At 43.1% G+C, this 71,718-nt stretch overlaps 1 protein-coding gene, 1 long non-coding RNA gene and 1 other non-coding gene across 4 annotated transcripts; 2 read left to right on the top strand and 1 right to left on the bottom strand.

The window, feature by feature from the left end:
* Positions 1-5,213: 5,213 nt before the first annotated feature.
* LOC103889106 (uncharacterized) lies at positions 5,214-9,042 on the bottom strand. The gene is made up of 3 exons (XR_653492.3): positions 8,936-9,042; positions 8,066-8,402; positions 5,214-5,732 (listed from the first exon to the last, which is right to left on the bottom strand). It is a non-coding gene; the product is annotated as an uncharacterized LOC103889106 (long non-coding RNA).
* Positions 9,043-40,241: 31,199 nt separating this feature from the next.
* Positions 40,242-40,345, top strand: LOC112131095 (U6 spliceosomal RNA). Its single transcript, XR_002913243.1, has one exon. It is a non-coding gene; the product is annotated as a U6 spliceosomal RNA (small nuclear RNA).
* A 2,979-nt stretch (positions 40,346-43,324) lies between these two features.
* Positions 43,325-71,272, top strand: MOSPD1 (motile sperm domain containing 1). 2 transcript variants are annotated; one of them, NM_001131839.1, is given in 6 exon segments: positions 43,415-43,473; positions 59,360-59,614; positions 59,730-59,805; positions 61,869-62,086; positions 67,248-67,409; positions 69,704-71,272. In NM_001131839.1, coding segments are annotated over 5 exon segments (642 nt in total). In that variant the 5' UTR covers positions 43,415-43,473; positions 59,360-59,460; the 3' UTR covers positions 69,736-71,272.
* The last annotated feature ends 446 nt before the right edge of the window (positions 71,273-71,718 follow it).

The raw sequence follows: 71,718 nt of genomic DNA, 5'->3' as shown, positions 1-71,718 counted from the left end.
CCTGGCCAACATGGTGAATCTCCGTCTCTACTAAAAATGCAAAATTAGCCGGACATGGTGGTGGGTGCCTGTAATCCCAGCTACTCGGGAGGCTGAGACAGAAGAATCACTTGAGCCCAGGAGACAGAGGTTGCAGCGAGCTGAAATCACACTACTGGACTCTAGCCTGGGTGACAGAGCAAGACTCTGTCTCAAAAAATAAATAATAAAATTAAATTAAAATAAAAAAAGAAATGTGCCTCCTAAAGAGTACTGAAGTCACCTCTCCTCTATGGAAACATGAGTACTGGAGTAAGAGTCTCTCTCACCTAAAGCAATGGACCCTCTTCAAAGAAAAACAACAAGTTTGAATAGAATTTTAGGATGTTAATGGACTCCCTAGGAGTTCATGGACTCAAGTATAAAGATCACTGATGTAGACAATAAGTCAACTTTTTTTAAGTAGGAAAATGAACTAGCAGATTTATTCATGGCAGTCCAAAATTGGAAGCAACCAAAATGTCTTTCACTTTTTAAATGGTGAAACAAACCATGGTACACACATACCATGGAATATTACTCAGCAATAAAAAAGGAAAGAACTTTTGGCATATAAAACAACCCAAATTACTCTCCAGGGAATTACGCTGAGTGAAAAAAAGGCAATCTCAAAAGGTTACATACTGTACAATTCCATTTATATAATAGTCCTGAAATGACAAATTATAGAGATGGAGAACAGGGTTGTGGTTGCCAGGGCTCAAGGATGTTGGAGAAGGGAGGGGGATGCCTGTTGCTTTAAAAGGTTAGCACAATCAGCCAGCACGTTGGCTCATGCTTGTAATGCCAGCCCTTTGGGAGGCTGAGGAGTTCGAGACCAGCCTGGGCAACATGGTGAAACTGCATCTCTACAAAAAATACAAAAATTACCTAAGCGTGGTGGTGTGCATCTGTAGTCCCAGCTACTTGGGAGGCTGATGCTGGAGAATCGCTTGAGCCCAGGAGGCAGAGGTTGCAGTAAACTGAGATCATGCCACTGCACTCCAGCCTGGACGACAGAGTGAGACCCTGTCTCAAAAAAAAAAAAAAAAAAGTTACCACAAGGGATCTTTGTGATGGAACTGTTCTGTCTCATGACTGCGGTGGTGGTCACGTGTATCTACATGTGATAAAACTGCATAGGACTAAATACACACGCACACACACACACATAAAACTGATGAAATCAAATAAGCTCAATGGATTGTACCAATGTCAATTTCCTGGTTGTGACAGTGTCCTGTAGTGACACAAGATGTGACCAGGGGGGTAATTTGGGTGAAGGATATATGGGATCTCTCTGTTTCATTTCTTACAACTGCATGTGAATCTACAATTAAATTAAAAAGGTGTTTGTTTTTGTTTTTGAGACATGGTCTCACTCTGTCACCCAGGCTGGAGTACAGTGGCGTGATAATCTTTATTTTTTTAACATTTTTTTTTAAAAGTTTTTTGGCACCAGGCACAGTGGCTTATGCCTGTAATCCCAGCACTTTGGGTGGCTGAGGCAGACAGATCACTTGAGGTTAGGAGTTCGAGGCCAGCCTGGCCAACATGGTGAAATCCCGTCTCTACTAAAAATACAAAAGTTAGCTGGGAGCAGTGGCGGGTGCTGGTAATCCCAGCTACTCAGGAGGCTGAGGCAGGAGTATCACTTGAACCCGGGAGGCAGAGGTCACAGTGAGCCGAGATTGTGCCATTATACTCCAGCCTGGGTGACAGAACTAGACTCTGTCTCAAAATAATAATAATAATAATAATAATAAACAAATAAGGTTTTTGGAGAGATGAGGTCTCGCCATGTTCCCCAGGCTCGTCTCAAACTTTTGGCCTCAAGCAATCCTCCTGCCTCTGCCTCCTGGAGTACTGGGATTACAGGTGTAAGCCACCGTGCCCAGCCTGCAACCCATTGTTTATTGACAGTTTTACCATAATCAATACCCTTTAGGGTTAAAAACAGTAATTCTCTTCTCATTTAATTAATAAAACTGTAGGTGGATCTATATGGAATTATATAGAAAATATATATCTATAAGAAGTGTTCTTTATTTCTCTTTGGTTTCTTAACACAAAAGACATGCATTCTCTAAATAAAAAGAAATAAGATTTTCTGGGAAACAGCAAATTGGGACCAGGCACGGTGGCTCATGCCTGTAATCCCAGCACTTTGGGAGGCCGAGGTGAGTAGATCACCTGAGATCAGGAGTTCAAGACCAGCCTGGCCAACATGGTGAAACCCTGTCTCTACTAAAAATACAAAAAAAAAAGAAAAAAAGAAAAGAAAAGAAAAATAGCTGGATGTGGTGGCAGGAGCCTGTAATCCCAGCTACTGGAGAGGCCGAGGCAGAAGAATCACTTGAAGCCGGGAGGCGAGGGTTGCAGTGAGCCAAGATCGTGCAATTGCTCTCCAGCCTGGGCGACAAGAGCAAAACTCCGTCTCAAAAAAAAAAGAGTGTGAGAATATTGGTGTTTGCTCACTTGTGCTCAAAGCCCATCTCAAAGCACTGGCTTCATCTCACTTGGAAACATTGACCTCAGAAGTTACACCGACATAGCAGTGTAACTTCTACACCAAGAGGTAAGAGTGGACTCAAGAAGGTCACTACAAGAGCAGCATACTGGTTGGGCAGGGTGGCTTATTCCTGTAATCCCAGCACTTTGGGAGGGTCACCTGAGGTCATGTTGGCCATTCTGGCCAACATGGCGAAACCCCATCTCTACTAAAAATACAAAAATTAGCCCGGCATGGTGGTAGTCGCCTGTAATCCCAGCTACGCTGGAGGCTGAGGCAGGGAGAATTGCTTGAACCTGGGAGGTGGAGGTTGCAGTGAGCTGAGATCATGCCATTGCTCTCCAGCCTGGGCAACAGAGTGAGACTCCATCTCCAAAAAAAAAAAAAAAAAAAAAGAAAAAAAAGCAGCATACTGTGGGAAACTGAAAACTGATCTTCCCCAATGGCAAAATCTAGGCTAGCCTCCTAAGGACCAAGCAAAGCCCACTTCACAATCCAGGCTTGTCAGTACTACTTTAAATTCGCAAAAGTAAGGGGCTTATGATAATAAGATGAGCACTGATACGGTCCTAACAGGAAACGCAGACCACAATCTCCTTCTGAGTCTACCTCTGTAGGCAAACCAGGAGGGAGGGAGAAATGCTGGAGCTCCACCATGAGCCATATTGAATATCAGATTGTTAAGTCTTTTAAAATGAAAACATCATTTCTAAGTGCCTGTAGCAGAGGCCCAGCTCCTGAGTTGCAGATGAGAAAAAAAAAAAAACACTTCCCTCTGAATACATGGCAATTGCCTGATGGTCTTGGGATCCCGGAGATGCCCTAAGCACCACATTGTGCTTTTCTTAGCAGGCTTCCAAGCCAGCGCAGGTAGATAGCAAAGAACAGGAAAACAACCAGGTGGAGATTGAGAACCCTAAGGAATTGTATCATCTTTTAGCCTCTACTGGAAGAATTTTAGACGACCAGATTTTGGCAGCAGCAGCTGAAAGCCCCACAGCCCAGAGCACTGGTAATAGAAAATGTGCACCTCTTTGGGTCTCACTGTGCTACATTAAGGTCCCATACAGGGAGAAAGAGAAAGTAGCATGGAATCTCTTCAAGAGGTCATTTGTCAAGATTAGAAGAAGAAACATAAAATTTGTTCTTTGCAGCAGCAAGAGATTGTTTCAACCTTCAGTTCTTCTTGTTATAAAGCCACCTTTGCTTGAATGTAAAGGTCCATCTTCTTGCTGGTCAGCCGGCCAAGGACTGAAAGCATGCTACACCACTGGAATTGGTGAATGGAAGCAGGAACAGTGAAATAGCAGGCAGACAAGGTCACCAGACAAAGCCAGCCCGTGGCTGGTTAGAAGAAGCAAGCCCTGGCTGGGCGCAGTGGCTCAAGCCTGTAATCCTAACACTTTGGGAGGCTGAGGCGGGCAGATCATGAGGTCAGGAGATCGAGAACACCCTTGGCCAACATGGTGAAACCCCATCTCTACTAAAAATACAAAAATTAGCTGGGCATGGTAGTGCATGCCTGTAATCCCAGCTACTAGGGAGGCTGAGGCAGGAGAATCACTTGAACCAGGGAGTTGGAGGTTACAGTGAGCTGAGATTGCCACTGCACTGCAGCCTGGGCAACAATGCGAGACTCCCTCTCAGGAAAAAAAAAAAAAGAAGAAGAAGAAGAAGAAGCAATCCCTTGCTTAGGTTCTAGAGGTACAGAAGGTCAATGTGCCACAGAAGCATCACAATTGAGAAGAATCATCCAAGAGCGATAGACAGGCAAGTGAGAATCTGGCCAGTCCTGCTGTTTCCTGCTAGTCAAAAAAGGAAGAAGTGTAACTGACCGTGAGGAATCTGAATGAGTATCACAGGAACATCTGGGGCCTTCAGCAACAGCTGAGAGTTCCCACCTAGAAGAGTGGCAGTAATTTGGCCGGTTTGCTAAGCCTGTGATTTAAAAAGTCCTCTAACAGTGAGTTTGAAGACAAACCCCATGAGCACCTTACTACAGGACCAGTTGAGAATGTATTGATTCCAGACATGTAAGGCCTCAGGACTCTGGGATCCGAATCTGCGAGTGGATACTGCTTTTCTCTTGGTTGATGGTTTTCCATTTAAACACACACACACACACACACACACATACATATTTTTTAAGTTCTGGGGTACATGTGCAGGGCATGCAGGTTTGTTACATAGGTAAACGTGTGTCTTGGTGGTTTGCTGCACCTATCAACCCATCACCTAGGTATTAAGTCCCACACGCATTAGCTATTTATCCTGATGCTCTCCCTCCCCCTGCCACCCCAGCAGGCCCCAGTGCGTGTTGTTCCCTTCCTTGTGTCCATGTGTTCTTACTGTTCAGCTTCCATTTATAAGTGAGAACATGCAGTGTTTGGTTTTCTGTTCCTGCATTAGTTTGCTGAGGATAATGGCTTTCAGCTCCATCCATGTCCCTGCAAAGGACATGATCTCATTCCTTTTTATGGCTGCATAGTGTTCCATGGTGTAAATGTGCCACATTTTCTTTATCCAGTCTATCATTGATGGGCATTTGGGTTGATTCCATGTCTTTGCTATTGTAAACACATAAATTTATTTGCCCCTAGTGTCCTTTATATTTTTTCTTCCTGCAAAATATGTTAATGTTAAAAAAGAAAAAAAATTCTTTTCAGTTTATTTCAAGTGTTTCTTTGTTTAAATGTCCTTCAGTTTATTTCAAGTATCTTTTTTTTTTCCAGTTTCTCCTGGACAAGATGAAAAAGACGTTACTAAAAACGCAAAATTAGGCATGAGAAAAACTTCTGTTCCCCCTCCTTACCCAGTGATAAGGGAATTCTTCATGCCCTATAATGGAAGAAGGAACAGGCTTGTGAACAGCCGGTACATTGCTGTAGCTGCATCATCACAGGCAGTAAGAACATTTGGAGTGTGTCCTTTCTCTCCCAGCTACACTGCACAGTTTCCAACAGTCTTGGCCACTGCAACCTCATCATGGCAAATTGGCCACAACATGGCTGGAGAACAAGCAGGCGAGAAGAAGTGTCAGATGGAAGGCCTTCTGCAAATGGGCAGCCTACAGAACTGTGATGGGTAGGAGCCAGGCTTGGATGGAGGCTGTGTCTGTGTGGACCAGCAAAGCAGTTCCATGTCACCAGGTGCAGGACTAGAGGGGCTTCTGTCCTGTTCTGTGCATCTTGATGACCTAGGCCTGAAGGTCACAAGGGCAGCACAGTGAGGACTTAAGCACCTGGAAAAATCAACATCCAGCGAGCTCACGTTTCACAACATCTTCTGGTCCACCAACTCTCCAAAGAGGAATTGTCCTTGGAAGAACGCACTTAACATTTGTTCAAAATTTTTTTTTGTCAGGGGAGGCAGACAGAGTCTCACTCTGTCACCCAGACTGGAGTGCAGTGGCACAATCTCGGCTCACTGCAACCTCCACGCCCCAGGCACAAGTGACCCTTCTACCTTAGCCTCCCGAGTAGCTGGGACTACAGGCATACAACATCGTGCCCGGCTAATTTTTGTATTTTTAGTGGAGACAGGGTTTTGCCATGTTGCCCAGGCTGGTCTCGAACTCGTGACCTCAAGTGATCCACCTGCCTCAGCCTCCCAAAGTACTGGGATTACAGGTGTGAGCCACCGAGCCTGGCCAAAAGAGATTTATTATTATTTTTTTCTCTGGGTGGTAGAAATGCCAGTGGTTTTATTTCCTTTTTACTGATACACATTTTCTGCAGTGGTACAGTATTAATTGTGTTAAAAAAAAAAAACATAAGAAATAATAAAAGGTGTTTTTCAAAGGACCCCAGTCCCATTTCCAAGGCCGATAATGGGACTGGGGTCCTTTGAAAAACACCATCAATCATTTCTTTTTTTTTTTCTTTCTTTCTTTTTTATTATACTTTAAGTTATGGGGTACGTGTGCAGAACGTGCAGTTTTGTTACATAGGTATACACGTGCCATGGTTGTTTGCTGCACCCATCAACCCGTCACCTACATTAGGTATTTCTCCTAATGTTATCCCTCCCCTAGCTCCTCACCCCCCGACAGGCCCCAGTGTGTGATATTCCCCTCCCTGTTTCCATGTGTTCTCATTGTTCAACTCCCACTTATAAGTGAGAACATGCAGTGTTTGGTTTTCTGTTCTTGTGATAGTTTGCTGAGAATGATAGTTGCCAGCTTCATCCATGTCCCTACAAAGAACATGAACTTATCCTTTTTTATGGTTGCATAGTATTCTATGGTGTATATGTGCCACATTTTCTTTATCCAGTCTATCATTGATGGGCATTTGGGTTGGTTCCATTTGGGACCCACTTGAGGAGGCAGTCTGACCCTTAGCAGAGCTCGAATGCTGTGCTGGGAGGTCTGCTGCTGTCTTTCAGAGCTGTCAGGCAGGGACCTTTAAGTCTGCTGAAGCTTCGCCCACAGCCACCCCTTTCCCTAGGTGCTCTGTCCCAGGGAGATGGGAGTTTTACCTGTAAGTCCCTGACTGGGGCTACTGCCTTTTTTTTCAGAGATGCCCCGCCCAGAGAAGAGAAATCTGGCAGTCTGACCACAGCAGCCTTGCTAAGCTGCAGTGGGCTCCACCCAGTTCGAACTTCCCAGTGGCTTTGTTTACACTGTGAGTGTAAAACCGGTCTACTCAAGCCTCAGCAATGGTGGACGCCCTTCCCCCCACCAAACTCCAGCATCCCAGGTCGATCTCAGACTGCTGCTGTACTGGCAGCGAGAATTTCAAGCCGGTGGATCTTAGTTTGCTGGGCTCCATGGGGTGGGACCCGCTCAGCCAGACCACTTGGCTCCCTGGCTTCTGCACCCCTTTTCCAGGGGAGTGAATGGTTCTGTCTCACTGGTGCTCCAGATGCCGCTGGGGTATGGAAAAAAAAGAACTCCTGCAGGCCAGGCGTGGTGGCTCACCCCTGTAATTCCAGCACTTTGGGAGGCCGAGGCGGGCAGATCACAAGGTCAGGAGATCGAGACCATCCTGGCTAACACGGTGAAACCCCATCTCTACTAAAAATACAAAAAATTAGCTGGGCGTGGTGGTGGGCACCTGTAGTCCCAGCTACTTGGGAGGCTGAGGCAGGAGAATGGCGTGAACCCAGGAGGCGGAGCTTGCAGTGAGCCAAGATTGCACCACTGCAATCCAGCCTGGGCGACAGAGCGAGACTCCGTCTCAAGAAAAAAAAAAAAAAAAAAAACTCCTGCAGCTAGTTGGGTGTCTGCCCAAATGGCCGCCCAGTTTTGTGCTTGAAACCCAGGGCCCTGGTGGGGTAGGCACCGGAGGAATTCTCCTGGTATGTGGGTTGTGAAGACTATGGGACAAGCGCAGTATCTGTGCTGGAGTTCCTCAGGCTCAGTCTCTCATGGCTTCCCTTGGGTAGGGTGAAAATTCCCCCACCCCTTACACTTCCCGGGTGAGGCAACGCCCCACCCTGCTTCGGCTCGCTCTCCATGGGCTCTACCCACTGTCCAACCAGTCCCAATGAGATGAACCAGGTACCTCAGTTGGAAATGCAGAAATCACCCACCTTCTATGACGATCTAGCTGGGAGCTACAGGCCGGAATTTTTCCTGTTCGGCCATCTTGCCAGCAATCGAGATTTATTTTTATAATGAATTGGTTCACACAATTATGGGGTCTGACAAGTTGAAAGATCTGCAGGGTGAGTAGACAACCTGGAGGCCCAGGAGAGCTGATAATTTAGTTCCAGTCCAAGGGCCCACAGGCTGGAGACCCAGGGAGAGCCAATGTTTCAGGCCAAAGGCAGAAAAAAAGTCAATGTCCCAGATTGAAGATCATCACGCAGGAAGAATTCTCTCTTACTCAGGGAAGGGTCAGCTTTTTTGTTCTATTCAGGCTTTCAACTGTTGGATGAGGCCCACTCACATTAGAAAGGGCAATCTGCTTTACTCAGCCTACTGATTTAGATATTATTCTCATGCAGGGACACCCTACAGGCTGGGTGCAGTAGCTCACACCTGTAATCCCAGGGCTATGTGAGGCTGAGGCAGGAGGATCACTTGAGCCCAGGAATTCGAGACCAGCCTGAGCAACAGAGCAAGACCCTGTCTCTACAAAAAAAAAAATTAAAATAAATTAGCCAGAGGGGTTGGCATGCACCTGTAGTTCTAGATACTTGGGAGGCTGAAATGGGAGGATTGTTTGCACCTGGGAGGCTGAGGCTGCAGTAAGCTATAGTCATGCTACAGCACTCCAGTCTAGGCAACAGAGCAAGAGCAAGACCCTATCTCTATATTAAAACACACACACACACACACACACACACCTACCTTTACAGACACACCTAGAATAATGCTTGACCAAATCCTCTTGACTCTATGGCCCAGTCAATTGACACATAAAGCTATCACCTAAAAATGATTTGAACATCACTGACCTAGTGATGAGAAATGTGAAGCCAGAGAGAGGAAGGTCTTTGATCTTCAAATCTTCCTTATTGAATTTATTTTGCTGGTTGAGTTTAGATGCCAGCCTTCATTCCCTTGTGGAGGCTGCACAAGAGAATCAGTTTCCTGGCTTTGTCTAGCTTCTAGAGGTCACCACATGACTAATGACTGACCCACTTTCTCTATCTTCAAAGGCATAGGTTGAGCGTTTCTCATATCAAATCACTCTGACACAAATTTCCCTGCCTCCCTTGTTTATTTATAAGGATCCTTATGATTATATTGGGCCCACCTGGATAATCCAGGCTAATTGCTCCATCTCAAAGTCAGCTGATTAGCAACCTTAATTCCACCTACAAACAATTCTTCAGTTAACAAAAAAAACAAACTCTAAAATATTTTAAAGAGACTTATTCTAAGCCAACATGAGTGATTGGGGCCCAGGAAGAAACACAAATCCAAGAAGCCTTGAGTAAGTGGTCGTGAGGCAGTTAGGTCACAACTCTGCTTCTTATATTTCAGGGAAGTAGAAGTTACAGGCAAAGTCGTAAATCAATACATAGAGTTTATACATTGGTTTGGCCAAAAAAAGCTGGATATTTTGAAGTGGGGGTTTACAGGTCATAGGTGGCCTCCGAGATTCTTTAACTTGCAGTTGGTTAAAGGAGTAAAGCTCTGTCTAAAACTTGGGAGTCAACAGAAAGGAATGTTTTAAGATAAGGATGCTATGTCACAAGATCAATGACCGGCAACTGCAATTTAACCTTTGACTTGCATAGCCTTAGGTCTTGTTTATAATTGGGTATCTTAGTCATAAAGAGTCTGTTTTGTCAGTGTTATGATCTCTATTTTAACCTTAATGCTGGTCAGTTGTTGTGCCTAAGCTCCAAAGGGGTGGGGGTATAACGAGGCATGTTCAGTCTCACTTCTTGTCATGGCCAGGAATTCAGTCTTTAAGGTTTTTGTGAGAGGTCCCCTTGGCCAAGAGGGAGTCCCTTCAGTCGGCGGAGGGACTTTGGATTCTTTTAGCTTACACCTCCTTGCCATGTAATATATTCACAGATGCTGGGAGTTACAAAATGGGTATCTTTGGGGCTCCATTATTCTGCTTGCCACAATATTCATGCCAGGGACATCTGAAAGAGCCTCTCCCTTCACACTACTGACCTGTTTCCAGAGTGACATTGGCTCCCTGGCTCAGGGCCATTTTCTGGCATCTGGGCCCTTCTACAATAGAGCCTTCTGGTAACAGAGCCTTCCCTACTTAGCCAGTGTTATCTTCTCAGAATTTCTTCTTTTATTGGTTTTCTTGCCTAGAAAGTGGTCCTTGCAGCCAGGTGTGGTGGCTCACGCCTATAATCCCAGCACTTTGGGAGGCTGAGTCGGGTCGATCACGTAAGGTGAGGAGTTCGAGACCAGCCTGGCCAACATGGCAAAACCCCGTCTTTACTAAAAATACAAAAACTTAGCCGGGCATGGTGGCAGACACCTGTGATCCCAGCTACTTGGGAGGCTGAGGCAGGAGAATTGTTTGAACCCAAGAGGCAGAGGTTGCAGTGAGCTGAGATAGTGCCATTGCGCTCCAGCCTGGGCAACAGAGTAAGACTCTGTCAAAAAAAAAAAAAAAAGAAAGGAAGGAAGAAAGGAAGAAAGCAAGTAAGAAAGAGAAAGTGGTCCTTGCTTTTTGGGCTCAGATTATAGAACCAACCAACCCACCTGAGGTCAGCTTCTCATTATTGAATGGCACATTGAACTTCTAAATAGCTTTTATACACTTCAGGGCCTTTGCAATTACTATTCCCTCTGCTTGGAATGCTCTTCCCCCAGACTTTCTTTTTTTTCTTTTTTCTTTTTTTTTTTTTTTTTTTGAGACAGAGTCTCGCTTTGTAACCCAGGCTGGAGTGCAGTGGCATGATGGCTCACTGCAAGCTCCGCCTCCCAGGTTCACGCCATTCTGCTGCCTCAGCCTCCCGAGTAGCTGGGACTACAGGTGCCCGCCATGATGCCCAGCTAATTTTTTGTATTTTTAGTAGAGATGGGGTTTCACCGTGTTAGCCAGGATGATCTCGATCTCCTGATCTCGTGATCCGTCCGCCTCGGCCTTCCAAAGTGCTGGGACTACAGGCGTGAGCCACCGCGCCCGGCCTCTTTTCTTTTTTTTTAATTTTCATTTTTTAGAGACAGGGTCTGATATGGTTAGGTTTTGTGTCTCCACCCAAATCTCATCTTGAATTGTAATCCTCATAATCCCCACATGCCAAAGGAGAGACCAAGTGGAGGTAATTGGATCATGGGAGTGGTTTCCCCCATGCTGTTCTCGTGATAGTGAGTGAGTCTCTCGAGATCTGATGGTTTTATAAGGGGCTCTTCCCCCTTCACTCAGCACTTCTCCTTCCTGCTGCCTTGTGAAGAAGGTGCCTTGCTTCCCCTCTGCCTTCCACCATGATTTTAAGTTTCCTGAGACCTCCCCAGCCATGCTGAACTGTGAGTCAAACCTCTTTTCTTTATAAATTATCTAGTCTTGGGCATAGCAGTGTGAAAACTGACTAATACAGGGTCTCACTCTGACCCCAGGCTGGAACGCGGTGGCCAGATCATGGCCCAATGCAGCCACAACCTTCTAGGCTCAAGCGATCCTCCTGCCTCAGCCTCCCGAATAGCTGGGATTACAGGCATGTGCCACCACACCCGGCTAATTTTTTATTTTTTGTAGAGACAGGGTCTCACTATGTTGCCCAGGCTGGTCTCAAACTCCAGAGCTCAAGTAATCCTCCCACCTCAGCCTCTTGAGAAGCTAGGATTACAGGCGTGAACCACCACAGGCCCCCCAGGTTTTCTTGCTGCTTCCTCACTTCCTTCAGTCTTTCCTCCACTGCTTCACAGAACACCATATCATAAATGGCATGTCTCTACTTTCACTCGCATCCATGTGAAGAGACCACCAAACAGGCTTTGTGTGAGCAACAAGGCTGTTTATTTCACCTGGGTGCAGAAGGGCTGAGTCCGAAAAGAGAGTCAGCGAAGGAAGATGGGGTGGGACTGTTTTATAGGATTTGGGTAGGTAAAGGAAAATTACAGTCAAAGGGGATTGTTCTCTGGAGGGCAGGGGCGGGGGACACAAGGTGCTCAGTGGGGGAGCTTTTGAGCCAGGATGAGCCAGGAGAAGGAATTTCACAGGGTAATGTCATCAGTTAAGGCAGGAACAGGCCATTTTCACTTCTTTTGTGATTCTTCAGTTACTTCAGGCCATCTGGATGTATACGTGCAGGTCACAGGGGATATGATGGCTTAGCTTGGGCTCAGAGGCCTGACATCTACCCTACTTGATCTCTGCCTCCTTATTCTGCTTTATCTTTCTTAGTATCTAGTATGACCTCACAAAGGTAATATATGAAATTGCTGTTTATTTTTCTTCCTTCCGCCCCTAGAATGTGAGCTCCATAAGGGTAAAACTTTGTGTTACTCACTGCTGCATCCCCAGCATCTAGGACTAAGCCTGCCACCTGCTAGGTGCACAATAAATATTTGTTTGTGTCGACAAAAAGAGTCAAACTCTAAAATATTTGAAGAGATTTATTCTGAGCCAAATATGAGTGACCATGGCCTGTGACACAGCCCACAGGAGATCCTGAGAACATGTGCCCAAGGTGGTCAGGGAGCAGCTTGGTTGTATACATTTTAGGGAGGCCCGAGACTTCAATCAAATACATTTAAGATGTACATTGGTTTGGTCCAGAAAGGTGGGACAACTCAAAGCAGGGAGGGGGGCTTTCAGGTTATAGGTAGATTTAAAACTTTCTGGTTGACAATTGGTTGAGTTTATCTAAAGACCTGGGATCAACAGAAAGGAAATGTCTGAGATGTGATAAGAGGTTGTGGAGACCAAAGTTTTATCATGCAGATGAAGCCTCCAGGTAGCAGGCTTCAGAGAGAATTGATTTTAAATGCTTCTTTTTTTTTTTTTCAATTGAGACAGAGTCTCACTCTGTCACCCAGGCTGGAGTGCAGTGACAGATCTCCACTCACTGCAACCTCTGCCTCCCAGGCTCAGACGATTCTCCTGCCTCAGTCTCCCGAGCAGCTGGGACTACAGGCGTGCGCCACCACGCCCAGCTAACTTTTTGTGTTTTTAGTAGAGACGGGGTTTCACCATGTTGGCCAGGCTGGTCTCGAACTCCTGAGTGTCTCACGCATCCGTGTGAAGAGACCACCAAACAGACTTTGTTTGAGCAACATGGCTGTTTATTTCACCTGGGTGCAGGCGGGCTGAGTCCGAAAAGAGAGTCAGCAAAGGGTGGTGGGATTATCATTAGTTCTTATAGGTTTTGGGATAGGCAGTGGAGTTAAGAGCAATGTTTTTGGGGGCAGGGGGCGGATCTCACAAAGTACATTCTCAAGGGTGGGGAGAATTACAAAGAACCTTCTTAAGGGTGGGAGACATTATAAAGAACCTTCCTAAGGGTGGGGGAGATTACAAAGTACTTTGATCAGTTAGGTTGGGGCAGAAATAAATCACAATGGTGGAATGTCATCAGTTAAGGCTGTTTTCACTTTTTTTGTGGATCTTCAGTTGATTCAGGCCATCTGGATGTATACGTGCAGGTCATTGGGGATATGATGGCTTAGCTTGGGCTCAGAGGCCTAACACTGACATCAGGTGATCCACCCACCTCAGCCTCCCAAAGTGCTGGGATTACAGGCATGAGCCACCGCGCCTGGTGGTAAATGCTTCTTATCAGACTGCATTGATGTTAATACCAGAGAAGTATAAGAAGGCATGTCTGGCCCCTACTTCCCGTCAAGGCCTGAACCAGTCTCTCAGGTTATATTTTGAGAGTGCCCTGGCCGAGGAATAAGTCCATTCAGATGATTGGGGGCGGGGGGGTTAGAATTTTATTTTTGGTTTACATTTGAATCAATTCCCATCTCTTTATCCCCATTGCCACAAATTTAGTTTAAGCACTGATCATCATCTCTCATTTGGATAATTGAAACAATCTTCTAACAGGTCTCTAGACTTCCTCTAACTGCCCATTCTGCAGTCAAAATGATCTTTCAAAACTACAGATCCAATCATGCTTCCCCTTGCTCAAAAAATCTTCAGTGACTCCTCATTTTCTTCAGGATAAAATAACTTGGCACCAAGGCCTTCCGTAATTTGGTCCCCTTCATTGGATCATGAAAACTTCACGAGCACCTACTCTGTGGCAGACACTATTCTAGATTCTGGAGATACGACAGTGAATGAGACATGTCCCCCACCCTCAAAAAGTTCATAGGACTAACTCATAGGTCTTGAAGTTCACAGGTACAGAAAGCAAAGTAGATTGAGGGACAGAAATCAAGGTGGAACATCTAGGACTGAAGGTTCCTCCCTGTTTCCAAGGTATATGAAGCAGCATTTGTAACCAGCACCCACTCAATAACTGCTTCTTTATTGGAGTAGGTAGTTTATCTTGCCAGCCCTAGAAATGGGACAAAGGAGAGAGGCAGACAGAGCCTGTGGTTACTTCCAGCCTCCACGGCAGACCCAGAGGGAAGAAAGGAAATGAAGCAGCACCCAGGGGTAAAGTACACAAAGAATAAAGTCCTCCTTGCTTTAGCAATGAAGATGTTGGGAGGATGACCTGAGCTGGCTTCACTGCCCAGTACCCAAAGGCAAGCCTGCTCATTAAGGGACCCATCTGCTCTTACAGAGGCTGCAGGCAGATAGTCCTTACAGGAATGATGACCTTAGGGTAAATAGATCTATTCAAAGACAAGCTATTTCTCCTATTCATCAAAGTCCTCCAATTATAAACAAATGGTCAACTAAGGAACACCAACAATTTGAAGGAAAACAACACAAAAGAAGTTCAAGGCCGGGCGTGGTGGCTTACGCCTGTAATCCCAACACTTTGGGAGGCTGAGGGGGGCAGATCACTTGAGGTCAGGAGTTCGAGACCAGCCTTCCCAACATGGTGAAACCCCGTCTCTACTAAAAATACAAAAATTAGCTGTTCATGGTGGCGCATGCCTGTAGTCCCAGCTACTCAGGAGGCTGAGGCAGAAGGATTGCTTGAACCCGGGAGGTGGAGGTTGTAGTGAGCTGAGGTCATGCCACTGCACTCCAGCCTGGATGACAGAGTGAGACTCTATCTCAAGAAAAAAAAAAAAAAGAACAAAGAAACAGCTGATCCTGAAGGAAGCAGACAATGAAAAAATCAAAAACGACCCCCAGAAAGATGAAAAAATGTATTACAAACATAAAACCAGAAAAAGCAATCAGAAAATGAGAAAGTTCTGGGAAAATAAAGATATGACTTGAAAATACAACAAATGTTAAGGAGACAGCACAAGAGTTAAAGTTGACTTTTAGGAATGCATAGGAAGTATGAAATAGATTTTGTCTTTAACATCAATCTTGTATTTTTTTTTTCAGATGGAGTCTCGCTCTGTCGCCCAGGCTGGAGTGCAGTGGCGCGTGTGATCTCGGCTCACTGCAAGCTCCACTTCCCGAGTTCACGCCATTCTCCTGCCTCAGCCTCCTGAGTAGCTGGGACTACAGGCGCCCACCACCATGCCTGGCTTATTTTTTGTATTTTTAGTAGAGATGGAGTTTCACCGTGTTAGCCAGGATGGTCTCAATCTCCTGACCTCATGATCCACCCGCCCTGGCCTCCCAAAGTGCTGGGATTACAGGCGTGAGCCACCGCGCCCGGCCTCAACCTTGTATTATAAAAGAGAAAAATATTTATTTTCAAAGTGGTTTCCACAATTGTTTAGGAGAATCCCCACTTTTGCATTCAGTGTTGATGGGCTCTTACAAATGGTTTATATACCTACAACTTGTTTTCTTGTTTGTTGGCACAAACATATCACTGTGAAAAACAACATCTCAAATTTTGAAGAGCTCTTTGAAAGTTTTACTCTTCATATTCTAGGTGATATTTAGACAGTAACTGATGAAATAAAACTTAGCCATTTATAAGGACCAGAATTATCCAGGTATTTAAGAGAAACCAGGAATATTTCAATTCATATAATAGAGCTGGATGGAATCCTAAAATACCATCTCAAATTTAGGAAAAAACTTAGGACCATCTAGAGGAGGTGTGTTGGCCACAGTCACCCAGAGCATTTGCAGAAACTGGCCTCCAAATTTCTACTTTACTGTAGAAGGGAAATCAGTTTAAAGCTCATGGACAAACTCTTATCAGAGTTTCTAAAGTTACATGATTTTTGAAACTTCAGGCATTGCTTCTGTTGAACAGATTTTCATTTTTAGATAAAACAATAGCTACCTTACAAAATGACATTTATTTATTTATTTATTTTAAGATAGGGTCTTGCTCTGTCACCCAGGCTGGAGTGCAGTGGCACAATCTCAGCTCACTGCAACCTCTACTCCCCAGGCTCAAGTGATCCTTCTACCTCAGCCTCCTGAATAGCTGGGACCACAAGTGTGCACCACCACACCCAGCTAATCTTTGTTGTTTTTTGTTGTTGTTGTTGTTGGTTTTTTGTGGGTTTTTTTGTTTGTTTGTTTGTTTTTGAGACGGGGTCTCCCTCTGTTGCCCGGGCTGGAGTGCAGTGGCTCAATCTCTGCTCACTGCAACCTCCGCCTCCCGGGTTCAAGCGATTCTCCTGCCCCCACCTCCTGAGTACCTGGGAGTGCAGGCGTGCACCACCATGCCCGGCTAATATTTTTTTTTGTTTTTAGTAGAGACGGGGTTTCAGCATGTTGGTCAGGCTAGTCTCGAACTCCTGACCTCATGATCTGCCAGCCTTGGCCTCCCAAAGTGCTGGGATTACAGGCGTGAGCCACCCCGCTTGGCCTAATTTTTGTATTTTTTATAGAGATGGAGTTTCACCATGTTGCCCAGGCTGGTCTCGAACTCCTGACCTCAAGCAGAACTCCTGCCTTGGCTTCCCAAAGTGCTGGGATTACAGGCGTGAACCATCTTGCCCAGCCAATAACTTTTTAAAAGGAACCTATACAAATAATTTTAGAGAAACAATACTTTGGCTCAACAACTGTCAGGGTGACAGCAAAGCCATTCTGGTCTTGTCCAGGATTTAAATGCATGTTCTCAAACAAATACATCCATTCCAAATGACATTGTAGGGCTTTTAGATACAACTTCTCATAGAGATATGATGACCAATAAGAAATCACTTCTCGGCTGGGTGCAGTGGCTCACCGCTATAATCCCAGCACTTTGGGAAGCCAAGGCGAGCAGATCACCTGAGGTCAGGAGTTCGAGACCAGCCTGGCCAACATGGCGAAACCCCATCTCTACTGAAAATACAAAAATTAGCTGGGCGTGGTGGCGTGTATCTGTAATCCCAGCTACTCAGGAGGCTGAGACAGGAGAATCGCTTGAACCCAGGAGGCGGAGGTTGCAGTGAGCCAAGGTTGTGCCACTGCACTCCAGCCTAGGCAACAGAACGAGACCCTGTCTCAAAAAAAGAAAAAGAAAGAAATCACTTCTCAATGCCTCTCACATTTTATGAGTTCTGTCTGTGTAACTTCACCAATGTGGGTTGTAACTCTGGGTCTGATACTTAAGAGCGGTTAAGATTTTGAACAAGTGACCTTTCTGAGCTATTAGACTTTCAAAAGTTTGCAGCTTTTATTATAATACTATTATTATTAGTATCATAAATTCCCAAAGAAAATGGGGATAATTTAGTACCTATTCTTATAGGATTCTTATAGTAATTAAATAAGGTAATGCACTTTAAAAATAACACTTCAACATGTAGTAATCTGTAAACGATACTGTTAGTAGTAGCAGTAGCAGTAGTATTGCAGTGTCATATCTAATGTGAAAATTAAGCTACAGAGTCAGCATGTCAAGCCAAAAATCACATTAAAATTATTCTTGGCCAGATGCGATGGCTCATGCCTGTAATCCCAACACTTTGGGAGGCCGAGGTGGGCGAATCACGAGGTCAGGAGTTTGAGACCAGCCTGGCCAACATGGTGAAACCCCGTCTCTACTAAAAATACAAAAATTAGCTGGGCGTGGTGGCGGGAGTGTGTAAACCCAGCTACTCAGGAGGCTGAGGCAGGAGAATCGCTTGAACCCGGGAGGCAGAGGTTGCAGTGAGCTGAGATCACGCCACTGCACTCCAGCCTTGGTGACAGAGTGAGACTCTGTCAAAAAAAAAAGCAAAAAAAAAAAGATATTAGCAGCCCGCGCGGTGGCTCATGCCTGTAATCCCAGCACTTTGGGGGGCCAAGGCAGACAGATCACTTGACGTCAGGAGTTCAAGACCAGCCTGGCCAACATGGCAAAACCCCATCTCTACTAAAAAATACAAAAAATTAGCCAGGCGTGGTGGCAGGCACCTGTAGTCTTAGCTACTTTGGAGGCTGAGGCAGGAGAATCACTTGAACCTGGGAGGCAGATGTTGCAGTGAGCCGAAATTGTGCCATTGCACTCTGGCCTGGGTGACAGAGTGAGACTCCGTCTCAAAATAAAAAAGAAAAAAAAATTATTCTTGAAAGAACTGGGCACAATGGCTCACACCTGTAATCCCAGCATTTTGGGAGGCCGAGTCAGGCAGACCACTTGAGGCCAGCATTCGAGACCAGCCTGGCCAACATGAAGCCTGTCTCTACTAAAATACAAAAATTAACCAGGTTTGGTGGTGTGTGCCTGTAATCCCAGCTACTTGGGAGGCTGAGGGATGAGGATTGCTTGAAAACCCAGGAGGCAGAGGTTGCAGTGAGCCGAGATGCCACCATTGCACTCCAGCCTGGACAACAGAGCAAGACTCTGTCTAAAAAAAAAAAAAAAAAATATATATATATATATATATATACACATTTCTTGAAAGTTCCAATAATTTCCCATAAAGTATACTATCCATGCCCTTGCATATATGCTGTCCAACTGATTTACTCCTGTCTCATGATCATTCTGTGGCGTATGCTTACTAAATGGAATGGCAAATGGATTTGCTTTTTCTATTTCTTTTATTTTCCTGTATTGGTAGAGCATACCCACACAGTTAAATCTGCGTAAATTAAATGCACTAAATGGAACACCACTGATTTATTAGTACAGACGGCCCTCTGTATCTGTGGGTTATGCATCTGTGGATTCAATCAACTTCAAATCAAAGATATTTGAAAAAAAAATGCCTATGCTGAACATGTACAGATTTTTTGTTGTCATTCTTCCCTAAACAATGCAGTGTATGTATTTACATAGCATTTACATTGTATTGGGTATTATAAGTAATCTAGAGATGGTTTATATAAAGAAGGATGTACATCAGTAATATGCAAATACTACACCATTTTATATCAGAGACTTGAGCATCTGAGAATTTTGGTATCCATGAGGGTCCTAGAGCCAATCCTCTGTAGATATAGAGGGACGACTGAATGTGAGCTCTACCCTTTGCTACTTTCTTGAGACAAAAAACTCAAAGTTTTTAAAATGCTGACCGTGAGATTCATTTATATTGAAACCACAGAATTTTAGAGTTGGAAAGGATCTTGAAGGAGTTGATCAATGCATGGGGTGGCAGAATATCAGAGTTCCAGATGTGACTGTGGTACTTACAAGCTAGATGAGCCACTTAACCCCTCTGTCTTTCATATGCTCACAGGTAAAATGATGGGAGGGCCTATGCTGCCTGCCTTCCAAGGCTGTGGAGGAAATTTCACAAGATAGTAATTATAACAATAAAGATGTCGAAAAGCAAACTTTCAACAAGTTGAGTTGAAAAGATCTAAATGGCTTTTATTAATGATTCATGAATTGGGCAGCATCCCATCCGTAAAATAGAAGGAATTCCAATGAGCAGAGCAGAGAGGGTTGGTTTTATAGGCAGAAAAGTGGTAAAGAAGCAAAAATAGAGAACAAAAAGTAGATTGTTCATTTTTTTCACTTGTTTTTATTTATTTATTTATTTATTTATTTATTTTTAATGATAGAGTCTCACTCTGTCACCCAGGCTGGAATGCAGTGGTGTGATCACAGCTCACTGCAGCCTCATCCTCCTGGGCTCAAGCAATCCTCCCACCTCAGTCTCGTAAGTAGCTGGGACCACAGGCACGCATTACTGCACTCAGCTAATTTTTTAGTTTTTTGTAGAGACAGGGTCTCCTTATGTTGCCCAGGCTGGTCTGAAACTCCTGGGCTCAAACAATCTTCCCACCTTGGCCTCCCAAAGTGCTGGGATTACAGGTGTGAGCCACCACACCCAGCAAATTGTTCATTTCAAAGTTACTTTCCTTACAGGGTTAGAATAGAGGGGACTTCATTATCATACTGGCTCAGATAAACTGGGCCCCTTCTGATTGGCCACTGTGAATATCTTATTTTTTGGAAAGTTGGCTCATTTTAAAGTTCAGTTCGATTACATGGCACCTAAAACTAGTGACTCCATTCTGGTTTGGTTTGCTCTGTTAGGCCTAGTCCAGGATCTCAGTCCAAAACAACGGCTTCCAACAATTTTTATTTAAGAAGATAATAACAATTGTTAATGCTTACTGGAGGCTATTTCATTTAATTCTCACAGTAGTCTTGAACAAGGTAGTTTCCATAATTAACCCCAATTTGTACATGGAGAACCTGAGACACCAAGATGTGTGTCAATGCACTTTGAAAACTCAAGCCCGAATTAGCCAGGCATGGTGGCAGGCACCTGTAATCCCAGCTATTTGGGAGGCTGAGGCAGGGGAATCGCTTGAACTCAGGAGGCAGAGGTTGCAGTGACCCGAGATCGCACCACTGCACTCCAGACTGGGTGACAGAACAAGACTCCATCTCAAAAAAAAAAAAAAAAAAGGAAAGAAAAGAAAAAAGAAAAACAAAATTCAAGCCTGGTGGCCGGGCACGGTGGCTCACACCTGTAATCCCAACACTTTGGGAGGCCAAGGTGGGTGGATCATGTGAGGTCAGGAGTTCGAGACCAGCCTGACCCCATCTCTACTAAAAATACAAAAATTTGCCGGGCCTGGTGGTGTGTGCCTGTAGTCTCAGCTACTTGGGAGGCTGAGACAGGAAAATTGCTTGAACCTGGAAGGCAGAGGTTGCAGTGAGCTGAGATCCCACCACTGCACTCCAGCCTGGGTGAAAGAGTGAGACTCTGTCTCAAAAGAAAAATAAAGAGAACTCAAGCCCTATGCAAGTGTGGAGATTGATTGGGATGAGGCTATTGAGGGATAGAAATAAAAATGTGATTTTGGAGAAGTCACATCCCCAAACTGGGATTAATTTTCTCATCTGTAAAATGAAGAAGTTGAACTCTTTCAAGGTACATTCAAAACTCCAAGAGTCTAAATAGAAAAGTTGAATGTGGTTCATTGTCCATACACTATAAATAAATTATTCCATGAAAAAATTCTAATAAATTTACTTGTCAAGCTCTCTACAGCAACTCTATTAGGTTCACATGTTGAAGCCTGAATGGCATTTCACCCATTGCCAAGTTGCCACTTTCTTTTATGTTTATTTGAAGTGTGAATGCTTCAAAGTGTTCTGAATATTTTCTCCTTATAGTGCAATAAAAGGACCAAAGAACATTCCCAGCAAAGCCTGCTTATAATTTATAATGCCAGATTATAATTTAATAATACATCTCTGGCTCCTTTGGCCTGTTTGACTGAAATTTTTAATGTGCATTTTTTCTGTAAGGCAAACAGAATACATTCATTTTCCCATGTTTCAACTGTAAATATATTTTAATACTTGAAAAATTTTTAGAAAGAAGAAAGGAAGGAGGAAAAGAAAGAAGAAAGGAAGGGAGAAAAGAAAGAAGAAAGGAAGGGAGAAAAGAAAAAAAGGAAAGAAGGAGGGAAAGAAGGAAGGAAGGAAGGGAGGGAGAGAGGGAGGGAGGAAGGAAGGAAGGAAAAGAGAGTCACATCTCTGCTCTAATCCAATCCCAGTATTTTTTACTCCTAGATGCTTCCTTCTGTCCTTGTACAGCTGCTTTCAAATTTTTCCATAGTTTGTTCATTCCACAGGTATTTATTAAGTCATACCACTTACCAGGCAACAATCATTGTTCTAAGGACTGGAGATACAGCAATGAGGGAGACAGAGGCCCAGTCTTGGTTGTAAGTTCCATGTACACGCACTTTTGTTTCCCTTCACCTTTTTTTTTTTTTTTTTTTTGGCTTAACATTATATCTTAAGCATTTTTCCATGTGTTTACCCTGAAAGAATGTGGACAAAAAGAATAAAATAGGCTCTGTTGTTAGAGGGAATTAGTAAGTTAATAAAACATTTGTTGATTCCACTGAAAGCATTAAAGTAGTAACAAAAGAATTTTTACAAAAGTAAAGAAGAATAAAACATTTGTGCAGTCCTGCTGGGAGAGAGATTTGAAGGTGATAATAATCACCGTTTTTCAGCCGGGTGTGGTGGCTCATGCTTGTAATCCCAGCACTTTGTGAGACCGAGGCAGGAGGATTACCTGAGTCCAGGAGTTCGAGACCAGCCTGGCCAAAATAGTGAAACCCTGTCTGTACAAAAAATACAAAAATTAGCCAGACGTGGTGATGGGCACCTGTAGTCCCAGCTACTTGGGAGGCTGAGGCATGAGAATTGCTTGAACCCGGGAGGCGGAGGTTGCAGTGGGCCGAGATCGCGCCACTGCACTCCAGACTCTGTCTCAAAAAAAAAAAAAATCACATTTTTTTGAGTACCTCCTTTGTGATAGGCACCATCTAGATGATATACACATATTATCTCATTTACATTAATCTTCACTACAGCTCTATGAGGTTGGAAATAGTATTATCTTATCCCTATTTTGCATGTAAGGAAACTGAGGCTCAGAGCGTCTAAATTGCAAAGCCAGAATTAGAGTCCCAGTCTGAGTTGCATCAAACATTTCCCTTTACTCTGGGGATGGAGTGAGGAACTTTGATTTCATTCCATTTCTTTCTTTTTGGAGAATAGGGAGTGGGCAATCATTTTGAACCAATTTGCCCAATTTCATAACTACATTCAGGTTTGAAAGGAGCTGAAAATGATATGCAATTTGGAGGAAGTGAAAGAAAATAGAAATTATCCCCCTTTTTCTCTTTCCTCACCTTAAGACCTGCCACTGCATCTTTTTGTTTGGAGAAACAAATGAGAAAATTGTCCAATCTTTTAGCAACAGCTTAAAACACAAATTACCAAGATACAGTAACTAGACTGAATAGTCAAGAAACGCCAAAGATGTCTAGTTTTATTGCCTACATGCGCCAGTGGTTTAAGGGAGGTTAGGATCACCTTGAGTCCTTCAAATATCTCCAAGGTAATAACAGCAACAAAAACAAAATTCTAACAAAAATAATTCCCGGACAGTCATGCAGCTCTTTACAGTTTTCAATGCCCTGTATGGCAGATTCTCAAATAGGAACAATGTGTGGACACTTTCCATCAGAAAATAATTATTTCGGGCCCTCAGTGTTGATCTTCTATTATAATATTACTTACATATATGATAACATAAAACAAGACATAAACTTCTTATACTCACAGCATTTAAACAACTGTAAACCCAGAGTGATTTCACACATTAAATGCAAACAAAACTAAAAAATCAATACAACTCAAATCACTAACACTAGTTAAATATAATGGATGGTGTTGTTTTGCTAAAATGAAATCACTTGCCCCAGTGTGAATATTAGTATGTGCATTATTAAAACAATTCCTCTGAATTAACTTTGATGTTATCTGGCTTCATTTGAAGGAAATACATCACTTATACTTTATGTCTACCTCTGTTCTTTTCCCTTGGATCCAAAAGAATTAAAGTAGTAATCTTTGGTACCATTATGATTGTAAACAGAAATGCAAATTTTAGTGCTGAAATTGCATGACAGTATTTGGTTATAAGATGGTCATTCACTTAATACCATTCTGTGGGACAACTTGAGGACCACAGTGTCAGAAACACTAGTGATTAAGAGCATAAGCTTTGAAACCTGACAGATCTGAGTTTGCCACTTCCTAGTTGTGTGAACTTGGACAAGTAATTTAACCTCTCTGTTCCTCAGGTTTCCTTCCCCTGTAAAATGGGGATAATAATAGTACTTTAATTTTGCAAGCAGAAACAGGCACCATGACCCACTTTTTAGACATGATGTTTAAGCCTGAAACTGCTGAGAAACTAGAAGTCACTCAGTGTTCCTTCAGAGCTCCTCTGTAATTCCAGAACTACATGAAGGTAGACAGGTTTTAAAAAGATATTTCTCTGGACTTTCACCCTCCCCTCCCAATATCTGCATTTGCTATCCCAGGTTCATGTTTTAGGGTGGAACTGGAAAATGTGATTGAGCTTTAAAAAGGAAACAGCAAAATGGCAATGCCAGTAAATAGACAATTGAGAATCAGCTGAACTCATGCCACAAGACAGCTGTTTCTATATGAAGCCCACCAATGAAAGCCTGCTTTTCTGCTTCCTGACCTGGCACGAATCCCTTGATTCCTGAGGCCCCCAAGGTTGAAAATAGCCCAGCCACCTGCCAAGGATTGGTATATTTTTAGGACCAACAGGATTGGAAACAGGGCTCTGTATGCCTGGAACTTGAGCCAGGCTGCTGGGTGGGTATCTTACCTTCATTGGGTTGCTGGTTTCTGTGCTGCTGGATCAAATCCAGCAGCCAGTCACAGAAATGGACAGAGAGCTGTGAGAGAAGCAGATTGGAACAGTGAAAGGAGGTGGGGTTTGTCTGGGGAGGGGGTGAATACAGGGAGAATGGAGTGAGTAGAAGGTCATAGCTAGTGGATGTTGGGTTAAAAGATATAGGAAAGGGGCTGGGCGCGGTGGCTCATGACTGTAATCCCAGCACTTTGGGAGGCAGACGCGGGTGGATCACTTGAGGTCAGGAGTTAGAGACCAGCCTGACCAACATAGTGAAACCCCGTCTCTACTAAAAATACAAAAAATATCTGGAAATCGCTTGAACCCGGGAGGCAGAGGTTGCAGTGACCCGAGATCATGCCACTGCACTCCAGCCTGGGCAACAAAGCGAGACTCTGTCTCAAAAAATATATAAAAGATATAAGAAATTTCCATAAATGATAGGACCCCACAACAAGCAGAAATCACAGTGCTAGACCCTTTCCTTGTTTAGAAAAAAAGTGTAGTTAAAATTTATCTCAATATCTTCCACCAGTCTCTCAAACAGCTCAGAAATTGTCCCAATAACAGGTATTTGTCAAATTATAACAGATGAGACTGGGCACCGGTGGGTGCACGGTGGCTCATGCCTGTAATCCTGGCTGAGGAGGGCAGATCACTTGAGCCCAGGACCTTGAGGCCAGCCTAGGAAACATGCCAAAACCCTGTCTCTACAGAAAATACAAAAATTAGCTGGGCATGGGTAGTCCCAGCTCCTCGGGAGGCTGAGGTGGGAGAGTCACTTGAGCCCAGGAGGTCGAGGCTGCAGTGAGCCATGATGGCGCCACCGCACTCCAGCCTGGGCGACAGAGACCCTGTCTCAAACAAACAAAACAAAACAAAAAACAACAAAAAAACAAGTTATAGCAGATGAATCTGAAGCTTTTATTCTCTCCTTCCTTTTATCTGCATCCCACTCAAGAGAAAAAATTATTTTCCTTATGTCTCACTGTGGGTCTCACTCCCTCCCCTGAGTAATTTATCAGTCATTCTTCCAAACCAACACAACATTCCTTCTAAGCAACGCACACACAGAGAAGAGATGAATGGATGGAAGAGCAGAACACAAAGGCCTAACTAACCTCGTTTGAGAGCCAATTAATCTGCTTGAGAAAATATTTTTTTTGAATTTCATTTGAGACCTGAAGGATAAATCATGCAAAACTGTGGTGCTGGTGTGGGGGAGGGCTGGTGGGATGAGGGGGAGAGCACTCTAGGACAGAGAGCACAGTATGCAAAGGTTCTGAGTGGAGAAAGCAAGTCATGTTTCAGGAGTTTGGAAAAGTCCTGTTTGGATAGAGTTGAGAGATCAAAGGGAAATGTTGCAGGGGATGTTGGGAGACGACAGCAGCGGCCAGATCAAGGAGGGCCTCTGTGGTGTTATGATGTACATGTACATATTGGTTTTCACCCATGGTTCTCGGCTCATAACTCCCATAGCCCTTGTTACACTCTTGTTATAATATTTGGTGTGCTAGGCTTCAGAAGCTGGCCTCAGGAAACAGAATCTGATCTCTCACTCTCCTTTCACCTGCCGCAAGGCAGAACTCGAATCTTTCCCCCACTTTTCTGATTATGGGTCTTAAGACCCTCTCCTGACAGAGTCTTGCCACATACCTTAGGGGAAGGAATGCTGACATAATGACACGTCCATCAAAACCCAAGAAGACTGGGTTTGGAGAGCTTCCCAATAGCCGAACACATAAAGGTTCCTGGAGGGTGCTGCACCCAGGGAGATCGTAGAAGCTCCGCGCCCCTTGCCCCATACCTTGCCCTATGCATCTCATTACCTGTATCTTTTTCAATACCCTTTATAATAAACCAGTAAACTTGTTTACTGAGTTCTCTGAGCTGCTTCAGCAAGTTAATGGAACCCAAAGAGGCGATTGTGGGAACCCCAACTTAAGCCAGTCAGTCAGAAGTTCTGGAGGCTTGGACTTGCACCTAGTGTGGGTGGAGGGGCAGCCTTGGAGACCGAGCCCTCCCTTTGTGGGATCTGACAGTGTCTCCAGGTAGAGAGTGTTGGAGTTTAATTGGAGGACTTGGTGTGTGGGGGAAAACCCCCCCACCACTTTTGGTCATAGAATTCTTCTTCTGTTGTGATGATTGCTGTGGTGGTGTGAAAGCAGAGGAAAAAACCAGTTTGAAAGTTTTCCAAAACAGCCTTACATTTATCTAGTAATATTTGCTGAGTGCTTACTATGTGTTAGGAGCTGTCCTAGGTGTTTGGGAGTGTATTCGTTTGTCAGGGCTGCCCAGTAACAAGGTACCACAGACCAGATGGCTTAACAGAAATTTATTTTCTCACAGTCCTAGAGGCTGACGTCTGAGATCAAGGTGTCAGTACGGTTGGTTTCTTCTGAGGCCTCTCTCTTTGGCCTGTAGATGGCCACCTTCATCCTGTGTCTTCACATGATCGTCCCTCTATATGTGTCTGTGTTCTTATCTCTTTTTTTTTTTTTGAGATGGAGTCTCACTCTTTTGCCCAGGCTGGAGTGCAGTGGCACAGTCTTAGCTTACTGCAACCTCTGCCTCCCGGGTTCAAGCAATTCCCGAGTAGCTGGGACTACAAGTGCACTCCACCACGCCCGGCTAATTTTTGTATTTTTAGTAGAGATGGGGTTTCGCCATATTGGTCAGGCTGGTCTCAAATTCCTGACCTCAGATGATCCACCTGCCTTGGCCTCCCAAAGTGCTGAGATTACAGGCATGAGCCACCACGCCCAGCCCTCATCTCTTCTTATAAGGACACCAGTCAGATCAAATTATGACCCATCCTGATGACTTCATTTTACTTAATTACCTCTTAAAGACCCTATGTCAAATACAGTCACATTTTGAGGTACTCGGCGTTAGGACTTAAACATATGCATTTTGGTGGGGTGGGGGGCAGGCTTGAGGGGGCAAATTTGGTGCAAACTAGTGATATAGCTGTGTGCAAAACAAAGATCCATGGACTCATGCAGCTTACATTCTAGAGGAGGGAGACAGACAACAAACAATAGTCCGAATAAAGTATATAGACTGTTAGAAAGTGATTATGGAGGCCGAGTGTGGTGGCTCACACCTGTAATCCCAGCACTTTGGGAGGCCAAAGTGGGTGGATCACTTGAGGCCAGGAGTTCAACGAGATCAGCCTGGACAGCATGGCGAAACCCTAAAAAAAAAAAAAGAAGGAGAAGAAGAAGAAGAAGGTGATTATGGAAAAAAAAAAAAACGTAGGGAAGGATGAGGGGTTGGGAATATGAGCCGTGTGACAGAGGGTGGAGGTGCAGACAGAAGGAAAGAGGAAGAGCTACAGATTTTGTTCTTTATCCTAGAGGCAATGAAAAGCTCTTAAAGGGTTTTAAATAGAGATGTGACATATTTGCTTTTGAAAAAGATCACTCAGACTGCTTATAAGAAAATAAAGGGTGGGAGAGGAAGGTAGGAGGATATAGCAGTAGTGCAGATGATAATACCGGCCTGAATTAAAGTGGTAGTAGGGGGAATGAATGATATGGATAGATTTAAGATTTGTGAAGGAAACTGAATTAATAGGACTTGGTAATTGGTTGAAGATAGAGGGAGAGGAAAATTGACAAAACAAGGATGACTCCTAGGGTGCTGTCTTGCATAACAGGATGGATGATAGCGTCATTCACTGGCATAAGGAATACTAAGAGAAGACTTGATTTGGGAGAGAAGATCACGAGTTCGCTTTTGGATGTTGTGAGTGAAATGCTTGTGTGACACCCAAGTGGAGATATCCAGTGGTTAGTTAGATATGAGGGTCTAGAGGTCAGAGTGGGACAGGAATAATATAGGGTGGTCGCAGGAGAATAGAAAATTTCAGGCAGCAGTTTTACATGACTAGCAAAAGGAAACTGTTGAAACAGCTGCATATGCTAAGGACCCATAAGACCCTGAATAACAGGATGTGGGCCAAGCTGGCTAAGACTGACTGGACCCAACATGGCCCTGGATTTGACCTATAGGATCTCACTATATGCTCATTAACATAATCTCACATCCACCAGCACCATAACAGTTCTGGGAACACTCATATTTGGTGTAAAAATGGGTGGTGCCACAGTTCTGAGAAATCTTCACCTTTTTCCAGAAGTCCTCATGAATATTTCATCCCTTGGTTAAAGAAACCCATAAAAATAGAAGCCCCAAACCCTATGAGGTGTGACTCTCTTGAGTACACCTGCACGCCCCTTTCTTGAGAGTGTGCTTTCACTATTTTCTGACTTGTCCTTGAATTCTTTCTCAAGACAGTGTCAAGAGCTTGGACAACAGCCAGAGTCAAGGTCCCACCAGTGTTTGGGGATCTCACCTAGCCCACTGGTATCAAGAGGCAGTGAGTGCATGGACTAGAGGTACAGATCTGGAAACCAGCAACTTATAGAGGGAGGGAGAAGCAAGGGGAGAGAATGAGCTCAAGATCAACACTGCCTAGCAAGACTACTTTGTTTCTTTGGTCTGTTTGCTCTCCCACTTGCTACAATGACAATTTGCCTTTTCTACCTTCTTCAAAACTTCTACCACCCCTACTCAATCAACACAAACACACACCACAACCACCACCACTACCATCATCATCAACTGAGCCACAGATCCCAAACTCTTCTCCTGAATCTTACCCACTATTCCCTCCCTTTTCTGTATCTTTGGTCACTCCCTTTTTATTAGGTTGGTGCAAAAGTAATTGCGATTTTTGCCCTTACTTTTTTTTTTTTTTTTTTTGGAGACGGAGTCTCACTCTGTCTCTTGGACCACAGCATAGTGGCACGATCTCAGCTCACTGCAACCTCTGCCTCCCAGGTTCAAGTGATTCTCCTGCCTCAGCCTCCCGAGTAGCTGGGATTACAGGCGCCTGCCACTACGCCCAGTTAATTTTTTGTATTTTTAGTAGAGACGGGGTTTCACTATGTTAGCAAGGCTGGTCTCGAACTCCTGACCTCGTGATTAGCCTGCCTTGGCCTCCCAAAGTGCTGGGATTACAGGCGTGAGCCACCGCGCCCAGCCTGCCATTAGTTTTAATTGGAAAAAGCCGCAATTACTTTTGCACCAACCTAATATTTTCTCCATTCCATCATTGTTTATACAAGCTGAAGTCTCTCACATCTTTAGGATAATTTTCCTTGATCCCACTCCTCCTTCCAGCTATCATTCTATCCTTTTCCCCTTCATTGTTAAACTTCTTCAAAGAGTTGTCTATTCTTACTGCTTCCATTTTTTTCACTTCCCACTCATTTCTCAATCTACCTTAATCTGTATTCCACCCACACCATTCTAGTGAAATCTTTTGAGAAGGTCAGCAGGACCTTCATGTTCTTAAATCTAATGGTTTTTTTGTTTTTCATCTTCTTTGATAGCTCAGGAGCATTTGTCACAGTTGAAAGCAGTGAAGAACAAAGGTTGTTTTTTTAAAGTGACAAGCTCACTTCATTCACTTATGAAAAATAATCTGCCAGATACTCAAGTCTGAATAACCACAGTTTGTCTGTCAGCTATTCTTTCAAGTAAAAATGAAGTTCCATGACAAAATCAGCTAGTTCAGTTTGCAACTCAAGTAACAAGTTGTTTTTATTTCTGAGATAACCATCATACTTTTGTATACAGAGTGCTTTATGCATACTTCCTATTTTGTCACACAGAATATTAACACCTGTACTCAAAAGTTGATATTTAATAAAATTAGTAATTTTCACTGCTTAATCAGGTAAAATTTGATTTTTTTTCTTTCTTCAAGCGTGTGGTGGGGAAAAGTATAATGACCATTAGTAGGCTGATGCTACTGTCTTGATTTGTGTGCCAGTGCACCCGCAGTTTTACTTACCATTGCTTTTACACCATCAGTGAAATTGTCCACAAAGAAAAAAAAAGGCAAATAATGACTATTATTTTGCAAGTTGTTTTGACTTTATGAAACCTTGGAAAGGGACCAATATGGACCACAATTTGAAAATTGTCATTTTAATCAGGACTGACCCCAAAGCTGATAAATAGAATCACATTCCCTAAAAGATGGATCGTGGAAAAAAAGCGGGTTTCTGTTAGCATCGAAGAGGAACAGAATCAGTGTTCATAGCCAGCCAAGTATCTCTTCGTCGAAGAAAAAAAAACAGGTATAGTGGAGTAATTGAAGGGAAAATGGCATACGAGGAAGTTTGATGAGAAAGTAGAATTTCAAATTAGGGCAGGGGTGTCCAATCTTTTGGCTTCCCTGGGCCACACTGGAAGAAGAATTGTCTTCAGCCACCCATAAAATACACTAACACTAAGACAGCAGATGAGCTACAACAAATCACAAAAAAAGTATTTTAAGAAAAGTTTACAAATTTGTCTTGGGCTGCATTCAAAACCATCCTGGGCTGCATGCAGCCCAGGGACCATGGGTTGGACAAGCTTGAATTAGGGTCAGTTTCTGCTGTTTATACGGTCTAGGGTGCAACAGTTGAAGTGTGTGGCTGTGTGGAGGAGAAGGTCATTAGAAATTAGGAGGTCAGGCCAGGCGCAGCGGCTCACGCCTATAATCCCAGCACTTTGGGAGGCTGAGGCGGGTGGATCATGAGACCCAGAGATCGAGACTATCCTGAGTAACACGGTGAAACCCCGTCTCTACTAAAAATACAAAAAATTAGCCGGGCATGGTGGCGGATGCCTGTAGTCCCAGCTACTCAGGAGGCTGAGGCAGGAGCATGGCATGAACCCAGGAGGCAGAGCTTGCAGCGAGCTGAGATCACGCCACTGCACTCCAGCCTGAGCAACAGAATGAGACTCCATCTCAAAAAAAAAAAAAAAAAAAATTAGGTCAAGGGACAGAATGGCCAGGTTAATGGATGGGTTGACCATGTGGACACTTAAGTCCCCCAGAATGTTGGCAGCAGGACTTACAGTAGACAGCAAGACTAAAAGCCACTTGCTAAAGTCTCCAGTGAATACACAGGAGTGGCCAGGAGTTCAGTAGATAACAAGGACCAAGATGGAGAAGCATTATCATAGCCAAACAGCATGTAACTCAAAGGAGTCATGGTTTGAAAGTGGCATTCCCCAATGTGGAAGACACCAACCCCACCTCCCAGACCATGGAAGGTGGAGTGCTGAGATATTAAGTAGCTACCATTGAACGGGGCTACAAAGGAAATGGTGTTCTCTGAGGAAAATCAGATTTCCACTAAGGAGGTGGAAAAACGCTCACGAAAGGTGTTGAGGATATAAAGGTGTGTCAGTTATATAGCAGCCATTCCAGAAAAGGCATGATAGAAGTTTTTGGTTGCTGAGGGAAGAGTGGAACTTCAAGTAATAAGAGAAGCAGATAATTAGGGCAAGAAGCATAATTGGGAGATGGTGGTGTATTCGGAATTGGTGGGTTCTTGGTCTCACCGACTTCAAGAATGAAGCCGCGAACCCTCGCGGTGAGTGTTACAGTTCTTAAAGGCGGTTTGTCTGCAATTTTTTCCTTCTGATGTTCAGACGTGTTCAGAGTTTCTTCTTTCTGGTGGGTTCGTGGTCTCGCTGGCCTCAGGAGTGAAGCGGCAGACCTTCATGGTGAGTGTTACAGTTCGTAAAAGCAGTGCAGACCCAAAAAGTGAACAGCAGCAAGATTTATTGCAAAGAGCAAAAGAAAAAAACCTCCCACACCATGGAAGCTGACCCAAGCAGGTTGCCGTTGGGGTGCAGGCAGCCTGCTTTTTTTCCTTTATCTGGCTCCACCCACATCCTGCTGACTGGCCCATTTTACAGAGAGCTGATTGGTCTGTTTTACAGAGAGCTGATTGGTCCATTTCAACAGGGTGCTGATTGGTGCGTTTACAATCCCTGAGCTAGACACAAAAGTTCTCCAAGTCCCCACTAGATTAGCTAGACACAGAGCACTGATTGGTGCATTTAGAAACCTTGAGCTAGACACAGGGTGTTCATTGGTGTATTCACAATCCCTTAGCTAGACAAAGGTTCTCCAAGTCCCCACTAGACTCAGGAGCCCAGCTGGCTTCACCTAGTGGATCCTGCACTGGGGCCACAGGCGGAGCTGCCCATCAGTCCCGCGCAGTGAACCCGCACTCCTCAGCCCTTGGGCAGTCGATGGGACCGGGCACCATGGAGCAGGGAGCGGCTTGGACCATGCAGGAGCCCAAGGCGCGGGTGAGGCTTGGGCATGGCAGGCTGCAGGTCCTGAGCCCTGCCCTGCTGGGAGGCAGCTGAGGCCCGGTGAGAATTCGAGTACAGCGCTGGTGGGCCGGCACTGCTGGGGAACCCTGCGCACCCTCTGCAGCTGCTGGCCCGGGTGCTAAGCCCCTCACTGCCCCCGGCCTACGGCGCCAGCCGGTGGCTCCGAGCATGGGGCCCACCGAGCCCACGTCCACCTGGAACTCGAGCTGGCCGGGGAGCGCCGCACGCAGCCCCATTTCCCACCCGCGCCTCTCCCTCCACACCTCCCCGCAAGCAGAGGGAGCCAGCTCTGGCCTCAGCCAGCCCAGAGAGGGGCTCCCACAATGCAGCGGCGGGCTGAAGGGCTTCTCAAGTGCGGCCAGAGTGGGCGCCAAGGCTGAGGAGGCACCGAGAGCGAGCGAGGGCTGCCAGTACGCTGTCACCTCTCAGTGGGAGTAATATGTAACTAGAGGAGCTTAAGCTATCCTAGATTTTGTCCTGACAGCCTCTGGGAGGAGCAAACTCAGGCCTCCAGAATACAGCTAAGGTTTGAAACAGCAACAACAACATTCATTTCAAAGCTGCAAGTGAAACTGACCCAACAGTCCCATAGATAGTTATTTTTATTTTTATTTTTATTTTTTTGATAAACTAATTGAGCCTTCTGATCTTAAAGCATAAAACTTATATTTGTTTTATCTGAGTTACTCCCTCAGGAGATGACCTTCAGGCCTCTCAGGAAAAGTATCAAGAACTGAAACTCATCAGATAAGCACATCCAGATAATGAGATGTGGGACTCCGCATTAGTCATTGTTGCTTCCTTGCTCCTCCTTAGTTCCTACTTTCTTATACATTGTTACATTTTTTCCCTGCCATATAAACCCCTAGTTTTAGTGGGTCAGGGAGATGGGTTTGAGACTGAGCTCCCATCTTCTTGACTGCAGCACCCAATTAAAGCCTTCTTCCTTGGCAATAATTGTTATGTCAATGATTGGCTTTCTGTGCGGTGGAAAACAGGAGCTAGACCAAACCAGTCTTGCTCTGTCGCCCAGGCTGGAGTGCAGTGGCCCAACCTCCGCTCCCTGTGAGCTCTGCCTCCCAGGTTCACGCCATTCTCCTGCCTCAGCCTCCCGAGTAGCTGGGACTACGGGCGCCTGCCACCCCGCCCGGCTAATTTTTTGTATTTTTTAGTAGAGACGGCATGGTCTCGATCTCCTGACCTCGTGATCCACCCGCTTCGGTCTCCCAAAGTGCTGGGATTACAGGCGTGAGCCACCATGCCCAGCCGGCATTTTCTGTATCTTAAGAAGTATGGAATTGTACACTTCTTTGAGGCAGATGTGCCTTTGTTCTGAAAAAAACAAAAATTGCCCCAAGTGTTCTGAACAAGGGGACAGGCAATTATGGACTATCACTGCTGAGCATATACAGTTAGGCAAGTTTAAGCATGCCAGCTTAAAAGTACCACTGGTAGACCCAGTACAGTGGCTTACACCTGTAATCCCAAGCAGAAGGCAGGGAGGCCAAGGTGGGAGGATTGCTTGAAGCCAGGAGTTTGAGGCCAGCCTGAGCAACAAAGGGAGACCCCCATCTCTACAAAAAATAAAAAATTAGGCAGGGCGCAGTGGCTCATGCCTGTAATCCCAGCACTCTGGGAGGCCAAGGCAGGCAGATCACGAGGTCAGGAATTCGATACCAGCCTGACCAACATGATGAAACCCCATCTCTACTAAAAATACAAAAATTAGCTGGGCATGGTGGCGCATGCCTGTAATCCCCTCTACTCAGGAGGCTGAGGCAGGAGAGTCACTTGCCTGGGAGGTGGAGTTTGCAGTGAACTGCGATCGCACCACTACATTCCAGCCTGGGCGACAGAATGAGACTCTGTCTCAAAAAAAAGAAAAAGAAAAAAATAAATAAAAAATTAACCAGGTGTCATGGCATGTGCTTTTAGTCCCAGCTACTCAGAAGACTGAGGTGGGCTGGAAGGCTGAGGCAGGTCGGCAATTTGAGGCAGGAGGATCCCTTGAGTCTAGGAGTTCAAGGCAGCAGTGAGCTATGATCGTGCCACTCCACTCCAGCCTGGGAGACAGAATAAGATCCTGTCTCTAAAAAGAAAAAAATAATAATAAAGTACCACTGGTGAAAATGTATTCTGGGGACATAATCTTGTGTAACTTAGTTTTTTACTGGTTTTTTATTTGGGGGTTTTACTTCAAAGACTAGGAACTTGTTTGGGTGTGCGTAACCGGCTTAAACTAGAATTGGCTTTTTAAAATGTAGTTTAGATATTTCAAATGCTGAATTTCATGTATTTAGGAAAGTTACTGATTCTAAATATGTATCTAGATGCTGGTGTTACTCCAAATGCCAACATTAAAAATGTGTTTTGAAGAGTTATACTGAGAACATCAACATTTATATAATCACCCCTATTTTGCAAATAAGGAAACTGAAGCTACAAGAGGCAAACTGGCCCAAGGTCACACACAGCTAGTAAGTTTCAAAATGAAGTTTTAACCCAGGTCTGAATGCCTCTTATCCATGCTCTTAACCACTGCACTGCAGTGTAGTATACCTGCCTCTTGCAGTGGACATTTGGGAAAATACTTACAACTGGATTATAGAGCTGGTCACTTTTGAAGTACAAAATCACATGGGCTGAAGTGAAGTGTAATTATATACAAGCTATATCTTAAGTATATGTTATTGCAGAATCTCCCCTTGCTGTGGCTTGCTCACCCCAATCATTGAAATCATCTGTGCCTCTGTGAGGACATATTCCCAGAAGTGCTGCGACGCACATGCTTACCTTAAAAACTTGTGGTTTGGCCAGGCACAGTGGCTCATGCCTGTAATCCCAGCACTTTGGGAGGCTGAGGTGGGCAGATCACCTGAGGTCAGGAGCTCAAGACCAAGCCTGGCCAACATGGTGAAACCCCGTCTCTACTAAAATACAAAAATTAGCCACGCATGGTTGGTGGGTGCCTATAATCCCAGCTACTTGGGAGGCTGAGGCAGGAGAATTGCTTGAACCCAGGAGGCAGAGGTTGCAGTGAGCAGAGATGGCGCCATTGCACTCCAGCCTGGGCAAAAAAAGCGAAAGTCCATCTCAAAAAACAACAACAACAAAAAAACTTGTGGGTTTTTTTCTAGGTATATTATTAGTTCAGTCTGCCTTCCAAGTTTGCCCATGAAGAAAGTAGGTAAGCAGGTGAGTGTGATAAGTTATACATCTTGGATGCTTAATGAAATTTCAGTGATGCCCTTTGGCATATTCTCTCAACTGGGTGTTTCAAAAGTCTCAGTCCAGTTTTAAGTTTTAAATATGTTTCATTGAGCACCTACCAGATTGCTAGATAGAAAATTCCAGATGAACCTGGTGGGCCTGCCATTTATGAGAGAAGCCAAGGAGCTAAGTATAAAGGATAGGGCCACAGGAAGTACAGACTTCGGAAAGGAACAGAGTGGAAGAGTAGAGACAGTGGGATAGTACAAAGCTACTCAGGGTACGATGTGGGATCTCCCCCACAATCCTTAAGAATTGCAGTAAAATTGACAAATTTAGAAAATGCTGATTGTATCTGGATTTCTTGTGGAAAATAGCAAAACTCATCAGGGTTTGGTACCGAACAGGGTGAAAATAGCATGCACAAATGTCCAAGAGCGTGGAGACACCAAGTATGAATTACCACTTGGAAATCCCTGGAGGATGCTGAGACATGAGCTGCAATTGAGGGTGACCTAAGACAATATCTGGGCTACAACATCATTAGATAAGATGGATTCCCGTGCTTTTTTGTTTTGTTTTGTTTTGTTATTGTTTCCCCTTGATAGTTTTTTTTTTTTTTTTTTTTTTTTTTTTTGTGAGACGGAGTCTCACTCTGTCGCCCAGGCTGGAGTGCAGTGGCGCGATCTCAGCTCACTGCAACCTCCACCTCCTGGGTTCAAGCAATTCTCCTGCCTCAGCCTCCCGAGCAGCTGGAACTATAGGCACACACCACCATGCCGGCTAATTTTTGTAGTTTTAGTAGAGACGGGGTTTCACCATGTTGGCCAGGCTGGTCTCAATCTCCTGACCTCGTGATCTGCCCGCCTCGGCCTCCCAAAGTGCTGGGATTACAGGCGTGAGCCACTGCCTGGCCTCCCCTTGATAGTTTTTCTTAAAGACATTATTGTTTTAGAGCAGTTTTAGGTTCATAGCAAAACTGAGAGGAAGGTACCAAGATATCCCATTTAGCCCCTGCCCCCACATATGCACAGCCTCCCCCATTATCAACAACCTCTTGAATTTTTACAACAAAGTTGACTAATCTCAGTGGCCATGGCCTTTATTTCATTCTTCATCAAGTCCCAGCTTCTTCATAATATAAACATATATATGAGTGCCTTCTGTGTTCTAATCACTTTACAGACATGCATTATTTCCTCTACTCAGGCTACCTTATGAAGGAAAGTTTCACAAATGAAGGATCTGAGCTCAGAGAATTTTTTTTTTTTCTAGATGGAGTCTCGATCTGTCCCCCTAGCTGGAGTACAGTGGTGCAATCTTGGCTCACTGCAACTTCCACCTCCTGGGCTCAAGCAATTCTCGTGCTTCAGCCTCCCGTGTAGCTGGGATCACAGGCGTGTGCCACCACACCCGGCTAATTTTTTGTATTTTTAGCAGGAAAGGGGTTTGCCATGTTGCCTAGGCTTGAGCTCAGAGAATTTAAGCAACTTAACGCCAGTTTCCACAGCTCATGTCTCTGTGTTTCTTCCAGTGAACCACACTGCCTCACATGCCTCATTCCATGGTTGTTTTCCACATTCACAAGGAATTTCTGACTTTTATTTCTTTCCCCTTAATACTGTGCCCAAGACTGTCTCCTTGTCTTGGTCAAGTTTCTCTAGCATGGTGAATAGATAGCCTTGTGTAACAGTGTTGTAACCTGACAGGTGCAAAGAGTACAGGTGCCCTGGTTGCTACTACAGAAGGTGAAAAACCATCCTTAGCTCTGCCCACAGGCTCACTAAGTCATAGGGTTCTTGGCATCCCTGAGGCCACCCCAAGCTCTGGAGCATGGGAAATGCTCCCACTATTTAAAGAATAAAACAAAGTCGTTCATACATAGTGTTGACGTCTAGCAGGCAATTCAAGTGTTCTTGATTAACTTGATTAGTCATTTTTATTTAACTTATATGGGTCATGGGGTAGGAGTGATGAGAAATACAGGGCAGTTTCTCTGTGGCTTGATTCCATAAACTTGCACAAGGAATCAAGACAGGAGGAAGGCTAGTTCCAGGACCTCCCAGGACCTTGAACAGAAATTTCTGACCAGGTCTGCCACAAACTCGTTCTAGTCCAGCAGCTTCATTCTGTGAAGTGAATTTCAAGGCCCAGGAAGAAGAAAGGTATAGCTAGTTAGTGCAACAGTGGAAATCAGTTCCTACTTTTGCAAAAAGTGCTCTAGGGAATTAAAACGGGTTTCTATTGCCTGCTCTGCCACTGAATGACTGCAATTATGATTCCTGTTCCTTAATTTTTTTCCGAAATGAGCTGTGGCAAGAAATAACAGGAGAGGAGCTCTGGGCAAAGGCTACCAAAATGGACGGGCAATGCAACATGTCTGAACAGTCTAGAATTAAAGGTGTGGTTTTTAATACCTTTTTATGGCTGGATTGACCAAGCATCTGGATTGTCAGCTAATGAGAATGCAACCGAAGCCTTGTTGGTGTTCAACCCTGTTTTAGCCACATCTTTTGGTCTCCAGCCCTTGCCTCAAGGTAATGGGAGAACTAGGCAATATTTCCCACTTTTCTTATAAGGCCCCTCTCAAACTCACCTCAGCTCAAAAATAGCACACCTATATAAAGGCTATGAACAGTAGGCTCTCACTGAGTCCTAATCCCAAGACTGCCAGTGCCAATGCCTAGAGGACTCTGCATCTTTCCTGAAGTAACTAACATAGGCTTTACCAAAAGGGAGACCATTCACCCTTTTTGTTTGTTTGTTTGTTTTGAGACAAAGTCTTGCTCTGTTGCCCAGGCTGGAGTGCAGTGGTGCGATCTTGGCTCACTGCAACCTGCAAACCCTGCCAGAGTGTAACTTGTGATATAATTGGAAAGAAAGCAAATGTATCTTAAATGATGCAAGAACAACACAAAACAAGATGCCCACTTTTGCAAAAGAAGAAATCCTCCAATTTATAAGATCTGAAGAGATATCAAGCCCAAGGGTAGTCTAAAGCAAATAGGAGTCAAAAGCCTCCCAGAGGCGGGAGACGTGTCTCCTTTTGGAAATTCAGTTGTTTTTTATGGCACCATACAATTTTTCTATACTGGATTATTATTATTATTATTATTTTTTGAGATGGAGTCTCACTGTGTCGCCCAGGCTGGAGTGCAATGGCGGGATCTCGGCTCGCTGCAACCTCCGCCTCCCGGGTTCAAGCGATTCTGCTGCCTCAGCCTCCCGAGTAGCTGGGATTATAGGCGCCTGCCACCAGGCCCGGCTAATTTTTGTATTTTTAGTAGAGACGGGGTTTCACCACGTTGTCCAGGCTGGTCTCGAACTCCTGACCTCAGGTGATCTGCTCGCCTGGGCCTCCCAAAGTGCTGGGATTACAGGCGTGAGCCACTGTGCCTGGCCTTCTATACTAGATTCTTAAGTGAGCTGTACCAGTTACATTTTCCACAACCGCATATTATACCACAAACCAGTCTGACCTGCAAGGGAAGTACAAGCATTGGTCCTTTTGCAACGCCCTGCTGCCTAACCAGTTTGTATTTGCAAAAGTGACACGTGGCCAGGTTAAGTTGGAGATGTCCTAGGGAAGGGTGGATGATTGTTGTATGAGGCCTTGCCTAGGGTCCTTTCTGGGCCTACTTAGGGCTTCAGATGCAATGGAGATGAAGGATTTTATTTCATCAAATGGTATTAATGTCATTTCTGGATCAGGCATTGTGCTGGCATCCTGAAGAATTCATAGTCTAGGTAGGAGAGAAAGGAAGATATACATGTGGCTAGTGATTACCTAAGTTAAGATGAATTGTAAAGCAGAATAAGCAACATTCTATGGTGATGGAGCAGGAGTTAGTAGTTCTCATGGAAGATCCTGGAAGGTTAGTGGAGGGAGGAGCATTTCCACTGGGCCTTGAAAGATAAGTAGGTATTCCAAAGACAGAGAAGGGCATTATAAATTGAAATCTGTGAACAAAGTTATCAGAGGCATGAGCTTAAGGAAGATCTACTGGCAGCCTGGGTGGGGCAACTGGGAAGAATTCTTTGGGCCTTTTTCTTATGGAGAGGAGATCAGTCAACACTTCACCTTACTCTTCCTCTGAGCATCAATACAATTTAATTTTGAAAATTGTGTCTTTAATTATACTCCAAGGGGCCTATGGAAGTTACTGATAGTGTGGCCTCCTTTTAAGGGAGAGTATTTGAGGTAGCCAGTGCTGGTTGAGTTGTCCCAGACCCTGCTGTCTTCCACTGATGGCCAAATGTATTGGGCTAGAGTATAGGGTACATAAGAAGAGGATTGCAGTGCTTTCTTGGGCAGCACATATACTAAAAATGGAACAACACAGAGATTAGCATGGCCCCTGCACAAGGATGACAAACAGATTCATGAAGCATTCCATATTTTTTTAAAAAGAACAAGAGGGTTGCAGAGATCCTGAGCAAAAAGAACAAAGCTGGAGGCATCACACTGCCTTACTTCAAAGTATACTTTGATTACAAAGCCATAGTAACCAAAAGAGCTTGCTACCAGCATAAATACACACCTGTAGACCAATGGAACAGAATAGAGAACCCTGGAAAAAGTCCATGCATTTACAGCCAATTCATTTTTGAAAAAAGATCCCAAGAACATACGTTGGGGAAAGAACAGCCTCTTCAATAAATGGTGCTGGGAAAACTGGATAACAATATGCAAAAGAATGAAACTAGACCCCTATCTCTCACCATATACAAAAATCAAATCAAAAGAAAGACTTAAATCTAAGACCTGAAACTATGACACCACTAGAAAAACATATTGGAGGCTGGGTGCGGTGGCTCACGCCTGTAATCCCAGCACTTTGGGAGGCTGAGGTGGGTGGATCACTTGAGGTCAGGAGTTCAAGATCAGCATGACCAACATGGTGAAACCCTGTCTCTATTAAAAAAAAATACAAAAATTAGCCAGGTGTGGTGATGGGTGGCTATAATCGCAGCTACTCGGGAGGCTGAGGCGGGAGAATCGCTTGAACCCAGGAGGTGGAAGTTGCAGTGAGCTGAGATCACGCCATTGCACTCCTGCCTGGGCGACAGAGCAAGACTCTGTCTCAAAAAAAAAAAAAAAAAAAAAAAAAAAACCATACTGGAGAAATGCTTCAGGGCAAAGATTTTTTTGAGTAAAATTGCAAAAGCACAGGCAACAAAAGCAAAAATAGATAAATGGATTACATCAAGCTTAAGAGCTTCTGTACAGCAAAGGAAACATTCAACAAAGTGAAGAGACAATTTACAGAATGGGAGAAAATATTTCTACCCATTCATCAACCTCTCTTCAATACACCCTTCTCCCCTCCCCTTCCCAGCCTCTAATAACTACCAATCTACTCTCTATCTTTATGAGATCCACTTTTTTACTCCCACAATGAGTGAGAGCATTGAATATCTGTCTTTCTGTCCTTGGCTTATTTCACTTAAGATAATGACCTCCAGGCTGGGCGAGGTGCCTCACGTCTGTAATCTCAGCGCTTTGGGAGGTCAAGGCGGGCGGATCACATGAGGCCAGGAGTTCAAGACCAGCCTGGCCCACATGGGGAAACCCCGTCTCTACTGAAAATACCAAAATTAGCTATGAGTGCATGCACCTGTAGTCCCAGCTACTCGGGAGGCTGAGGTGGGAAGATGGTTTGAGCCCAGGAGGTTAAGGCTGCAGTGAGCCAAGATCCCAAATATCTTTTCTCATTCTGTAGATTGTCTCTTCTCTTCGTTGAATGTTTCCTTTGCTGTACAGAAGCTTCTTAGCTTGATGTAATCCCATTTGTCTATTTCTGCTTTTGTTGCCCGTGCTTTTGCAGTCTTACCCAAAATATCTTTGCCCTGTCCTGAAGCATTTCCCCAATATGTTTTTCTAGTAGTTTCATAGTTTCAGAAGGAATGAGAGCTGGTATTCGATACTTCAGTAGGGTAACTATAGTTTACAGTAATTTATTGTATATTTCAAAATAGGTAGAAGAGAAAAATTTGAATGTTCTCAGTATAAAGAAAAGACAAACTTCTTTTTTTTTTTTTTGAGATGGAGTCTCACTCTGTGGCCCAGGCTGGAGTGCAGTGGCGCGATCTCGGCTCACTGCAAGCTCCGCCTCCCGGGTTCACACCATTCTCCTGCCTCAGCCTCACTAGCAGCTGGGACTACAGGTGCCTGCCACCACGCCTGGCTAATTTTTTTGTATTTTTTAGTAGAGACGGGGTTTCACTGTTAGCCAGGATGGTCTCGATCTCCTGACCTAGTGATCCGCCCGCCTTGGCCTCCCAGAGTGCTGGGATTACAGGCTTGAGCCACCGCACCCAGCCGGAAAAGACAAACTTCTGAGGTGATGGGTATCCTAATTACTCTGATTTCACTGTTACACATTATATGAAGATATCAAAATATCACCTGAACTCCAAAAATATGTACAACCTCTATTTTTTTTTTTTTTTTTTTTGAGAGAGCATCTGACTGTCACCCAGGCTGGAGTGCAGTGGCACAATGATATTGGCTCACTGCAGCCTTGGACCTCCCAGATTCAAGCGATTCTCATGCCTCAGCCTCCGGAGTAGCTGGGACTACAGACGTGCACCACCACACCTGGCTAATTTTTGTATTTTTAGTAGAGATGGGTTTTGCCATGTTGGCCAGGCTGGTCTCGAACTCCTAGCTTCAAGTGACCTGCCCACCTCGGCCTCTCAAAGTGCTGGAATTACAGGCGTGAGCCACGGCGCCTGGCTAATTTTTGTATGTTTAGTAGAGATGGAGTTTCAGCACATTGCCCAGGCTGGTCTTGAACTCCTGACCTCAAGGGATCTGCCTGCCTTGGCCCACTTTATATACCATGCTAAGGTGTTGTAGGTACTGTTGAGACTGAAAGATTTTAAGGAGAAAAGTAACGTGGTCATGTGTACATCTTAGATCGATACCTCTGGCTGCTTTCTGGGAGATGGTCGACTGAGGTAAGAGTGGAAGCAGAGTTCAAACAGGAGGCTACTGAAGGAGTCCAAGCAAAAAGTCATGGGGCCTAAACAGGTTCTGAGGATGGGGTGGAGCCAGAGGCGGTCAACAAGACATGTCTCAGAAGTATGAATAGAAGCCACTAGCCTTGAGTACTCACTGGGTGCGTGTGTGCAGGAGAGTGAGACAGGACAGGAGGCAAGAGGGACTGCCTAAGGAGCGCAGAGAGAGATGGCCCTCTGTGAGAGCCTCCAGTCTGTCTCTTCAAGGGGAGGCGGGAGGGGAGGGGCAGATCAGAGGACAGAGAAGGAAGAATTTTAGAGCATGAATGAAGAAACCCCAAGAGGCCAGGTGGCAAGGCCGAAGCCCCGCCCCAGGCTCCGGCCCCGCCCCCAGCCCCACCTCTTCTTCCTCCCGCCTCCCACCCCCGAGCCGCGGCTCATCCTCGAGGGCGGAGAGAGGTGGCATTTGAGTCCTCCGGTATCCCAGCAGGCAGTGCAGCCTAGAGACGCTGACAAAGGAGCGGAGGAGCAGTCGCAGCTGCTTTCCGAGGAAGCCGGTGTTGCCGAGGTGAGAGTCCCCCACCGTCCCGTCACCCACTTCCTCTGACTTCGGGAAAATGTGGAAGTTACGTGGCTGAGAGCCCCCCGCCGAAGAATGACCCATCCCCACAGCCGGAGCTTGGCTCTGTGATTGACAGCGGGGCTCCGCGGCGCCGGGATGCGGGTGGGCGGCGGGGAGGAGACGGAGGGGATCCTTTCCTGTCCCGTGTGTGACTGGTGGTGGCTCCGCCGCCCGCGGCGCCCGGCCCCGGGGTCTGGCCAGCTGGTGTGTGGCTCGCTCCTGCCCGGGCAAAGGCAGGCTCGGGAGCCTCTCGGTGCCTGCCCGACGGAGTTCGGTTGCCCCGGGGATGCGGCTCTAGGGACAACTCTTCGGTGGACGCACCGAGGACGGCTGGGGGAGGGAAGTTGACTCCCCGTTTGGGGTGACACCGTCCTCGCCCTTCCTCTAGCCTAGCCGGTTGCCCCAGCGAGCAACTGGAAGGAAATCGGCAGGGTTGGAGCGAGGCGTCCCGGGATAGCCTCAGCTCTGCTCTTTGCCTGGAGGGAGATGAAAGTAGGGTGGAGAGGCGGGGAGGGGAGAGCGAACGCCTTCTTGGAAAAATGGGGTAGGGTGTAGGGGGTGCGTGGCTTGTATCCTTCCCCCTCCCTGGACCTCTGCACGGATCTTGATGGTTGCACCAGCTGCTCTGCTGTAAACAGGCTCACATGACCGGTTTCACATGGAGCGACCGGTGTGGGGACGAGGGCTGGGAAGGCTGGGCCCCAATCAGGTGGAGCTGAAGTCCTAGGACAGTCCATTTTGTACTCCCTGTCCAGCCCTCCTCCCCTTAATCAATGTTCTGCGGTTTCCCCCTTTGAAAGAAAGTAATTGACATCTGCCCTCTCCGGCTGAAGTAGCAGATCTGCCCCAGTAGAATCTGAGAGATCTCACGTCGGGGAACGAGAGGACAAATGCTAAGTGAAAATTGACCTTTGAGGGAGATAAGAAGAGGACTCAAACGTGAAAAATTGGGTCCTTTGGATCTTTCCTAAAAAGCAGTCCTGTTCTTTTGGAGTGCATTGCATTCTTAATGTGAATTCCAGACAGAAAGGAGAAAGTCTACTTTTTCAGGCTAGGCACACATGGGATTTAATATTCTTGGTGAATATCTTGTCCACACTTACTCTGAGTACTGGAAAATCTCTTTGCCTAGAAAAGACTATATACAGGATATTGAATATGGAGTGGATACCAACTTTTAGATTACACTTATGGTTGGTAGTGGGAAGTTTGGAAAACAGGAAACGGCCAAATGTGTCTTTCAAGTTGTTCACGTCTACATACCCAATCAGGATGCGAGATTAAACTAGTTTCTGAAGCATTTCTTGAACTCTTAAAACAACAGGTATACCTAAATACTAGGAGAGTTGAAATTTTGGAATTTTTCAACTCTGTAAGGGATAGCTGTGATAGATTCTCCATACATGTATTAATAATATATAATTAAATGTAATGGACAATATTCAGTATAAAGTTACTCCTTTATAGGCAAAAATAGACAATAGAACAAATAGCTTGTAAAACAATGCATGCTTCTTCCTTAAATTGTTTACGTACATTTGCTTCCCAAGTGTTTTATTTTTCTTTTCTTAAAGAGCTTTTACATTTAACTCCATTTTCTGAAAACTAACAGTTAAGAAATGATCAGAGAAGCTATTCCATTCCCTAATAGGTCAATAAAGTAATTTGCTGCTATTCTTTTTCTGTTTTTAAAGAAGTTTAAAATGGAATATATAGACATTTTACATGTCTACAAAAATATATATGTTTTTTGAGACAGGGTCTTGCTCTGTCACCCAGGCTATAGTGCAGTGGTGCAATCTCAGCTCACTGCAACCTTTGCCTCCTGGGCTCAAGCGATCTCCCACCTCAGCCTCCTGAGTAGCTGGGATTACAGGAGTGCACCACCATGCCCAGCTACTTTTTGTATGTTTAGTGGAGACAGGGTTTCACCATGTCTACCAGGCTGGTCTCGAACTCCTGACCTCAAGTGATCTGCCCACCTCGGCCTCCCAAAGTGCTATGATTACAGGCGTGAGCCACCATGCCCAGCCAACTTTATTTTGTATTTTTAGTAGAGATTTCCCAATGTTGGCCAGGCTGGTCTCGAACTCCTGACCTCAGGTGATCTGCCCACCTCGGCCTCCCAAAGTGCTGGGATTACGGGCGTGATCCACTGTGCCTGGCCAAAATTTTTTTTTTTTTTTTTTGAGACGGAATCTCTGTCACCCAGGCTGGAGTATGCAGTGGCACAATCTCGGCTCACTGCAAACTCTGCCTCTTGGGTTCATGCCATTCTCCTGCCTCAGCCTCCCGAATACCTGGGACTACAGGCGCCTGCCACCAGGCCCAGTTAATTTTTTGTATTTTTAGTAGAGACGGGGTTTCACCGTGTTAGCCAGGATGGTCTCGATCTCCTGACCTCGTGATCTACCTGCCTCGGCCTCCCAAAGTGCTGGGATTACAGGCATGAGCCACCATGCCTGGCCAATTTTTTTTTAATTAGCTGGACATGGTGGCTTGGCACCTGTGGTCCCAGCTACTTGAGAGGCTGAGGTGGGAAGATTGCTTGAACCCGGGAGATCAAGGCTGCATTAAGCTGAGGCCATGCCACTGCACTCCAGCCTGGGTGACAGAGGGAGACCCTGTCTCAAAAAGAAAAAAAAAGTGGGGAGTGGTGGCTCACACCTGTAATCTCAGCACTTTGGGAGGCCGAGACAGGTGGATCACCTGAGGGAGTTCAAGACCAGCCTGGCCAACATGGCAAAACCTCATCTCTACTAAAAATAGAAAAATTAGCTGGGCATGGTGGCAGGCACCTGTAATCCCAGAGCTTTGTGAGGCCGAGGCAGGCGGATCACCTGAGGTTGGGAGTTCGAGACCAGCCTGACCAACATGGAGAAACCCCGTCTCTACTAAAAATACAAAATTAGCCAGGTGTGGGGCGCATGCCTGTAATCCCAGCTACTCAGAAGGTGGAGGCAGGCAAATCGCTCGAATCCAGGAGCAGAGGTTGCGGTGAGCCAAGATGGCACCATTGCACTCCAGCCTGGGCAACAAGAGCGAAACTCTGTCTCAAAAAGAAAAGAAAAAGAAATAGGAATTGCACCCTGCAAAATTCTCATTAGGTATATTAACCATATAGGTTGACCTATACCTCTTTTCATTGGGAAATTGAAGATGGCCTCAGCTAAATCCTGCCTCCAAAATTAGAAATAACAGCTTCAGTTGACTTTCTTGACCTTCAGGGCAGAAAACAAAGTCTGATTCTTTTACTCATTCCAGGTTCTTCCTGAATTAGGCAGACTACGTTATTAGTGATGAAGTTAGAATTTTTTTTAAAAAGGAAGGCTCTAGCAGTGTCTTACTTTAGCAGTACCTTGGTTAGATCACCAGAACCAATGTCTGGTTTTCAGCTTTTCCAGGTTCAAAATTTCATTGGCACATCAAGAAATTGTCAGTCTCACTGATTGATTCACACCAACCAAACTCAAAAGATTTCTATGAGCATGAATGGCAATTTGCTAACTCTCAGTGAGAAGGAGAACTGCCAAACAGACCAGAAGACTCATGTACAAGCCAAGGCAAGCTTTGCTATTGACTATATGGAAACACAAAAGAACTTGCTCTTGACTTCCCCTTTTTCCAGGTTCTATAAGGACCACTTTTTTCAAGCCTAGCAGTCAATATATTCCACACAATTACAGGTTTCTTTTATATAAAAACCATTTCAGTTACACCTTTGTATGGATATATCCTAGTCACCTGGTTGAATTGGGTCACATGTAAAACATCTCTAAAATCTGTTTCTTCTCCATTCCTGCAGCCTTAGCCTAGGCCCTTGTCATTTCTGCATGCCACATTCATTCAACAGTTTTTTAATTTTTTATGGTAACTACTCAGGAGTCAGGTGTTGTGCTTGAATGGTCAATGGCAACCCCTCTCCAACTTCAAATCTTAATTGGTCAGTTCTGTGCTTAAAATCCTTAAGGCCAGGCAAAATGTAGGTTACACTTGTAACCCCAGTGCTTTGGGAGGCCAAGGCAGGAAGGTTGCTTGAGGCCAGGAGTTCAAGACCAGCCTGGGCAACATAGCGAGACCTTGTCCCTATATTTAAAAAAGAAAAATCCTTAAGTGGTTTCCTATTGCCTGCAGCAATGGTTCTCAAAGTTTAGTGTGGATCGGAATCACCTGGAAGACTTGTGAAAACAGATGGCTGGGCCCCAATCCCAGAATTTCTGATTCAGTAGGTCTAGAGTGAGAACCAAGAATTTGTGTTTCTAACAAGCCAGAACCACTGGCATAGGGAATCAAGTCTAAACCCCCAAATGTTCACAAAATCTTGCACAATCTGCCTCTAACTTACCTTTCTAGCCGAAACTTGCCCCTCTCCCCATATTTGCTATTTTTAGCCATATGCAGTGCCAAAGCTCATTTTAAGCATCCCTTTCATGCTTCTACACACATTCTTCCTGGAATTCACCCAGCCCTCCACTTCTACTGCAGACTAGCCTTAAGGCAGATGATCACTTTCTTTATGCTCCCAGAGCACTTTATATCTATCAGCAGTTTAATGCTGCTCACATCATATCTTTTCACCTTGTCTCCATATTCCCTAGCACAGTGCCTCGTATATAATAAGTGCTCAGGAAATGTTTGTTGAGTGAATCTGTGATTTTTTTTTTTTTTTTGAGACAGAGTCTCGCTCTGTTGCCCAGGCTGGAGTGCAGTGGTGCGATCTTGGCTCACTGCAACCTCCGCCTTCTGGGCTCAAGTGATTCTCTTGCCTCAGCCTCCCAAGTAGCTGGGATTACAGGCGCCCGCCACCATGCCCAGCTCATTTTTGTATTTTTAGTAGAGATGGGGATTCGCCATGTTGGCCAGGTTGGTCTTGAACTCCTAACCTCAGGTGATCCTGCCCACCTCGGCCTCCCAAAGTGCTGGGATTATAGGCGTGAGTCACCGCGCCCGGCCATGAATTTGTGATTCTAAAACTTCTGAGTGTTACATGTAGCAACATATATATATATAATCATATAATATGGATTTTGCTTTGAGAATTGCGCATCTTGAAATGAGGACATACTGATATGTTGTAAAACATGGAAACAACACATTAATTATAACCGGGTTGTAAATAACACATTTGAAAATATGAATTGTTTTCAAAGAGACATTAGGGTATTCTTTTTTTAAAAATCTTAAAATGTATACTACTCAACTTTTAAATCTTGAATATAGAATAGCCAATCACTACATATTATTTATAGCAGTCAATCCCATTAGTTAAAATAGCAAAGCATACCAAAAATCTAGAAAATATATAAAAACAAAAGTGCCAAATATTAAGCAATGAACATTAAAGTAGAAAGTAAACATTAGAACGTCACTTGTTATGACTTTAGGAAAATGCCAGCAATTAAAAACCCTAATAAACACTACTGGGAATTCAGAGGAGGCCAACTGAGTTTATGAAGTGGGAGGGAAGGAGGTTTTAATGCTAGTGAGACTAAAGGAAAATAACATCGCTCTTAACGATTTAGTATTTAGTTGGTCATTGGCAAGGATTGCACAGAGTATGGAAGAAGGAGATAGCCCCTGTGCCCAGATAAAAGGGAGCTGACCTGAAGGTGGAGCTGGGAACCTTAATCAGAGTAAACAGCAAGAGCCAGGGAGAGATAGTTAAGTAGCTGGTACACTGTGACCAAGCAGATGGGTCACCAGTTTCTGGGTGAAGGCTGTACTTTGAATCATCCTTAACTGTTTTCAAACTTCCATCCACTTATTTCACTTGCTTCTTGCAGCCTCCTCTTTCTTTCTTTTTTCTTTTTTGAGAATGAGTCTCGTTCTGTCGCCCAGGCTGGAGTGCAGTGGCAGATCTCGGCTCACTGCAAGCTCCGCCTCCCGGGTTCACGCCATTCTCCTGCCTCAGCCTCCCGAGTAGCTGGGACTACAGGCGCCCGCACCACCACGCCCGGCTAATTTTTTGTATTTTTAGTAGAGATGGGGTTTCACTGTGTTAGCCAGGATGGTCTCGATCTCCTGACCTTGTGATCCGCCTGCCTCGGCCTCCCAAAGTGCTAGGATTACAGGCGTGAGCCACCGCGCCCGGCCTGCAGCCTCCTCTTTCTAAAAACAGGTTGCGGGGTGCAAATGAGAAAATGCTATGAAAGTGGTTTCAGTGCTCCTTAACGGTCTCTAAGTTTTGTATCTATGGGGTAAAATGGATTCCTGTTTGTCTCAAAGTCTTATCTTTTCATTCCTCTGGTCAATGCAACGTGAGGAAAATGGAGAAAACCATCATACTTTGGGGTGCTGGTCTCCTTGGATTGATGGTAGTGGCAGGCATATGTGAATATCTCAGTGTTTATGCTTCTTTTTGTGTCAAAGTAGTTTGCAAACTGGTCACAAGGTGGTGTGCACACATAAGGTTTTCTTTATTATTTCATTCAGGATTGTTTTTCTGTGCCTTTGGTACAGGGGAGGAAGACAAGACAGTTTCCTGTATCACCAGATCTCAGCTGTGCTCTCTGCCTGTGAGGTCAGAAGTGTATTGGAGCCTCAGATTTCTAAATGCTTGCTGGCACAGTTAGGCACTGAAGAGCCAGGGAAAATCAGAGGGAAACAGAAGGAGGGGAGGGGAGAAGAGGGGAAGAGAGGTAACTGGGAGTGCTGATTCTCTCTGCTCTCCTCTTACCCCAACCCATGGTGAGCAGCCACTTAAGATTTACTGCTCCTCTAATTAGGATCCCTTGCTTGTCTTGTATAGACAAAGTGTGTTCAGCTATGACGGGCGAGTGGTGGGGGGAATGTTCCTCAGTGGAGGAGACAGTTATTAGTAGACATCTGTAGGATAACTGATAAGCTTTTAGCTATCTGCTAAGTGCCCAGCACTGACCTTGGGCCTGTGAGGGGTGCAAAAAACAAAAGCATCCCACCAAACAACAATATGGCATTATACCTAAAATCTAACTAAGGAGTCAAAATTAATGCACACAAAACAAATGTCAAAATATTCCATTCTGGCTGGGTGCAGTGACTCATGCCTGTAATCTCAGCACTTTGGGAGGCCAAGGTGGGAGGATTGCTTCAGTTCAGGAGTTCAAGACCAGCCTGGACAACATAGGGAGACCCTGTCTCTACATAAAATTTTTAAAAACATTAGCGAGGAGTGGTGGCATATGCCTGTGATCCCAGCTACTTGGGAGGCTGAGGTGGAAGAATCACTTGAGCCCAGGAATTTGAGGCTGCAGTGAGCTGAGATCGTGCCGATGCACTCCAGCCTGGGTGCAACCTCCGTCTCCCTGGTTCAAGCAATTCTCCCGCCTCAGCCTCCCGAGTAGCTAGGATTACATGTGTGTACTACCACGCCCAGCTAATTTTTTTTGTATTTTTAGTAGAGATGGGGTTTCGCCATGTTGGCCAGGCTGGTCTCGAACTCCTGGCCTCAAGTGATCTGCCTGCCTCGGCCTCTCAAAGTGCTGGGATTACAGGTGTGAGCCACTGTGCCCAGCCAGGGAAGGGGAATTTGAATTAGGTTTTGAAAAATGGGTAAAATTTTGCTGTCCAGAGAGGAAGAATGCAGCAAACCTTCGTTATTAATGCCCTGATGAATAGTTCCTGACAACTATAGCTGTTTCATCATCAGGAAAATAGTGTGTGCCACTCAGTAAGTGAAATTGTCTCTTGATTTTTCTTTATAAAACTGAAAAGGAAACACAAATGAAGATAATGCAGACTTAGTTGTGACTTGAATTTTGGATCATCCTTTGAGAACTCTGATCTTCTTGATAAGCAGGGACAATTGCTACAGATTAGGGCATGTGTGGTAGTCAGCATCAGGGAGGCAGGACTTTTTTTTTTTTATTTTTTTGAGATGGAGTTTCGCTCTGTTGCTCAGGCTGGGGTGCAGTAGTGTGATCTCGGCTCAATGCAACCTCCACCTCCCGGATTCAAGCAATTCTCCTGCCTCAGCCTCCTGAGTAGCTGGAATTACAGGCATGCACCACCATGCCCAGCTAATTTTCGTATTTTAGTACAGACGGGGTTTCACCATAATGGCCAGGCTGGTCTTGAACTCTTGACCTCAGGTGATCCCGCCCGCCTCAGCCTCCCAAAGTGCTGGGATTACAGGCGTGAGCCACCGTGCCAGGCCGAGGCAGGACTTAATTGAGACATAGAAGGGATGACTGTATAAGGAAGTGTAAGCCTGGAGACCAGAGTTCTGCCACCAATACCCTGTGCAACCTTGGATAAGTCTCTTAACCATCCTGGGCCTGCTTCCCACATCTGTCAAATGAGAAAAGTGGGAACCAACTAACTCTGACTTGGTGTGCACTTGACTTTTGGAAAGCAACCTCATAAACCGATTTGCAATAAGTTTTTACCAGTTTAGTATATAATCTGTCCCCTGGATTTTTGCACTTTATCATTTTGTAATATGGACTGCAGCAAAGAGAAAGTGTTAGTCTCCAGAAAACTATCAATTCAAGGCAGGTGTTACATCTTATGTTCATTGGCACAGTTGCTAATATTGCTCTGTTGACCTGGTGCTAATTCTTCCCTAATATCCACTGGTTGGCATTTAGGGCACAATTTATATCTTAGCCAAGATAAGCTGGGCGCAGTGGCTCACGCCTGGAATCCCACCACTTTCGGAGGCCGAGGTGGGCGGATCACGAGGTCAGGAGTTCAAGACCAGCCTGGCCAGCATGGTAAAACCCCGTCTCTACAAAAATCCAAAAAAAAAAAAAATTAGCCAGGCGTGGTGGCGTGCACCTCTAATCCCAGCTACTCAGGAGGCTGAGGCACGAGAATCGCTTGAACCCGGGAGGCAGAGGTTGTGGTGAGCCAAGATCGTGACATTGCACTCCAGCCTGGGCAACAAGAGCGAAACTCCGTCTCAAAAAAAAAAAAAAAAAAAAGTGATCAATGGGAACAGAGATAGGAAAAGAAATAATAGTAAACTGCTCAAAAATTATTAAACACTTCTTTCATAGTAACAAGGAGATAGCCTATTCATGATTCATGGGAAAATGTGTACATGTTCAACTCACAAAGAGAAAGCTTTGAAATGAAAAAGAATTTCTACTATGCCATTATTCAAAGATAGTAAAAGTAAAATTTCTACTTTGACCTCTGTTGACTAACTTCTTCTTAAAGTTAGAACCAAGAGTTTAGCATTTGTCTGTGTGGTTAATTTTGACTTCCCAGTCAGATTTATGAACGATTTCATACTCTTTTAAAACAAATAGTTTCACATTAGAGTTATACATGTTCTTAAGTTTGCAAGTTATCTTAAATCTTTTTCTCATTATGTTTCTGTTGCATGTAAATTATTTTAAATAATCAAAATTATTCTATTTAGCCCATAGTTTAAGGTGTTCAATATGTTTTTAGAGGATTATAAACTAGAAAATACAGTTAACAGAGATTTTTCACATTGTTTCTAAATTCCCTCTTGTGTTTCAAAACAGGCACCTTTTTCAAAGTAGGCCCTAGTAGAGTTGTTACTTAATTTGTTTTTTTTTTTTAAAGTATTCGTTTTTTTTTTTAATAAGTATTCAAAGATTTCAGAATTCAAAAGATACAAAAGGATATCCAGAGAAAAATTCCTCCCACCCCCATTTCTCTCTCCAGGGACAAACGTGGATATCCTTCCAAAGAATTTCACCCATACCCAAGACAATAGGTTTACATATTCTTATCTCCCTTTTTTTTTTCTTTTTGAGACAGAGTCTCTCTCTCTCGCCCAGGCTGGAGTGCAGTGGCGCAACCTCGGCTCACTGCAAGCTCTGCCTCCCGGGTTCACGCCATTCTCCTGCCTCAGCCTCCCGAGTAGCTGGGACTACAGGCGCCTGCCACCACGCCTGGCGTGGTGTATTTTTTTTTTTTTTTTGTATTTTTAGTAGAGACAGGGTTTCACTGTGTTAGCCAGGATGGTCTCGATCTTCTGACCTCATGATCTGCCCGCCTTGGCCTCCCAAAGTGCTGGGATTACAGGCGTGAGCCACCGCACCCAGCCTTATCTCCCTTTTTATACAAATGGCAGCATGCGTTACACACTGCACCTCTCCTTGCATTTCTCACTTAACACTACCTCTTGAAGATCAGTCCATCTCCAACTACACAGTCTCCTCTTGATATCTGGTATCCCAATGAATGGATAGACTGTACTTTATTTAATGAATCCTCTTTTAATGGACAGTTGGGCTGTTTCCAATCTTCTTTTTTTTTTTTTTTCAGATGGAGTCTCACTCTGTCTCCCAGGTTGGAGTGCAGTGGCATGATCTTGGCTCACTGCAACCTCCGCCTCCCGGGTTTAAGTGATTCTCCTGCCTCAGCCTCCCTAGTAGCTGGGATTACAGGTGTGCACCACCACGCCTGGCTAATTTTAGTATGTTTAGTACAGACGGAGTTTCACCATGTTGGTCAGGCCGGTCTCGAACTCCTGAACTCAGGTGATCCGCCCACCTTGGCCTCCCAACGCGCTAAGATTACAGGTGTGAGCCACCTCGCCTGGCTTGTTTCCAGTCTTTTGCTATTAACAACAAAAAACTAGCTCTTACTGGGTGCCAAGTTCTGTTTCATATTGTTTCACATAAATCATTTAACCCTCAGCACTGCAGAGAAACCTTTCACCTACATGACTTCACACAAAAAGGGGAATATATATGCCAGATAAATCTCTAGACGTACAATCTCTGGAACTGAGACTATGTGCATTTAATTTTGGCACATGTAATGGTTATGCCAATTCACTTCCCCACAAGCAATGTAAGCACATGCTTGATCGTTCCCATCATATGCTATCAAAATTTGAGTTTTACTAATGGGACAGGTAAAAAATTGTGTCATAGTATTGCTTTAGTTTGGATTTCCTTTGCTGTGAGTGAGGTTAAACATCCTTTTGTAAGTTCAAGGACAATTTCTATGTCCCTTTTCTATGAAGTATTATAGTTTACTAATTTTTTGTTTTAGTTTTAATTGGCAAACAATAATTTAATATACTTTTATATTGAGTTGTCTTTTTCTCAGTAATTTGTAGGCCGTCCATATAGTAGGGAAACTATTGCCTGTGATATGAATTGCAAATGTTCTTTTGGCTTTGCTTATAAAGTTTTTTTGCCATGCAGAGTTTAAAAAGTTATACAGATGAATTTATAATTTTTTGTTTGTTTCTGTCTTCAGGAACAGTTTTTCATTTGTTTGTTTGTTTTTTTCCCAAGACAGATTATTGTTCTGTTGCCCAGGCTGGAGTGCAGTGGCACAATCTCGGCTCACTGCGACTTCCATCTCCTAGGTTCAAGCAATTCTCTGTTTCAGCCTCCCGAGTAGCTGGGATTACAGGCGCACGCCACTATGCCTGGCTAATGTTTGTATTTTTAGTAGAGACGGGGTTTCACCATGTTAGCCAGGCTGGTCTCAAACTCCTGACCTCGTGATCTGCCTGCCTTGGCCTCCCAAAGTGTTGGGATTACAGGCGTGAGCCACCGAGCCCAGCCTTCAGGAACAGTTTCTTTTTCTTTCTTTTTTTTTTTTTTTGAGATGGAGTCTCACTCTGTCACCCAGGGTGGAGTGCAGTGGTGCGATCTTGGCTCACTGCAAGCTCCACCTGCTGGGTTTCAGTGATTCTCCTGCCTCAGCCTCCCAAGTAGCTGGGACTACAGGCACACGCCACCACGCCTGGCTAATTTTAGTATGTTTAATAGAGACGGAGTTTCACTATGTTGGTCAGGCTGGTCTCGAACTCCTGACCTCAGGTGATCCGCCCACCTCAGCCTCCCAAAGCACTAGGATTAAAGGCGTGAGCCACTACGCCCAGCCAGGGACAATTTCTAAGTGAAAAAAAACACTTTGGTTTCTGTTTTTACATCATTGTTAGAAAGCCTGAGGTTTTTTTGTTTATTTGTTTTTCTCATTGTTTCTTCTAGAGTATTTATGGCTTTATTATTATTTTTTAATTTTACTTTTTTAAAAAAGCTTTTATCTGTTTAGAATTTTCCCTGATTAAGGAGTGAAAGATAAATTATTTTTTTTCTAGATAGATACCTGATTTAGCCAACATTTATTGATTAATCTGTCCTCCACAAATCAGAGATACCACCTTTTATCCTAAATTAATCCTCATCTCGACAGAGTTTTAGAATGAGATGGTGCATATAATTTTGTGATACCAAATTTGGATGTTCTCTTCCTAATGCTTCCTAAGATAGTAATTATACAGCTTACCATTTTTTATTGAAAAAAAAAAAGAGAACACATCAAACTTCTGAGAGCACATTATCCCAATAGAAATGTGTATGCTTTTGAGTAGAAGAAATAAAAATGCAAAATTAGAATTATTTAATCGGAAGCCTTTTAGAATAATCTTAGTTGTTGTTGTTGTTGTTGTTGTATAAACCCAGGAACTTGATAATCTTAGTTCTGTTTTATTTTATTTTCTTTTTTCGAGACAAAATTTCAGTTTGTTACCCAGGCTGGAGTGCAGTGGCGTGGTCATGGCTCAGTGTAGCCTCAATGTCCCTGGACTCAGATGATCCTCCCACCTCAGCCCCCTGAGTAGCTGGGACTACAGGCATGTACCACCGCCCCCAGCTAATTTTTGTATTCTTTGTAGAGACAGGATTTTGCCATATTGCCCAGGATGATTTTGAACTCCTGGGCTCAATAAATCCTCCCACCTTGGATTCCCAAAGTGCTTGGATTACAGGCATGAGCCACCGCATCTAGCCTTAGTTGTATTTATTTGAAGTGGACAGACAGTATAGTGGAAAGAATACTGGACTAGGAGGCAGGAGGCCTGTCAACTTTGGTTTTTTGTTTTATTTATTTATTTATTTATGAGACGGAATTTCACTCTTGTTGCCCAGCGATCTCGGCTCACTGCAACCTCCGCCTCCCGGGTTCAAGCAATTCTCCTGCCTTAGCCTCCCGCGTAGCTGGGACTACAGGTGCCCGCCACCACGCGTGGCTAATTTTGTATTTTTAGTAGAGATGGGGTTTCTCCATGTTGGTCAGGCTGGTCTCAAACTCCCGACATCAGGTGATCCGTCCGCCTCGGCCTCCCAAAGTGCTGGGATTACAGGCGTGAGCCACCATGGCGCCAGGCTTCAACCTTGTTTTTGTCTCAGTCTGGTCTCTTCATAATTAAATAATAATAATAACAAACACTTAGAACATTGCCTGGCCTTTAGTGTTATTCAAGAGCTTTACATACAGTTTATTAATTCGTTCAGTCTATATAATTAATAAAAAGTTTATAATGTGTTATGATTATACAAATGTTAGATATCTTTACTAAGAAAATGTTGATAGGCACTTTCAGCTCAGTCAAAAAAAAAAAACACATCTGACACTGTTGTTAATTACATTCATGCTATAAAGTATGGAAATAAAGTGGAATGATTATCTGAAGCAGCCTATGCATTAAGTGCCTTCCTTTTTACCTTCATGTTTCTGTGCCTTTGTTGTTCCCTTGGTCTGAATGCTCTCCCCTCAACACTTAAGTGTGTACCCTTCTTTTCTTCAAAGACCACCTCACATATCAACTCCTGGCCTTTCTTCTTTTTGAGATAGAGTCTTGCTCTGTCACCTAGGCTGGAGTGCAGTGGTGTGATCTTGGCTCACTGCAACCTCTGCCTCCCGGGTTCAAGTGGTTCTCCTGCCTCAGCCTCCCAAGTAGCTGGGATTACAGGCACCCGCCACCATGCCTGGCTAATTTTTGTATTTTTAGTAGAGACGGGGCTTCACCATGTTGGCCAGGCTAGTCTCAACTTCCTGACCTCAAGTGATCCGCCCGCCTCAGCCTCCCAAAGTGCTGGGATTACAGGTGTGAGCCACTGCGCCCGGCCAACTCCTGGCCTTTCTTACAGGTAGAATTATTTATGTAGTCTTCTGATTCTCTAGCACCATGTATACCATGGTATCCTTATAAGCATCTATTATAATAGAAGTAGCTTCAATATTTTTGCTTGTCAATTAGACTTGAACTTCTTGAGAGTAGAGCCTGTGCATTATTCATCTTTGTATCTCTGCTCAGCTTCTGACATAGTTCTTGGCATATAATAGATGTCCAGCTGAAAGAAAAGAATAAACATTTGCATACATGACTATATAGCTCCTATTTGATAGAAGTTGGAAAGGCCTCTATCAGAATCAGAGCATACAAGCCTCAATAGCTGGTAAAACCAAATTATTCATTCATTTGTTTTATTTCTCTTCGAATGTATGAGAACCTGGACTTGAAACTGTTAAATGGCTTATAGTCTATTTTAAAGGTGTGATCTACGGGGTAAAAATCAGATATTTTCTCTGATTGTACATTTTAGCTTTTGCATTTTATTTTTATTTTATTTTATTTTATTTTTTATTATTATTATACTTTAAGTTTTAGGGTACATGTGCACAATGTGCAGGTTAGTTACATATGTATACATGAGATAGCATTGGGAGATATACCTAATGCTAGATGACAAGTTAGTGGGTGCAGCGCACCAGCATGCATTTTATTTTTAAAAGCTATGTTTCAATTGTGGGGGCACGCCTGTAGTCCCAGCTACTCTGGAGGCTGAGGCAGGAGGATTGCTTGAGGCCAGGAGTTCAAATCCAACCAGGGCAACATAGGGAGACCCTGTCTCTTAAAAAAAAAAAAGGGCACACTTGGTGTGCTTGGTAAATAAGAATATTGATTAAAATGAGATTAGGAAATAACTACAGAAACATCACGCTTATCAGGCATTCAGACTTCTGTCAGTTATAGCTATCTGGAACATATTCAGGAACCCAGAGGGAATCCAAAAAAGCCTCTGAAGTTGGAGAATAGCTCTCACAAAGCATGTGTACTTGATGTAGGAGGGAGAGGCACAGTGCCACTCACATGCCAAAGCCCTACTTACTGACTTCACATTTTCATAAAAAAATTCCAAGGACTGCTTAGCATGTGTGGTCATTCGGCCTCCTTTCAAGACGTTTTAGCTTGTTTCTGGTTTCAGTAGAAAAAAGATTAAAAGAACTCTCCCACCCATGCTGCCAAGAAGGCACTAAATAAAGTATTGTTGACATGAGTGTAAAAGTGATTCTCATGGTTTTCTCCAGAAATCATGGAAACTTACTTTGTGTTTATTTTTTAGTCTTTAAGAATTCTGCTGGACTCATGCAAAATCAGTTGTGACGATACTTAATTCTACTTTTTAAAAAATCTGAGGTTTAAAAAGAGCGATATCCCTTTGATCTCACCTCTTTGAAAGGGGGTCATTAATTTGAGAAAGACTTCTTTATTCCTTTGAGTATTTAGATTATTAATCATAGGTTGAAATCCTCAATGTGAAAGGAGCATGTATAAACTTCTTTGCATAATTTGGTAAAAGCTATATAAGTAAGTCAAGGGAAAAAGTCAAAAGGCATGTTTAAGTGATTTGGGGACATTTTTTTGAGTCGGAGTCTCCCTCTGTAGCCCAGGCTGGAGTGCAGCAGTGTGATCTCGGGTCACTGCAACCTTTACCTCCCAGGTTCAAGCAATTCTCCTGCCTCAGCCTCCTGAGTAGCTGAGACTACAGTCATGTCACCACACCCAGCTAATTTTTGTATTTTTAATTTTGTATTTTTGTATTTTGTATTTTTAGTAGAGACAGCATTTCACCACATTAGCCAGGCTGGTCTGGAACTCCTGACCTCAAGTGATATGCCTGCCTCGACCTCCCAAAGTACTGGGATTACAGGCATGAGCTACTGCACCTGGCCGATTTAGGGGCCTATTTTAATGCATGCTAAATATACTTTTTGTGTAGGGGCTATAGATTAATGAAAATTGGGATCATTCACTTTTCTTCTCGCTTTCTCCTTCTATTTCTAGATTGCCAAAATGCTTTGGAGTTTTTAACTGAATCTAAGAAAAGTCCAAAATAGATCTGAGACTGTAAAAACAGAAACTGCAGCAAGGGGGATTCAGTGCCAATGCATCAACAAAAAAGACAACCAGAGTTAGTGGAAGGAAATCTTCCTGTTTTCGTGTTCCCCACGGAGCTCATATTTTATGCAGATGATCAGTCAACACATAAGCAAGTGTTGACACTGTACAATCCCTATGAGTTTGCCTTAAAGTTCAAAGGTGAGTCTCCTAGCTCTATTTTCTGGGTTTTTAACTGGTCCCTACTAATTTTTTACTTGTAGAAACTAATAAAAAAAAAAAAAACACTAATGGCCATTGTGACTTTTTCTTTCAGTTTTGTGTACTACTCCAAATAAGTATGTTGTCGTTGATGCTGCAGGTGCAGTAAAGCCTCAGTGTTGTGTGGATATGTAAGTCAAGATCAATTCCTGGTAACACGTTTTAAGTGTGTTAATATTTATGTTTTTAACTTGAAAAAAAAAAGATATTTTCTTGAAGCTGTTCTCACATAGGCATTTATTATATTTTGAATTTTTGCCGAAAGTTTGTCTATCGAAGTTGTTTCTAAGAGATTCGGTCAAATACTTAATAATATTTCATTACGTTGGAGCTCATGTATATGTTAGTATCTCCATGAACATTTTCTCATTGTTGTGGTTTTAGTCATACCAGGGATGCTTATAAAGGTAAAGTTCTGACTTATTCCTTTAAATTTCTCCAGCTATAATAGGGGATTTAGCTTTCTTTGGAACATACTGCTATTATGGTGACATTTGGAAAACTGTAATACTACAGTCTAAGAACAATGGTAATATAAGTTCATCTGAAGTGATTCAACTAAAAGCCTGGAAGTTAATCTATATAAACAGGAAGCAGTTGTGTAACCACTCATCTGTAAAATATTATTTGAGCTCTTCCAGATAATTTCATCTTAGAGTATCAGTTAAATGATTGTTCAAGCTGTTCATATTTAATTTTTATTTTGGAACTAGTGGTGACCAGATGGATCCATTGACCAGCCCTTAATTTAAGCTACCAAGTACACTGTATTTGTTTAAATCTTCTGTGAGAATGAGAAGCAGAATTCTTTTCTTTTAAATACTTTTTCACAAGCTCAAAGCCATAAAATGATGTATTTTTGAGAACGTTTTTACACATTTTTAAAAATTTTCATTCAGTACACAATGAGCAAGAGCTATTACAAAGAAATGTAGTCTCTTGCCAAATAAATGTGTTACTTTGACCTAATTGTTTTGTGTTCCCTAGTAAGAACAAAATAAAATAAATGGAATTGCAGAAAACTCATAAGAATTACAGTGCTTGGCTGGGTGCAATGGCTCACGCCTGTAATCCCAGCACTTTGGGAGGCTGAGGTGGGAGGATCACCTGAAGTCAGGAGTTCAAGACCAGCCTGGCCAACATGGTGAAACCCCATCTCTACTAAAAATACAAAAAAAAAAAAAAATAGCTGGGCATGGTGACAGGTGCCTGTAATCCCAGCTACTTGGGAGGCTGAGGCAGGAGAATTGCTTGAACCCAGAAGGCAGAGGTTGCAGTGAGCCGAGACCACACAATTGCGTTCCAGCCTGGGCAACAAAAGTGAAACTCCGTCTCAAAAAGTAAAATAAAATTACAGTGCTGTATACTCTTTTCTCTTTAGAGAAGTAGAGGTGTATTATTGGCCTTCTGTTGCACTGGTAATAGTGGATTACTTACTTATTTGATTGCTTGTTTCTACCTGCATACATGGAATTCAATTTTAAGTGTAGGGTGAGGTTTGTTGCCTAAACAATAAGTAAGTAGCAATAGAAATTTATGAGATGTTTGTGGGGAATAAACAGTTGCATGTATTCCTATTTAGTAAATGTTGCTGCGCTGAGTTATCCAGAAAAAAAAAATGTGATTGCTAAAGAGAATTTTCTTTTTCTTTCCTTTTTTTTTTTTTTTTTTTTTTTTTTTTAAATAAGACAGAGTCTTGCTCTCTTGCTATGGCAGCGATCATAGCTTAGTGCAGCCTCAACCTCTTGGGCTTAAGGGATCTTCCTACCTCAGCCTCCCAAGTAGCTAGGACTACACGCACGCCACCAAGCCAGTTAATTTTTAAATTTTTTTTGTAGAGACAGGGTCTCTGTTGCATAGGCTGGTCTCAAACTCCAGGCCTCAACCTCCCAAAGTGCTGGGATTACAGGTGTGAGCCACTGTGCCTGACCAAAAAGGAATTTTCTTTACCTGTTATTTTTTTGCTTAAGACTTTTATTCTATGTTTTAGATTATGTGCTTTCATCCAGTGTTTCCGAATTACTCATTTCTTTTGGGTTATACTGTGATTTTTTAACATCTTAGCAAATTTCTGGTTTTGAGTATTTGGTTGTAGTCAGTTAATATTGTTTAAGTGTATTAAAATATCTCACTGCATTCTGTTTGGCCGGCCCCCAGAAATCTAAACAGCATTTGTTATGTTTGCTGTTTTCAGTGTGATTCGTCATCGAGATGTTCGATCGTGTCACTATGGTGTAATAGACAAATTCCGTCTCCAAGTTTCTGAGCAAAGCCAAAGGAAGGCTTTGGGAAGAAAAGAGGTTGTTGCTACTCTTCTCCCATCAGCAAAAGAACAACAAAAGGAAGAAGAGGAAAAAAGAATAAAGGAACATTTAACTGAAAGTTTATTTTTTGAGCAGTCGTTTCAACCAGGTAGTTTTGGGTTGTTTTTAAAGCCCTTTTGAGGTCTTACACATTATTAACTTTAAAATAATCAGGCAGCTAAGAATAATTACTAGAAAAATCACCTACCGCTTCAAACATGGTCAACTACTTCAAAACTGAACCTAGAGAATCAGGCACCTGAAGTAGAATAAGAAGCCCGGAGGTGGACTTCGAGAGCAGGGAATACCCCTCACTGGACCAGGCTGTAAGGAGAGGGTAGATGTTGCTGTAGCCTTTTAAATGTATCTGTATTTAAACATAAACATAAATATATCTAAGACTGCAGGCACCATACTTTATGAAGCTAGTACAATTTGGCAGTTCTATACTTTTGTTTCCATGACTTTCCTATATCCTTTCTCATTTAATTAGTTCCAAGGAAGAGAGAGATTGTGTTTGGCAATAGGCCAAGCTTAGTGCACTGTTCATATTATTTTGGAAAAAAAAATCTCATTAAAGTTGAAGTTAATTAAACTAAGTAGATTATAATATCCCCTGTGGGCTATTAATTGAATCCCTCTCCAGCCCTCATTTCCTTCCAGCTTAGATATTCAGAAGTGTTATGATATATTCTTTCAACATTGACACTACCCTCATATTCAACTCTTTGGACGTCATTATCCCGTCTTCTTAACTTCTCATTATCTCCTCCTAAACCTGTTGTAATAGGAGGAAGATAAAATTTTCCGTAGAAAACCAGGGAAACTGGAAACTTTTTGATGGTGATACTGGTACATGAATATGATAGCAGCTGTCCTTGAAATTGCAACATTTTATGAAGGATTAAAAAAATCTACTTGCTGTTACATTCATTCTTATCAGTTTGTTCATTTTAGGATGTTTATTTCAATAACAGGGAGTAGTGCCTCTTTGATTTACTGTAGCCAAGAGTTTCTTCCTAGTCCATTAGGGACCATCTAGATTTTCTGGTAATACCAGGACTAGTGACTAGGTAGTAGCTATTAGGTTGGTGCAAAAGCAATTGCGATTTTTGCCATTACTTTTAATTGCAAAATCCGCAATTACTTTTGCACCAACCTATAGTGGATTGTTTTATTCTCAGCAACTATTATCAACTGACAGGACCAGCTTTTCATCTTTTGAAGCTGAAAGAGAACCTTTGTCCAGTGTCACTTTGTCAGATCAATATTGTAAAGTTAACGTGGTTATGAAATGCAAGATTCCCTTTTTAAAATGCTTCCTCTAGTACAAGGAAGGCCATTTAATTTGTATTTGTTTTTTGAAGTTACACTTGTAATTTAAAATGGTCTTTGAAGTTCAGTTTTGTATTTAACAGATTGGTTTAATAACCAAGAATAATAAGGAGTAAGATTTAGGGGTATATGTGTATGTAAATATATGTAAGAAGAACTTTATTCCTTTTACTTTTAAATTTATTAAAATTCAGGTGAAGATCATGCTAAAAGGCTAAATAATTAAAGTATGTATTGTCTTATTTTGTTTTATTTTTTATTTTTTGAGAAAGGGTTTCTCTCTATCGCCCAGGCTAGAGTGCAGTGGTGCCATCATAGTTCTCTGCAGCCTCCAACTCCTGGATTCAAGTAATCCTCCTGCCTCAGCCTCCCGAGTAGCTGGGACTACAGGTGCTTGTCACCACACCCAGGGTCTCGCTATGTTGCCCAGGCTCGTCTTACCTAGCCTCAAGCAATCCTCCTGCCTCAGCCTCCTAAAGTACTGGGATTACAGGCCTGAGCTCCCGCACCCGGCCTCATTTTAGTTTTCTAACAAACCTTGGTATCTAAAGTATGTTAGAGAATTTTTCTAATTGTAAAATTGGAGTAGGCAGATGAATGAGGATAGATGATGCTAGCATAACACATGGTTATCTCTGTTTTGGGGGAAAAAAAAGATCTAATCCATTCCTGTAAGGAAGCTCAATGAAGGCAGGCACTTTTCCTAGTAATATTATATCCTCAGCACCTAGCACAGGGCCTGGCACAGAGAAGTTACATAATGAACTTGTAAATGGGCTGAGCTAGGAAGGCTGGACTTCAGGTCTGGTAAGGGTCTGTGGGAATGGTTTTGTTTTGTTTCGGCTTACAAGGTTTTCATGGCTATGACAGCTGTTCAGAGGAAAGGTGATACCACAGCAGAGCCCCATTCACAGTCCTGGCCAACATGTCCCGTTTATGGGTAGTTACCCCAATGTGCCTAATTACCTGGAAGTAAGTTGAGTAAAGTTTTCTTCTTTAATAGAGTATCATGATGACTGATTTAGTCTCCTGTCTATTAAATTTACAGGAATTTATGTGTAGTTTTTAAGTTTTTCTGAACTAAAATGTTGAAAATTAATTGAGATTGTTTTGGGGAGGCTTTGAAATGTCATTACTTTTACAAGTCCTTAGCTTAGAGAATATTTCAACAAATGCATATTATTAAAGTATTAGAGGTACAACAGTGTTGTGAGACTCACTTTTAGCAGGAAAATTGTTGATGGCTACCTTATGAAAAATTTGGATTTTGAAATATATTGAAAGTCAGTAAAAACGAGAAAAAAATTTAAGTTTATTGTATAAAACACATATAGCAATAACATAAGAAAATGTACCTGTAATCTCACACACTTAACAAATCTGCTTATGTAAGTGTTCCATGTTACTTTCCAGACCTTGCCTATGTGCATAAGTACATTTTGTGAGTATATTTTGTGAGTTTTTTTCATTCAACAGAAATTTAACTGTTAAGGGAAACCTACAAAGTATACTTTCATAAAATGCTAGAGCTCAGGTTATTAAAAAGCCATTTTAAAAGATACATCTGAATCTTAGTGGGTTTGTCTTAATTACATTATTAATGAACTGCTATGTCTGTGCTATAATGTTTGAGTCAGTGCCCTCTGGCTTAAGAAAATTATGGTCTTAATTATTGTTTATAATATTAAAAAATTGAAAATAACCGAAAATTCCATCAAATGGGAATTGATTAAATTATAAATACTCATAAGATAGTGTGCCAGGCAGACATTTACAAGGATCTGATAGAATGATGAATGCTTATACATTGTCATAGAAAGAGCTTCAAATATATTTCTAAGTAAGGAAAAAAAAACAGTTATATAACAGTATGTATAATATGGCCTTATTTATGTAAAAGATTCTTCTACATGTTTATATGGGCATTTGTAAAATCTGAAAGGATATACCAAGCTGTTAACAGTGTTAGCTCTAGGAGGGTGGAATTATGGAGGAACATTTACGTTTTCTATATCTTTATAACATATTTTACAACGATCCTGTAGTACTGGGGGGAAAAAAGCTTTTTCCATTTTGAAAAATTTCAACCATTTATGCAAATGTTTTTTGAATACTAATAATTCCAAATTTCTCTAAATACTAAATGTTCTCTAAATACTAAAAATTATTTGAAATTATCTTTATTGTGGGTTTGCAGTGAATGGCGTACTTGTCATAAATAACTGTTTTCTTTGAGAATTCATCCTTGCAACAGAGATAACTATAAAGGTACTCTGTTAACTGAAACAAGACTTGGGGTTTTTCTTTTAGGTATTTCTGCTATTGTTTCATTCCAAGCAATAATTACTATAAAATTTGAATTTGTTTTCACCTCTCTGGCTCTGATGAAGTTCAGTTAAACTCCACACAACAGCTAAGGTATTAATAATTTAGAAAAGTTCCATTTAATAATAGAATGAACAAATGAACAGCATTATTTCATTAATGAAACACAAAGATTGTGTTGCTGTTGGCTATTCCTTTTAATGAAAGGAAAGGTAGTGGGAAAAGCCGTATGACAGAAAATGCTGTTATTGGGTTTCTTAAAAATATGGGTATGTATACTATATACACATAGAGCCAGAACAGTAGAATAGCAGGTCTGATAACATTTTTAATCTTTTTTTTTTTTTTTTTTTTTTTGAGACAGAGTCTTGCTCTGTCACCCAGGCTGAAGTGCAATGGTGCAGTCTAGGCTCACTGCAACCTCCACCTCCCGAGTTCAAGCAATTCTCCTCCCTCAGCCTCCTGAGTAGCTGGGACTACAGGTGCGTGCCACCACACCTGGCTAATTTTTGTATTTTTAGTAGAGATGGGGTTTCACCATGTTGGCCAGGCTGTTCTCAAACCCCTGACCTCATGGTCCACCCATCTTGGCCTCCCAAAGTGCTGGGATTACAGGCGTGAGCCACCGTACCCAGCCTTTTAAAAAAATCTTTTAGAATTTTATTTTAGGAACATTTAACATGAGATCTACTCTCTTAATGAATGTTTGTGTACAATAAAATATTGGTTAAATGTAGGAACAATTGTCGAGTAGATTTCTAGGACTCACTCAGTTTACATAATTGAGACCTATGCTCATTGATTAGCAATTTGCATTATCCTCCTCCTCCAGCCCCTGGCAACCACCCATTTTGCTCTCTGCTTCTATGAGTTTGACTATTTTAGATTTCCTGTGTAAGTGGAATCATGCAGTATTTGTCCTTCTGTGACTGGCTTATTTCACTTAGTGTATTTGCCAGATACTGTTTCTGCTGTTTTCTTCTTTGCTATAAATGGGTTAGAGCAGAGGGAAACACTTTTGGTTCCTTGACATTTTCAAAATTGATAGCGGGATGTACAGTTATTAGGATCAAACCTATCTGGGGAGCGCCTTAAAATATTCCCAAAAGGTAGTGGAGGTCTAGTGTGGCAGGCTCAAATTGAATATACACAGGCAAGCCACTGGGGTACTGGAAGAAAGTATCAGAACTTCAATTTATATTTATTTTTAGCACATTCTTCCAAAAATCTATTTGTATGTTTTATATTAAGCATAACAGTACAGAACTTGTGCATACAATTTTAAAATGTGCATATATTGATGATACATGCTTGAATACTTTCTGCTGACTAGGGTGGGATGGTCGGGGGAGTTGGTGACCACCTTTCAGTAAGAACTCACTACCTCACAATGCCACGTCGGCATTCCATCCTGCAATTATTCAGACCAGTTAAGACATGGGCTTCCACATCAGCCCAGCAGTTAACTCTCAGACGGATAAAAATGATGGGGAAACAATCGGAGAAGTTAGACAAAATCAGAATCCTGGTCTGTGGCGGCCAGTGTATGTGAAGGAACTTTTGTCTTAAAGTTTTTAGAAGGAAGCTTAGGGATTTTTGTCTTTTTACAGAAAACAGAGCTGTATCCTCAGGACCTAGTTTACTAACTGTCTTCCTGGGAGTGGTGTGCATTGCAGCCCTGATGCTGCCTACACTGGGGGATGTGGAATCGCTGGTGCCTCTCTACCTCCACTTAAGTGTGAATCAAAAATTAGTGGCTGCTTATATCTTAGGTAAGGGTTTTAAAGATGCATTTGGGACATATGTGTAGGGCTTTATGTGTGTGGTAGGGTGGTGGTGGTTTGATTTTTTTTTTCCCCCAAAGAACAGGTAAAGAAATGCTTCAAGAGCATATTGAGGTCAGGTGACTTTGAAGACTTTTTTAACTCACACTTAGTTCTTTTTAGCTTATTTGTCTAGTACCTGATACTGTATTCAATTATTTTCCTTTTGCTGACTTAACAATGGCATAAAACATGTATAAAATGTAAAACGCATGCATTCCATGATACAGCATTTCTACTTTTAGGAATTGCTCCTAGGGAAACAGACAAAGTACATACAGTGATAAAGATGAACAATGCAGCCTTGTTTAATATTGTGAACGTTTCTCTTTTATTATTATTTTTTCTTTACTTTTGAAGGCACCATGTTCAGAACCTTTCTCTTTAAACCAATTCCCTTATTTCCTGTTGATTCACTATTTCAGTCATCCTGGCTTGAAATCTTAGAGTTAATTGTTTCAATTGAACAAATATTTATTCCGTACCTTCCATGTGTCGAGGATTAGTACTCTGGTGATTAATGACTTTCCTCATGTTCTCGTCTCACCTTTGCTTAGATGCCAACTCTTTTCAGTATTCCCTGGCATATGTGCTTTCTCTTATTTATTTATTTATTTATTTATTTAGAGACGGAGTTTCGCTCTTGTTGCCCAGGCTGGAGTGCAATGTTGCAATCTCGGCTCACTGCAAGCCCCACCTCCCAGGTTCAAGCAATTCTCCTGCCTCAGCCTCCTGAGTAGCTGGGATTACAGGCATGCGCCACCACACCAGGCTAATTTTGTATTTTTAGTAGAGACGGGGTTTCTCCATGTTGGTCAGGGTGGTCTCGAACTCCTGACCTCAGGTGATCCGCCCAACTCGGCCTCCCAAAGTGCTAGGATTACAGGCGTGAGCCACGACGCCTGGCCGCTATCTCTTTTTTATTTTGAAATCATCTTCTTGATTGTCTCTCTCCCTTCTGTCTTTGTTCCTTCCCTCCCTATTTCTTTTCCCCGTTCATTCCCTCCGCCAACCATCCATCATGTTGTCAGATTAATTTCTCTTTTGCTCTCACGACCACCCCCTAGTCAGAAACCTTCAGTGGTTCCCCATAATCCATAGGATGAAGTATATAACCTTCAGTGCCATAGTTTGGCATTTAAGACTCTCCACAATCTGAGACCTCTCTGAGCCAATTTTGTCTAGCTGCTTCCTTCTGTAAATCACTGCATAAAGCCTTTTAGATTATTCACTCATTCTGGAAAAGGTCTTCTAGCGGCCCGGTTCTCCAGGCCCTTACTCATGCCATTCCCTCACCTGAAATGCCTGCCCATCTCCTCATTCTCTCTTTCCTGTCCATCTTTTTTTTTTTTTGAGATAAAGTCTCGCTCTGTCACCCAGGCTGGAGGGCAGTGGCTGGCTGGATCTCGGCTCACTGCAACCTCCGCCTCCCCAGTTCAGGGGATTCTCCTGCCTCAGCTTCCCAAGTAGCTGGGATTACAGATGCTTGCCACCACACCTGGCTAATTTTTGTATTTTTAGTAGAGACGGGGTTTTGCCATGTTGGCCAGGCTTGTCTTGAACTCCTGACCTCGTGTGATCCACCTGCCCCGGCCTCCCAAAGTGCTGGCATTACAGGCATAAGCCACCATGCCTAGCCCCTGTCCATCTTTTAAAGCAGCTTTTTATCATTAGGGGCAACTTTTCTGACTGCCCCAGTCCCATGTGATTATCCTCCTCCTCTGTACTTTTTTTTTTTTTAATCACACTTTCATCATCCTTCATTTAGGACTGAGCATATTCTTATTATTATTTTATATTTTATATATTCTCTCTTCAAAAGAGAGAAGCAAAGTAGGAATGCCATGCCTCTGTCTCTTTGTGGCGCTAGGGCCCTGGGATACAGGTAGACTCTTGATGCTTCTGTTAACAAAGTCCACTGGCTTTACCCATGCTTTAAAATGGCACATCTGCTATTATTATGTTTGATGTGACTGGATAAAGTAGGAGGTATGTTTGATTGATAGATTTGCTATGGCCAGACATTAGTGATTTAATTAAATCTCTCCAGTGACTGCCCATTGCTATAAATTGGATTTCTTCTTTATGATATCAACAAAATTCAAATTGACTTTGAGTTCTTGGTAGAGTGCCTGCCTATGTGCTATGTTTTATTTGTTCATTGAGGTCCAAACAATTGCTTATTGAATGAAAGATTCTGTTAGATGCATATCTTTAACTGTTCTCCATTTTTCTTCTTTCAGGTCTTATCACAATGGCCATACTTAGAACATGAGCAAGGATTTCAATTGACTTCTGAAGTAAATCTGTCTTGAAAATATGAATGTGGACTGCCTTTTATCTCTATTTCACTCCATTAACATGCAGCAAACTATTGAATGATTTCAAATAATTGCAAATGTATAATATATATTTTAAATTATAATTTAATTTGAAGGACTGCAGAACATTATTTTACAGACAGCAAGGATGCTTCTGAGTGACACCTAGGAAATTATTTGAAGAAATTCTTTTTATACCTATACCTGTTGTGCAAGAAACTTTAAAACATTTGTTATTTTCTCACCTTTTTTTCTAATTCACTTTGATTGCTAGGGGTCATGTATGCTTCGAAGTTACAGGACTAAAAGAGCAAACTGACCGGCCTAAAACTAAAATGACATTTATTCCCTAGCTACAAACATCAGCGTTATTATGTTAATTATACCTTGCCCTCTATCATTATAAATGGTTGCCATGGTGTTTCTAAAAATAAGTGTTTTACCATTAATGTGTAGAGGGCAAACAAAGCATAAAGTACTAAGGGATCATGCTTATCCTAGGGTCTCACAGAAGAGAGGACATATTTAATTAATCTTGTGAATTACAGAATGGGTTGTGGTCCAGACACCAAGAATCATAGGGGTTTTATAAAAAAATCTAATAGAGGTAGAGTGACCTCTCTCTCTTTGGTCTAAGAGTTCTAAAGGAAGGTAGGCATCTGTTTAATTAGTTGGTTCACCCTGGCTTTACCTCTGCTTAATGCTTTGTGTTAATAGGAAGGAAAAATCACTTTATCTTTTCTTCCAAGCCCCTCCCTGCCTGACTTACCCAGACTGGGATTACCAGATACCAGATGATTTATGTGGAGATGATTTTTCACCTTTAAACTCTAAGCCAAGTGTAAGAAACTCTTGATAGCTGTGTCTATTTTATATCAGTCACTGAGACTTTTTTTTAAGTTTTTATTTATTATTAAGACAACTTTGCCAAAAAAGTCCCCTAAGCACAACTATTTACATTTCTTTATAGCCTCTTCTGATCTCTAACACATATGCAGTTTTAACTGTTATTTTCATAGTAACTGATCTTTTGTCTAAGGATTTTTACCTGAAAGCACAATGTATTGAGTCTCTTGAAAATCATCTTTCAGATCTTTTTACAGAATGAACTTATGCACTGCTACTGTAGTATTCTCAAGGAATATATGTAAACACAAATGTATGCCTGAGGTTGGTTTTTGCAGAAAACAGTCTCTGCTTCTAAAAACTTCTATGTCTACTCTTCCATAGGAAATCCTCACTGTTTAACCATGTGAGGAGCCTAAGTCATTAAACGGATCATGTCTGTACATTGTGTAATGAATGAAAAGCACATAAATGTAATCTACTTTGAACTTTGTAAAAATTATGTGTGGAGGCTATTCTTGTTTCTCCATCTCAAGTCCTGTGTGTGCACGTGTGTGCAAGTGCACATACGTGTGTGTGTGTAATAACACATTGTAAAGAACAGAAATTACTTTAAAAAATAAACAAATGGAGACCTGAGCTTCACATTGATTTAAACATTTTATTTGACTTATTTTTGAGGAACTTAAGGTTTTAGCTCTCCTATTTCCTAAAGTTGTCTCGTATTTCTGTGACTGACATAGGAAAAATAGAAACAGTGAAATATATCAGCTTTATTTACCAAGGGATTTAATTCACTTTGTAATTTAACTTCTTGAATAGGTAACAATCATATGCTTCAAAAGTAAAAAACTGTAGATATACAGTAAGAAATCACTCCTCACCTTCCCGGTGTACCCAGCCCCTTACAAGTGACCACTTTTATTAGTTTAAATATACGTGTGTGTGTGTGTGTGTGTGTGTTTGAGACAGGATCTCTGTGTGTGTGTGTGTGTGTTTGAGACAGGATCTCTGTGTGTGTGTGTGTGTGTGTGTGTGTGTGTGTTTGAAACAGGATCTCTCTCTGTCACCCAGGCTGGAGTTCAGTGGCG

Source organism: Pongo abelii, chromosome X, assembly GCF_028885655.2.
Source record: "Pongo abelii isolate AG06213 chromosome X, NHGRI_mPonAbe1-v2.0_pri, whole genome shotgun sequence".
Classification (NCBI taxonomy): Eukaryota; Metazoa; Chordata; class Mammalia; order Primates; family Hominidae; genus Pongo; species Pongo abelii.
Note: the sequence above shows the minus strand (reverse complement) of the source record. Positions and strands in the feature narration are given on the sequence as shown.

Excerpts from the sequence above, each read along its gene's own strand:
- MOSPD1 (XM_024240290.3), top strand. The coding sequence starts at position 59,461 with ATGCATCAACAAAAAAGACAACCAGAGTTAGTGGAAGGAAATCTTCCT. Across the intron at positions 59,615-59,729 it reads GTTTGCCTTAAAGTTCAAAG|TTTTGTGTACTACTCCAAAT; the intron begins GTGAGTCTCCTA and ends TTTTTCTTTCAG. Across the intron at positions 62,087-69,703 it reads TGAGCAGTCGTTTCAACCAG|GTCTTATCACAATGGCCATA; the intron begins GTAGTTTTGGGT and ends TTCTTCTTTCAG.